This window comes from Saimiri boliviensis, chromosome 19, assembly GCF_048565385.1.
Source record: "Saimiri boliviensis isolate mSaiBol1 chromosome 19, mSaiBol1.pri, whole genome shotgun sequence".
In the NCBI taxonomy this organism is placed as follows: domain Eukaryota; kingdom Metazoa; phylum Chordata; class Mammalia; order Primates; family Cebidae; genus Saimiri; species Saimiri boliviensis.
This window is the reverse complement of record NC_133467.1, coordinates 44,521,573-44,593,661: the sequence shown is the minus strand read 5'-3', so window position 1 is coordinate 44,593,661 and position 72,089 is coordinate 44,521,573. Positions and strand designations below refer to the sequence as shown.

At 41.5% G+C, this 72,089-nt stretch overlaps 1 long non-coding RNA gene across 1 annotated transcript; it reads right to left on the bottom strand.

The window, feature by feature from the left end:
- Positions 1–14,096: 14,096 nt before the first annotated feature.
- LOC141582221 (uncharacterized) lies at positions 14,097–29,442 on the bottom strand. Its single transcript, XR_012515027.1, has 3 exons — positions 29,414–29,442; positions 16,215–16,304; positions 14,097–14,579 (listed from the first exon to the last, which is right to left on the bottom strand). It is a non-coding gene; the product is annotated as an uncharacterized LOC141582221 (long non-coding RNA).
- Between the last annotated feature and the right edge of the window lie 42,647 nt (positions 29,443–72,089).

Below are 72,089 nucleotides of genomic sequence, written 5' to 3'. Positions count from 1 at the left end.
TGACTAGATACTGGAGTAGAAGCCCTACAAACTGCAACAGCCCTACACAAAATAGCCAAAGTGTTAAAAGGAAAACAAACGAATAAACAAAAAATAGTCCAAAGGTCAGCAACCTCAAAGATTAAAGGTAGGTAAGCACACGAATGTGAGAAATAATTAGCTCAAGAATAGTAAAAACTCAAAAATCAGAGTGCCCCCTTTCCCCAAAATGACCACATTTCCAGCAAGGTTTCAGAATAAGGCTGAGATTGAGACAGCTGAAATAACAGAAGTAGATTCCAGTATGTGGATAAAAATGAACTTCACTGAGCTAAAGGAACATGTTCTAACTCAATGCAAGAAAGTTAAAGATTGGTCGGGCGCAGTGGCTCAAGCCTGTAATCCCAGCACTTTGGGAGGCCGAGGCGGGTGGATCACGAGGTCGAGAGATCGAGACTATCCTGGTCAACATGGTGAAACCTCGTCTCTACTACAAATACAAAAAATTAGCTGGGCATGGTGGCACATGCCTGTAATCCCAGCCACTCAGGAGGCTGAGGCAGGAGAATTGGCTGAACCCAGGAGGCGGAGGTTGCGGTGAGCCGAGATTGCGCCATTGCACTCCAGCCTGGGTAACAAGAGTGAAACTCCATCTCAAAAAAAAAAAACTATACCTGTAAGCCTCAGTGACACGTATGCCACAAGGAAAACTTTCTCTTCCTCTCCCCCAACTAATCCACAACAACATAATGTCAACAAGTCACACAGTCTGCCTCCCCTACGTCCAGGAAGCCACAGGGAAAATGGAGTGCAAAGGGACCATTCTCTGTGTCACTGATAAGTGATGTTCAATAGGAAACAAGAGACATGAGGGGACAAGAGGCACCCAAATGTAGGTGACAAGTTTAGTGTCTCCCCTTTGTTTTCCTGCTTCAGGTATTATCTGCATCTGCTGCTCGTTTCATGATAAGGAAGGAAGCAGCAATAGCGTGCCTACTGTGGAAATGTTGGACTACTCATCAGCCATCATGAAACTCAATGTAGGAGTTTACATAACCCTGGGAAGCTTCGGAACCTGGTCTCCTAACACACACATCTAAGATTTCTAAGGATCTTGCCCAAGAAGTGGACTGTGAACCCTCAGGAGTTCACACAGGTTTTCTTTTTCTTTCTTTCTTTCTTTCTTTTTTTTTTTTTTTTTGAGACGGAGTTTCGTTCTTGTTACCCAGGCTGGAGTGCAATGGCGTGATCTTGGCTCACCTCAACCTCCGCCTCCTGGGTTCAGGCAATTCTCCTGCCTCAGCCTCCTGAGTAGCTGGGATTACAGGCACACGCCACCATGCCCAGCTAATTTTTTGTATTTTTAGTAGAGACGGGGTTTCACTATGTTGGCCAGGTTGGTCTCGATCTCTTGACCTCGTGATCCACCCGCCTCGTCCTCCCAAAGTGCTGGGATTACAGGCTTGAGCCAGGGCACCTGGCCTCACACAGGTTTTCTAGGGTCTTCACACTGCTAACCATAGTCATAGAAACGCCTTCATTTCCTTTTAAAACAATTGTTTTCTCAATTATCTCTCTAAAATTGGCAAGTTTAGACTGGGCACAGTGGCTCATACCTGTAATCCCTGTACTTTGGGAGGCCGAGGCAGGTGGATCACGAGCTCAAGAGATCGAGATCATTCTGGCCAACATGGTGAAACCCCGTCTCTACTAAAAACACGAAAATTAGCCAGGCATGATGGCACACACCTGTGGTTCCAGCTACTTGGGAGACTGAGGTGGAAAAATTGCTTGAACCCAGGAGGCAGAGGTTGCAGTGAGCTGAGATTGTGCCACTGCACTCCAGCCTGGCAACAGAGTGAGACTCCGCCACAAAAAAAACAAAAAACAAAAAACAAAAAAAACAAAAACAACAACAACAACAACAACAACAAAAAAACAAAAACAAAAACAAAAACAAAAACAAAAAAAACTAAACTATCTATATATCTATATATATACAACATAAAATTTACCATTTTAGCCATGTTAAGTGTACAGTTCAATGGTATTACTTACATACACATTGTTGTGCAACCCTCACTAACATCCATCTCCAGAACTTTTTCATCTTCTCCAAATAAACCTCCATACCCATTACAGAGTGATTTACTATTCTCCCCTCCCACAGTCCCTAGCAACCACCACTTAGGCCAAGATGGTTTAAGCATTCTGCAATTTTTCACTGCTCTTATTCTTTGTCTTGTATCCTACAATGTTCAACCGCAGTGGACTATGGATTAAAAACAAAAAGTCTAAGAACACTGATAAAGCCCAATTATCAATTAGAAGCATAAAAACAGTATCAAGTCAATCAGTTGGCATATAGTGAATATGCGAAGAATCACCATATCCAAATCGGCTTTGTAACTGTTAGAGGAAAGGCATTTCATATCTACGATGTGTTACTCCGTTGTAGATGTGCAGCTGAAACTGTCTGTGGTAACCCCCACAATGTAGAAACAAAACTTAGAAATTACATGTAAGAGAAATCATTTTAGAGTGTAAAATGCAAAAATTCAAAACATTCGGTCCAGAAAGCATGTTTCTTTTACTTTTAAAAAATGTGGCCAGATGCTGTGGCTCACATCTGTAATCCCAGCACTTTGGGAAGCCAAAGCCACTGGATCACTTGAGGCCAGGATTTGAGACCAGCCTGGCCAACATGGCCAGGATTTGAGACCAGCCTGGCCAACATGGCAAAACCTCATCTCTACTAAAAATACAAGAATTACCCAGGCATAGTGGTGCACACCTGTAATCCCAAATGCTCCAGAGGTTGAGGCAGCAGAATCACTTGAACCTGGGAGGTGGAGGTTGCAGTGAGCTGAGATTACACCACTGCACTCCAGCCTGGGGGACAGAGCAAGACTCCATCTCGAAAAAAAAAAAAAAAAAGGTTTTAGGAAGTAATTAAAGTTTCAATTATACTTTAATGTATATTTGATCTCAAACTAAGCATAATATTTTATTAAATTTTTTAAACAAATCATACTCTTTCTTAATCAATTTAAATTAAGTACTGTACATCACCTATTAAATGAGAACGCATCTTTATATAAAATGGAGGTTATTCAATGTTAAAATTTATATTAGAGCAAGTTGTATAATAGTTGAATAATCTTGATATTAAAAATAGTTTACATAAATTTACTTTATGAGAGTTTATAAAAGTCATATTATTTTTTTAAATTTCTGAGGGGGTTCACAAACTTGTATTACTCTGAAGTAAGTTTATAAATCATTATTATTGAGATAGAGTCTCACTCTGTTGCCCAGGCTGGAATACAATGGCACGATCTTGGCTCACTGCAGCCTTTGCCTCCTGGGTTCAACCGACTCTGCTGCCTCAGCCTCCTGAGTAGCTGGGATTACAAGTGTGTACCACCATGCTCAGCTAACTTCTGTATTTTTAGTAGACATGGGGTTTCACCATGTAGGCCAGACTGGTCTCAAACTCCTGGCCTCAAGTAGTCCACCCACTCGGCCTCCCCAGGTGCTGAAATTACAGGCATGAGCCAACGTGGCCAGCCCGAGTTCATAAATTTTTAGATGTTGAGAAACACCAGTCTAATATAAAAGTTTTTAAAATCAGACTTCAGTAATTTAAATGGCTTCTTGTCCCTGCCTTCCAAAGGAATTCAGTCTACCAGAGCAGACAGACTATGAAAAGTAATTGCAATGTAATAAGCCCATTATCAGGGAAAGAGAGGATTCTGCAGGAATATGCAGTGATTAGTCTAGGACTTAGCAAGGGGCTCCCAAAGAAGCAATAATGAAAGGATTAAAATTAGCTAGAAGAGGAGGACAAAAAGCGATCCGGCCCAGAGGGAACAGCATGTTCAAAGGCCCAAGTGAGTGAAAAGAAGGCAAGTGCAAGGGTCTGAAATAATCAAAGGAAGCCAGGGTACCCAGAGCATAGAATTGAAATGAGAAGATTAAAAAAAAAAAAGCCCTGGTGAGTATTGCAAATAGTATGGAATAATATGCAAATAGTATTTAAAAAGTATGGACACAGAGTGAGAATTAGATAAACAAACAACGTTTTTAAAAGCGTAAGTGTTCCCTTCCAACAGAGAGCCGAAGTAGAAGGAAAATGTGAGATTTCTCATTTTCAGAGGGCTCAAGCATTCTAACAATGTTCTAATCATGACTTCCTCAAGTTGAATCTTTCAAATACAGCAAAATGCAAATACAACCTCTGACAAAAGGCTAGCAGCCTAGTGATTCAAAGGTGAACAAGAAAATGACCACACAACCTGACCTTGCCAGTAGACCAGTCTCATTATTTAGATTTTAGAGGCTGCAGCAGGATCACTGTGAGAGTCAGAAGATTTGGGCCTCTGAGTTTCACTATCCTGCTTCGAGAAACAATGGTAAGAATTTATCCCTTGCCTACCCACCTCACACCATCTCAACCATATGTCTCAATAACATAAGTGGAAAAGATTTTACCAGCTGCATTGACCCAATCCACCAGAAAAAGACAAAATGCAGCAAGAAAATGCTTCATAATGTACAGTATGGCTAAAGCGATAAGGCTGCCTGATCATTTCACACTTCTGAAATACACATCCTACTGTTCAGACTCGTACGTGGGCATGTCCTGAATTTGCTTGAGTCGGGAAGAAAATCCAGAGCCAAATCAACTCGCAGTAAAAACCACTGAATTAAATAAAATAAAAACCAAATGAAAGACCTGCAAACTCAGCCCTTGAGTCAGTCTGGTTCCAGTCATGGGCCAGGCTTAGGCAGGATACAGCTGACAAAAGTGAATCAGCCTGGAGCTGGCAGACTCGGGGTCTGGACCCTGAGCACACTACATGACTTGCTTCGATAGCACTTTCATAGGATTTGTCATGATTTTACATGTCCCAAAAAGTTATTAGTGATTTTAAAGATCAATGAGAAAGTAAAAGCAAAGTGTTGCAAGTTCCATCACAGAAAATCATTTAAGTTTTTGTTTTTGAGACAGTCTCACTCCATCGCCAAGACCGAAGTGCTGAACATTATGGTCTTTAAACACAATAATCTAATCAATCACCATCACAACAAGAGCCCCACAACATAATCTGTTTCACTTACAAAAAGCACTGACATTTATAAAATTGTCATAGTCAATTTATAAAACTGTAATAGTAAATTATTTTTCTCAGAATAGTACTAAATTAACAATATGAAACAATAGACTGGTATGGTGGTTCATGTCTGTAATCCCAGCACTTTGAAAGACCGAGGAGGGCAGATCACCTGAGGTCAGGAGTTCAAAAGCAGCCTGGCTAACATGATGAAGCCCTGTCTCTACTAAAAATACAAAAATTAGTCTGGTGTGGTAATACACACCTGTAATCCCAGCTACTCAGGAGGCTGAGGCAGAAGAATCACCTGAACCTGGAAGTGAAGGTTGCAGTGAGCTGAGAACATACCACTGCACTCCAGCCTGGGTGGCAGATCGAGAGTCTGTCTCCAGGAAAAAAAAAAAAAAAAAAAAAAAAAACAAATGCTTCAGTTATCCTTAAACTTCACCTGTGTATATTGATAAATCAAGGAGTGCCTGTATTGAGCTTCTACAAAAGATTTTTTGAAGAGTTAAAGGAAGGAGCAGTTCCACCATTTTAAAAGATAAATTTTTAAAAGCTTAAAGATTAATCTGTGCCTTTAAAAAGGATTTCACAACTTTTTTTATCTGTTGTATTTGTTCTTGGCTGAGTAACTTCAGTTGTATTGTGAGTAAGAAGTTCTGGTCTGTAAAAACATAGTTGATATTTGTATCATAATAGAGCATTTAGAAGAAATCTTCAGGCCTTCCTTGCACAGCTATGCACTAATTATTATTATATTATTAAGACAGTCTTATTCTATCACCCAGGTTGGAGTGCAGTGGCATGATCTCAACACACTGCAAACTCTGCCTCCCAGGTTTAAGCAATTCTTCTCAGTCTCCTGAGTAGCTGCGACCACAAGTGCGCACCACCACACCCAGCTAATTTTGGTATTTTGGGTAGATATGGGGTTTTGCCATGTTGGCCAGGCTGGTCTCCAACTCCTGACCTCAGGTGATCCACCCACCTCAGCCTCCCAAAATAATGGGATTATAAGCATGAGCCACCCTGCCTTGCCAATAAACATGGCCAATTCCGCTTCATTTTATAGTTTAAAGACATCATTTTGGTGACTTTAATTTTGAAAATAATAATTTTCAGACATTCAGGTGAGACCACCTAGATGTCTCCAAAGTCATCCTTTTTATGAGATAAATATGCAAAAGTCACTTTTCCCCCCAAACCAGCTCAATTTTGTTTCTGAATCTTAGACGAACTGTACCACAGCACGGCACGAAGCAGCTTGCTGTGTCATCTGAACCGTTCCTCTTCCTTATAACTCAGTCCCAACGAATAGACACAGATGCACAACCCCAGTCAGTAAGCAAGACTCTACCCACTTAAACGTTCCTTCCGTGAGTAGAAAGAGGCCTTCTGCTCCTACCCCCACACTCAAACCACCCATGTGTTACCCTTCAAAATCAAGCAGAATTACCTTTCTAAAGGGCAGATCCAAATTATTATTATTATTATTATTATTATTATTTTTTTTTTTTGAGATGGAGTTTCGCTCTTGTTACCCAGGCTGGAGTGCAATGGTGCGATCTCGGCTCACCGCAACCTCCACCTCCTGAGTTCAGGCAATTCTCCTGCCTCAGCCTCCTGAGTAGCTGGAATTACAGACACGTGCCACCATGCCCAGCTAATTTTTTGTATTTTTAGTAGAGACGGGGTTTCACCATGTTGACCAGGATGGTCTCGATCTCTTGACCTCATGATCCACCCGCCTTGGCCTCCCAAAGTGCTGGGATTACAGGCTTGAGCCACCGCGCCCAGCCCAGATCCAAATTATTTTAACAGGGACCTGCTATTGAAATACCCTTGAGGCCAGGCGCGGTGGCTCATGCCTGTAATCCCAGCACTTTGGGAGTCTGAGGTGGGTGGATCACCTGAGGTCAGGAATTCGAGACCAGCCTGACCAATATGGTGAAACCCCATCTTAAAAAAAAAAAAAAGAAAAGAAAGAAATACCCTTGAGCTTGGCTATAATGAATACATTTTAAACAATCCTGACAACTCCATTTTGCCCAACCTGAGCTATGTTTGCCCACCCTGAGTTATGTATGGCATTCCGTTTCAAAGCTTGCGGTCTGAGACACCTGACATCTTTGTAACCAATTTTCAGAGAAACAGGGCCCACCAGTCTTGTACATACTGTATCTGCAACTGTGTAACTGTTACCCCACACTGCTACCCCACATCCTGAGTAAAAAACCAATTTTAAGTAGAACTTTTTGTTAGGCAACCTCCACCCCCCATCCCCGCTTCCCTTAACCCACTCCTCCTCCTGCTTCTGTAATAATCTGCTTACAACCTCCGACCCTAAACTGGCACAAAAATGTGGATTGCCCATTGTTCTTGGTTGAGAGGTTAGAGCTCTAGCTGACTCTCAGATGCCAGCATAAAGGTGGACTCTCAACAAACTCAGTGCATGGTGTTTCTGTTTAAACTCACTTGGGTGTAACACTATGAGACCATTTAATGACTGCCACTGCTTTGGTAGGATCTAAAGCCTTCCTCCACTTGGTCACAAAAGTCTATGTGGGGGCCAGGAGCCACTGTGCCCGGCTCATTATTACTGTTTTGAGACAGAGTCTTGCTCTGTTACCAGGCAGGAATGCAGTGGCACAATCTTGGCTCACTGCAACCTCTCCCTCCCAGGTTTAAGCCATTTTCCTGCCTCAGCCTCCAGAGTGGCTGGAATTACAGGAGCTCGCCACCATGCTCAGCCAAGTTTTTGTATTTTTAGTAGAGACAGGGTTTCAGCATGTTTGTCAGGCTAGTCTTGGACTCCTGACCTCAAGTGATCCACCTGACTCAGCCTCCCAAAGTGCTAGGATTACAGGCGTGAGCTACTGTGCCCTGTCAAGGATTAATTTTTATTTTTTAATTTTTATTTTTTTGAGATAGAGTTTTACTCTTGCTGCCCAGGTTGGAGTGCAGTGGTGTGATCTCGACTCACTGCAACCTTCACCTCCCAGGTTCAAGTGACTCTCCTGCCTCAGCGTCCTGAGTAGCTGGGATTACAAGCATGTGCCATCATGCCCAGCTGATTTTTTCTGTTTTTAGTAGAAATGGATGTTTCACCATGTTGGCCAGGGTGGTCTCCAACACCTGACCTCTGGTGATCTGCCCACCTTGGACTCCCAAAGAGTTAAGATTACGGGCATGAGCCACTGAGCCCGGCCTAATGCTTAGTTATAACTATGTCTGTCCAGAGTTCTTGTTAACACTGTGAGGACAGCTTCACCCCACCCTCAGGCTCCATACGCAGGAAGAGTGCGTTTCCAGAATGAGCTGGAATTGACAAGGTTTGCGTCCTGCCCCAAAAGAAAGAAGCTGATACTTGTTTTCTGTAGTGCTGTAATGGATGACCACAAACCAGGTGGCTTCAGACAACAGAAATGTATTTTTGCACAGTGCTGGAGGCCAGAGTCGGGGTGTGGGCAGGGCCACCGCATTCCCTCTAAAGGCTCCAGGGAGGATCCTGCCTGCCTCCTCCAGCTTCTGGTGGTGGCCGGCAGACTTTGGTGTGGCCTGGCTTCACTACAGCTTCTGCTTCCATCACTGCATTGCTTTCTTCCCTGTCTCTGTATCTGTATCTCTGTCCAAATTTTCCTCTCCTTATGAGAATGTGAATCATTAGCTTTAGGGGCTGTCTCGAGAATTGCTTGAACCTGGGGAGTGGAGATTGCTGTGAGCCAAGATGGCGTCACTGCACTCCAGTCTCGGTGAGGGAGCTAGACCATCTCAAAAAAAAAAAAAAAAAAAAAAAAAAAAAAAAAAAAAGGCAGGGCATTGTGGCTTCTGCATGTAATCCCAGCACTTTGGGAGGCTGAGGTGGACGGATCTCCTGAGGTTAGGAGTTCGAGACCAGCCTGACCAACATGGAGAAACACTATCTCTACTAAAAACACAAAAAAAATTTAGCCAGGTGTGGTGGTGAGTCGCTGTAATCACAGCCATTCAGGAGGCTGGGCCCTAGAATTACTTGACCCTGGGAGGCAGAGGTTGCAGTGAACCAAGATTGTGCGGTTGCACTCCAGCCTAGACAAGAGGGAAACTCCATCTCAAAAAAAAAAAAAAAATTTAAGAGCTGCCTTAATCCAATGTGACCCGCCTTAGTCCAATGGAACCTCATCTTAACTAATCTTTTTTTTTTTTTTTTTTGAGACAGGGTCTAGCTCTGTCACTCAGGCTGTAGTACAGTGGCACCATCTTGGCTCACTGCCACCTCTGCTTCCCAGGCTCAAGTGATCCTCTTACCTCAGCCTCTCAAGCAACTGGGACTACAGGTGTGAACCACCACAGCTGGCTAATTTTTTTGTTTGTTTGTTTGTAGAGAGGAGTTTCTCTATGCTGCCCAGAGGAGTCTCAAACTCCTGGCCTCAAGTGATCCACCTACCTTGGCCTCCCAAAGTGCTGGAATTACAGGTGTGAGTCCCTGTACTGAGCCCTAACTCATTATGTGTGTAGTGACCCTATTTCCAAATCACGTCACATCCCCAGGTACAGCAGATGGAGGGGGCTTTTGGACTTCAACAGATACTTTGAGGGAAGGAAATTCTACCCCATAACAAAGCTCAAATAAGAAATTGTCAACCTAAATAATAAACAGGGAGAAGCTCTCTAAAACAGAAGAATATGTATTTGGACATAGGCTTTGCGGTGGGAAAGGAGTGCTATAGTAAATAAAGTGTGCATATTGAGGGAGGGAATGGAAGACAGAGATTTTGAAAGAAGAATTGAGGAGGATGACATAATTGTTTTGAGATAATTATCCTTGGCTACAAAGATCAATAGCAATGGTAGGCTTGGTATGGTGTGGCTCACTCCTGAAATCTCAGCACTTTGGGAGGCTGAGGTGGTTGGATCACCTGCACCCAGGAGTTCAAGACCAGACTGACCAACATAGTGAAACCCTGTCTTTACTAACGTCACAAAAATTAGCCGAAGCAGGAGAATCAATTAGGAGGTGGAGGTTGCAGTGAGCCTAGATCTCACCACTCCAGCCTAAGCAACAGAGCAAGACTCCATCTCACACACACACACACAAAAGTGGGTTTTGAATCTCCTCCTGGACATGGCTTTTCCTTCAAAAGAAATCTAGGCCAGGTGCGGTGGCTCAAACCTGTAATCTCAGCAGTTTGGGAGGCTGAGGAGGGTGGATCATGAGGTCAAGAGGTCGAGACCATCCTGGCCAACATGGAGAAACCTCTTCTCTACAAAAAATACAAAAATTTACTGGGTGTGGTGGTGTGTGCCTGTAGTCCCAGCTACTCAGGAGGCTGAGGCAGGAGGATCACTTGAACCCAGGGGGTGGAGGTTGCAGTGAGCCAAGATCAATCACGCCACTGCACTCCACCCTGGCAACAGAGCAAGATTCCATCTCAATGAAAAAAAAAAAAAAAAGAAAAATAAATCTAGAGATACTAGTTAGTTATTGCTGTATCACAAATTGCCCCTACACTTGGTGGGCCATTTATGTGAATTGTTGAAACAATTAACATTTATTATCTTACGGTTTTTGGTGGTTCAGGATCTGGGGGCAGCTTTGTTTGTTCAACATAGGGTCACTCATGAATAATTATTCATGTTCAGGCCTCTATTTGTGTGTGTGTGTGTGTGTGTGTGTGTGTGTGTGTGTGTGTGTGTGTGTGTTTTAAAAACAGGCTCTCAGACTCAAAGGTTGAATACAGTGGAGTGATCACAACTCACGGCAGCCTCAACCTCCCGGGCCCTAGCGATTCTCTGGCCTCAGCCTCCTGAGTAACTGGTACCAGAGTCCCCTGCCACCATGCCCAGCTAATTTTGGTTGCTTGGTTGTTTTTGTAGAGACAAGGTCTCCCTATATTGCACAAGCTGATCTTGAACTTCTAGGCATTTGAGTCTCTCTTTAGACCCCCTACAATGAAACACCTGTCATCCAGAACTCAATTAACAAATCTCTTCTCGGCTGGGTGCGGGGGCTCCTATCTGTAACCCCAGCACTTTGGGAGGCTGAGGTGAGCATATCACGACGTCAGGAGTTCAAGACCAGCCTGGTCAAGATGGTGAAACCCCATCTCTACTTAAAATACAAAAACAATAGCAGGATGGGTGGCAGGTGCCTGAATCCCAGCTAGTTGGGAGGCTGAGGCAGAAAATCACTTGATCCCAGAAGGCAGAGGTTGCAGCAGGCTGAGATGGCGTCACTGCACTCCAGCCTGGCCAACAGAGCGAGACTCCATCTCAAAAAAATAAAAAATAAAAAATAAAAACTTCCCAGTGATGCTTCTCTTATGTATTTATTATTTTGAGTTTTATTTTTTTATTTTATTATTTTTTTCCAGGAGCACATGCACTTTATTGAACCACTGTAGTAAAGTGTGTGAGGGTAAAGGGTTGATACAGGATGGGCTGGGGACAGGGCGAGTGATGGAATCTGGATACCAGGGAGACAGACAGGTCACGAGCAGAGCCCCTGGCCCGGGTCATTCCTCTGGGTCTACCGATAGGCTTGCAGAATCAGGATTGGGATGATGATCATCAGAATGGTCATGATGATGCCCAAAATCAGGGCCCAGATGTTCAGGCACTTGGCGGTGGAGGTGTAGGCCTGGTCCCCGGTCAGGTCGCCAACCATCTTCCTGTCCCCTTCATGGAGTAGGCGAATGCTAGGAAGCCCCAGGCAGCAGGAATTCACGAAGAGGGTGTCGAACAGGGACCAGACGACATGGTCAGGCATGGAAGTCTCGCTTCAGATTTGGATCACAGTGGATGTCGGGGGTGCAGGGTTGTGGGGCACCCCCAGCGCAGCCACCTCATGCTCCTCCTTCAGCATCTCATAGTTTGGGGGATGGTGGGTGCCGACAGGAGCGAAGAAGGTTTGGACAGTGTGGTTCGTGGTGTCCGGGAAGACCGGCCGTGGTGGGGTTGCTGGGATGCTTCTCCGAGTTTTATTTCTTGAGACAGGGTCTTGCCCTTTCACCCAAACTGGAGTACAGTGGTGAGATCTCAGTTCACCGCAACCTCTGTCTCCTGGGTTCAAGCAATTCTCCTGCCTCAGACTCCTGTGTAGCTGAGATTACAGGTGCCTGCCACCACACCCGGCCAATTTTTGTAGTTTGGTTTAGTAGAGACAGGGTTTTGCCATGTTGGCCAGACTGATCTCAAACTCCTGACCTCAGGTGATCCACCTGCCTTGGCCTCCCAAAGTACTGAGATGACAGTTGTGAGCCACTTCGCACAACCAACACTTGTGTAATTTCAATCACTCCGTCTCTCCCGAGGTTTCCTAACCCATCCCCCTGTGATAGTTTCTTGTTTGTTTCCTTCTTTCCTGTCTATTCGGGACATGCTCTGTACATTATTGCTAGAAGGAGATGACCGAGTGAGTGGTACTTTAACCTATCCAGCTGCATGCTTTTGGGTGTTTGTTTTCCTTGGATTCTTCAGTTGGCTTTGCCCCTGTGGCATGCCTGGGCCTGATGGGGCCCTGCACTTCCTCTGAGCACTTGCTTTCATCAAGTCCAGGCACGGTAGCTCACACCTGCAGGACCAGCACCCTGGAGACTGTGGCAGAAGGCTCACTTCAGCCCAGGAGTTTGAGACCAGACTGGGCAACATAGCAAGACCCCATCTCCACAGAAAACAGAAAAGAAGGAAGGAAGAAAGGAGAAAAGGAAGGAAGGAAGGGAAGGGGGGGAGGAGAGAAAGAAGGAAGAAAAAATTTTTTTGAGATGGAGTCTTGCTTTGTCACTCAGGCTGGAGTGCAGTGTGACATGATCTCTGCTCACCACAACCTCCACCTCCTGGAATCAAGTGATTCTCCTGCCTCAGCCTCCAGACTAGCTGGGATTACAGGTGCCCGCCACCACACCCAGCTAATTTTTTGTATTTTTAGTAGAGATTGGTTTTCACCATGTTGGTCAGGCTGTTCTTGAACTCCTGACCTTGTGATCTGCCTGCCTCGGCCTCCCAAAGTGCTGGGATTACAGGCACGAGCCACCACACCTGGAAGGATTGGGGTCTTTTGAAGGTCAAGCTATGGATCCTCATTTACATTTTACCTTGCAAGGATTATCCCAGCAGGGTTCACTGGCACATACCTGTAATCCCAGAATGCTCCAAGTCTGACGTGGGCAGGTCACCTGAGGTTGGAAGTTTGAGACCAGCCTGGACAACATGGTGAAACCCCCTCTCCACTAAAAACACAAAAAATTAGCTGGGTGTGGTGGTGGGCACCTGTAATCCCAGGTAGTCTGGAGGCTGAGGCAGGAGAATCACTTGATTCCAGGAGGTGGAGGTTGTGGTGAAACTCCCTCTCCACTAAAAATACAAAACTTACCCCGCTGTTGTGGTGCACATCTGTAATCGAAGCTCCTTGGGAGGCTGAGGCAGAAGAATTACTTGAACCTAGGAAGACTCCATAAGAAAGAGAGGGAGGGAGGCAGAGAGTGAGAAGAGAGAGAGAGAGAGAGAGAGAGAGAGAGAGAGAGAGAGAGAGAGAGGCAGGGAGGGAGGGGGAGAGAGAGTGTGAGAGAGAGAGAGAGAGAGAGAGAGAGAAGGGGAATGAAAGAAGTGAAAAAGAGGGCAGCGCACCATGGCTCACATCGAAAACCCCCACATTTTGGGAGACTTAGGTGGAAGAATAACTAGAGCCCAGGAGTTTGAGACCAGCCCTAGCAACACAGCCAGTTCCCGTGTGTACTAAAATGTAAAAACAATTCAAAAGTTCGCCAGGAATCGTGACATCAGGCGCCTGTAGTCCTAGTTTTTTTGGAGCCCGAGGTGGGAGGATTGCCTGAGGTCGGAAAGTGGAGGCTGCCACGGACCTTGGCCAGACCAATGCACTGCAGCCTGTTGCGTGGGCTGGTCTCGAACTCCTTGGCTCTAGCAAAGTACCCGCCTCACCTCTGAACTTGCACCCACCATATTCATCTCTCCCGGAGGTGTCGTTTAACTTTGTAAGTTGAATGCACACATTGACAACCATTCTGTGGGATAGCTACGTTTTTGTTTTAGAGTCAGATATTTCTCTTTACATCCTGTACTCCCATCCACTCTGGAATGTCCAAAGGCAGATTTTAGAAGAAATGTGTTTCTAACTGGCAGAATCTAAACATAGTTGCAACTTCCTAAAAGGACCAACAAACAGCAGATCAGTTTGTAAGAAGCGGGTCTTCTGTGTTTTAAATGCATTCTTACCGCTAACACTTATATGCCAGTATAGGGCTGGAAATCACTGTTTCTACATTTTACAAAGAAAGGGTTTCTGAACTGGTGAAATACAAATCAGTTTAACTCTGTAAGTTGAATGCACACGTTGACAACTATTCTGCTGGATAGCTCTGTTTTGGTTTTAAAACCAGATATTTCTCTTTACATCCTGTACTCCCATCCACTCTGGAATGTCCAAAGGCAGCTTTTCGAAGAAAGTCTTTGGAACTGGCTGAATCTAAACATAGTTGCAACTTCCTAAAAGGAATCAACACACAGCGGATCAGTTTGTAAAAAGCGGGTCTTCTGTGTTTTAAACGCATTCTTACTGTTAACTGTTATATGCCACCATAGGGCTGGAAATGACTGTTTCTACATTCTCCAAAGAAAGGGTTTCTGAACTGCTGAAATACAAATCAGTTTAACTCTGTAAGTTGAATGAACACATTGACAACCATTCTGCTAGATGTCTCCATTTTTGTTTTAGAGCCAGATATTATTCACAACAGCCTGTACCCCCATCCACTCTGGAATGTCCAAAGCAGCCTTTAGAAAAAACGAGTTTCTAACACGCTGAATCTAAACATAGATGCAACTTCCTAAAAGGAACCAACGCACAGCAGATCAGTTTATAGGAAGCGGGTCTTCTGTGTTTTAAATGCATTCTTACTGCTAACTCTTATAGGCCACTATAGGGCTGGAAATGATTGTTTCTACATTCTACAAAGAAATGGTTTCTGAACGGCTGCAAACACATATCAGTTTAACTCTGTAAGTTGAATGCACACATTAACAACCATTCTGCTAGATGGCTCCGTTTTTGTTTTAGAGCCAGATATTTTTCACAACAGCCTGTACTCCCATCCACTCTGGAATGTCCAAACGCAGCCTTTAGAAGAAACGTGTTTCTTTCTTTCTTTCTTTCTTTCTTTTTTTTTTTTTTTTTTTTTTTTTTTTTGAGATGGAGTTTCGCTCTTGTTACCCAGGCTGGAGTGCAACAGCGCGATCTAGGCTCACCATAACCTCCGTCTCCTGAGTTCAGGCAATTCTCCTGTCTCAGCCTCCTGAGTAGCTGGGATTACAGGCATGCGCCACCATGCCCAGCTATTTTTCTTTTTTTTTGTATTTTTAGTAGAGAAAGGGTTTCACCACGTTGACCAAGATGGTCTGGATCTCTTGACTTCGTGATCCGCCCGCCTCGGCCTCCCAAAATGCTGGGATTACAGGCTTGAGCCACCGTGCCAAGCCAGAAGGAACGTGTTTCTAACATGCTGAATCTAAACATAGATGCCACTTCCTAAAAGGAATCAACACAGAGCCGGTCAGTTTGTAAGAAGCCGGTCTTCTGTGTTTTAAACGCATTCTTACTCCTAACTCTTATAAACCACTATAGGGCTATAATTGACTGTTTCTACATTCTGCAAATAAAGGGTTTCTGAACTGCTACAAACACACATCAGTTCAAATCTGTAAGTTGAATGCACACATCGAAAACCATTCTGCTAGATAACTCCGTTTTTGTTTTAGAGACAGATATTTCTCCTTACAGCCTGTACTCCCATCCACTCTGGAATGTCCGAACGCAGCTTTTAGAAGAAACGTGTTACTAACTCACTGAATCTAAATAGAGATGCAACTTCCTAAAGGGAACCAACGCACAGCAGATCAGTTTATGGGAAGTGGGTCTTCTGTGTTTTAAACGCATTCTTACTGCTAACTCTGATATGCCACTATAGGGCTGGAAATGACTGTTTCTACATTCTAAAAAGAAAGGGTTTCTGAACCGCTGCAAACACACATCAGTTTAACTCCGTAAGTTGAAAGCAGACATTGACAACCATTCTGCTAGATAGCTCTGTTATTGTTTTAGAGCCAGATATTTCTCATTACAACCTGTACTCTCATCCACTCTGTAATGTCCAAACGCAGCTCTTAGAAGAAAAGTGTTTCTAACTCGCTGAATCCAAACATGGTTGCAACTTCCTAAAAGGAACCAAAACACAGCGGATCAGTTTGTAAGAAACGGGTCTTCTGTGTTTTATATGCATTCTTACTGCTAACTGTTATATGCAAGCATAGGGTTCGAAATGACTGTTTCAAAATTCTACAAAGAAAGGGTTTCTGAGCTGGTGAAATACAAATCAGTTTAACTCTGTAAGCTGAATGCACACATTGACAATCATTCTGCTGGATAGCTTTGTTTTTGTTTTATAGCCAGATATTTTTGTTTACATAATGTACACCCATCCACTCTGGAACGTCCAAAGGCACCTTTTAGGAGAAACGTGTTTCTAACTGGCTGAATCTCAACATAGTTGCAATTTCTTACAAGGAACCAACACAAACCAGATCAGTTTGTAAGAATCGGGTCTTCTGTGTTTTAAACACATTCTTACTGTTAACTCTTATATGCCACTATAGGGCTGGAAATGACTGTTTCTGCATTCTCCAAAGAAAGGATTTCTGAACTGCTGAAATACAAATCAGTTTAACTCTGTAAGTTGAATGCACACATCGACAACCATTCTGCTGGAAAGCCCAGTTATTGTTTTAGGGCCAGATATTTCTCTTTACATCCTGTACTCCCACCCACTCGGGAATGTCCAAACGCAGCTTGTAGAGGAAAAGTGTTTCTAACTTGCTGAATCTAAACATAGATGCAACTTCCTAAAAGGAACCAACACACAGCAGATCAGTTTGTCAGAAGCTGGTCTGCTGTGTTTTAAATGCATTCTTAGTGCTAACTCTTATATGCCACTATAGGGCTGGAAATGACTGTTTCTACATTCTCCAAAGAAAGGGTTTCTGAACTGCTGGAAACAAACATCAGTTTAAATCTGTAAGTTTAATGCACACATCGAAAAGCATTCTGCTGGATAACTCCGTTTTTGTTTTAGAGTCTGATATTTCTCTTTACATCCTGTACTCCCATCCACTCTGGAATATCCAAACCTAGATTTAGAAGAAATGTGTTTCTAACTGGCAGAATCTAAACATAGTTGCAACTTCCTAAAAGGAACCAACACACAGTGGATCAGTTTGTAAGTAGGGGATCTTCTGTGTTTTTAACGCATTCTTACTGCTAACTCTTATATGCCAGTATAGGGCTGGAAATTACTGTTTCTACATTCTCCAAAAAAAGGGTTTTTTTTTTTTTTTAAAAAAAAGGGTTTTGAACTGCTTAAAAACAAATCAGTTTAACTCTGTAAGTTAAATGCACAGGTTGACAACCATTCTGTTGGATAGCTGCGTTTTTGTTTTAGAGCCAGATATTTCTCTTTACATCCTGGACCCCCATCCTCTCTGGAATGTCCAAAGGCAGGTTTTAGAAGAAATGTGTTTCTAACTCGCTGAATCTAAACATAGTTGCAACTTCGTAAAGGCACCAACACACAGCAGATCAGTTTGTAAGAAGCGGGTCTTCTGTATTTTAAATGCATCCTTACTGCAAACTCTGATACGTCACTATAGGGCTGGAAATGACTGTTTCTGCATTCTCCAAAGAAATGGTTTCTGAACTGTTGAAATACAAATCAGTTTAACACTGTAAGTTGAATGCAGACATTGACAACCATTCTGCTGGATAGCCCATTATTGTTTTAGGGCCAGATATTTCTCTTTACATCCTGTACTCCCATCCACTCGGGAATGTCCAAACGCAGCTTGTAGAAGAAACGTGTTTCTAAATCGCAGAATCTAAACATAGATGCAACTTTCTAAAATGAACCAACACACAGCAGATCAGTCTGTCAGAAGCTGGTCTGCTGTGTTTTAAACGCATTCTTAGTGCTAACTCTTATATGCCACTATAGGGCTGGAAATGTCTGTTTCTAAATTCTCCAAAGAAAGGGTTTCTGAACTGCTGGAAACAAACATCAGTTTAAATCTGTAAGTTTAATGCACACAATGAAAAGCATTCTGCTGGATACCTCCGTTTTTGTTTTAGAGTCTGATATTTCTCTTTACATCCTGTACTCCCATCCACTCTGGAATGTCCAAACCTAGCTTTTAGAAGAAATGTGTTTCTAACTGGCAGAATCTAAACATAGTTGCAACTTCCTAAAAGGAACCAAAACAGCGGATCAGTTTGTAAGTAGGGGGTCTTCTGTGTTTTAAACGCATTCTTACTGCTAACTCTTATATGCCAGTATAGGGCTGGAAATGACTGTTTCTACATTCTTAAAAGAAAGGGTTTCTGAACTGGTGAAATACCAATCAGTTTTACTCTGTAAGTTGTATGCACACATTGACAACCATTCTGTTGGATAGCTGCATTTTTGTTTTAGAGCCAGATATTTCTCTTTACATCCTGTACTCCCATCCACTCTGGAATGTCCAAAGGCAACTTTTAGAAGAAATGTGTTTCTAACTCGCTGAATCTAAACAAAGTTGCAACTTCTTAAAGGAACCAACACACAGCAGATCAGTTTGTAAGAACCGGGTCTTCTCTATTTTAAACGCATTCTTACTGCTAACTCTGATATTCCACTATAGGGCTGGAAATGACTGTTTCTACATTCTCCAAAGAAATGGTTTCTGAACTGCTGCAAACAAACATCAGTTTAACTCTGGAAGTTGAATGCACACATTGACAACCATTCTGCTAGATAGCTCCGTTTTGGTTTTAGAGCCAGATATTTCTCATTACAGCCTGTATTCCCATCCACTCTGGAATGTCCAAACGCAACCTTTAGAAGAAACGTGTTTCCAACTCGCTGAATCTAAACATAGATGCAACTTCCTAAAAGGAACCAACACAAAGCAGATCAGTTTTTAAGTAGCGGGTCTTCTGTGTTATAAAAGCATTCTTACTGCTAACTCTCATGTACCACTCTAGGGCTATAATTGACTGTTTCTACATTCTCCAAATAACGGGTTTCTGAACTACTGCAAACACACATCAGTTCAAATTTGTAAGTTTAATGCACACATCAACAACCATTCTGCTAGATAGCTCCGTGTTAGTCTTAGAGCCAGATATTTCTCATTACAGCTGATATTCCCATCCACTCAGGAATGTCCAAACGCAGCTTGTAGAAGAAATGTGTTTCTAACTCGCTGAATCTAAACATAGATGCAACTTTCTAAAAGGAACCAACACACAGCAGATCAGTTTGTCAGAAGCTGGTCTGCTGTGTTTTAAACGCATTCTTAGTGCTAACTTTTATATGCCACTATAGGGCTGGAAATGACTGTTTCTACATTCTCCAAAGAAAGGGTTTCTGAACTGCTGCAAACACACATCAGTTCAAATTTGTAAGTTTAATGCACACATGGACAATCATTCTGTTAGATAGCTCCTTTGTTTATTTTAGGGCCAGATATTTATCAATACAGCCTATACTCCCATCCACTCTGGAATGTCCAAATGCAGCTTTTAGAAGAAATGCGTTTATAGCTCGTTGAATCTAAACATAGTTGCAACTTCCTAAAAGGAACCAACACACAGCAGATCGGTTTGTAAGAAGCGGGTCTTCTGTGTTTTAAAGGCATTCTTACTGTTAACTCTAATATGCCACTATAGGGCTGGAAATGACAGTTTCTACATCCTCCAAAGAAAGAGTTTCTGAACTGCTGAAATACAAATCAGTTTAACTCTGTAAGCTGAATGCACACGTAGACAAACATTCTGTTGGATAGCTCTGTTTTTGTTTTAGAGCCAGATATTTCTCTTTACATCCTGTACTCCCATCCACTCTGGAATGTCCAAAGGCAGCTTTTAGAAGAAATGTGTTTCTAACTCGCTGAATCTAAACATAGTTGCAACTTCGTAAAGGAACCAACACACAGCAGATCAGTTTGTAAGAAGCGGGTCTTGTGTGTTTTAAACGCGTTCTTTTTTATTTATTTATTTATTTATTTTTGCATAATATACATCATTGTATTTAATTTTAGAAAATACCATTATCCAGATTTGACAAATGAAGATTCTAAGGCTTTCCAGGATTGGATTATTTTTCCAAAGGGATAGTCTCAGGACTTACCCAGGTGATTTTAGTTTTTTTTTTTTTTTAATTGCATTTTAGGTTTTGGGGTACATGTGATGAACATGCAAGATTGTTGCATTGGTACACACATGGCAGTGTGGTTTGCTGCCTTCCGTTCCCTCACCTGTATCTGTCATTTCTCCCCATGCTATCTCTTCCAACTTCCCCTCCCCTCTGCCCCTCCCCCATTTTCCCCCAACGGACCCCAGTGTGTAGTGCTCCCCTGCCTGTGTCCATGTTTTCTCATTGGTCAACACCCGCCAATGAGTGAGAATATACGGTGTTTGATTTTCTGCTCTTGTGTCAGTTTGCTGAGAATGATGGTTTCCAGGTTCATCCATGTCCCTACAAAGGACACGAACGCATCGTTTTTGATGGCTGTGTAATATTCCATGGTGTATATGTAGCACATTTTCCCTATCCAGTCTATCATCATTGGGCATTTGGGTTGGTTCCAGGTCTTTGCTATTGTAAACAGTGCTGCAGTGAACATTCGTGTGCACATGTCCTTGTAGTAGAATGATTTATAATCCTTTGGATATATACCCAGTAATGGGATTGCTGGGTCAAATGGGATTTCTATTTTTAGGTCATTGAGGAATCGCCACACTGTCTTCCACAATGGTTGAATTAATTTACATTCCCACCAATGTAAAAGTGTAAAAGTGTTCCTATTTCTCCACATCCTCTCCAGCATCTGTTGTTTCCCTATTTTTTAATGATCGCCATTCTAACTGGTGTGAGATGGTATCTCAATGTGGTTTTGATTTGCATTTCTCTGATGACCAGTGATGATGAGCATTTTTTCCTATGTTTGTTGGCCTCCTGTATGTCTTCTTTTGTAAAGTATCTGTTCATATCCTTCGCCCATTTTTGAATGGGCTTGTTTGTTTTTTTCTTGTAGATCTGCTTTAGTTCTTTGTAAATTCTGGTTATCAGCCCCTTGTCAGATGGGTAGGCTGCAAAAATTTTTTCCCATTCTGTTGGTTGCTGATTCACTCTACTGACTGTTATTTTTGCCGTGCAGAAGCTGTGGAGGTTGATTAGGCCCCATTTGTCTATTTTGGCTTTTGTTGTCATTGCTTTTGGCGTTTTGGTCATGAAGTCCTTGCCTACACCTATGTCCTGAATGGTTTTGCCTAGATTTTCTCCTAAGGTTTTTATGGTATTAGGTCTGATGTTTAAGTCTTTAATCCATCTGGAGTTAATTTTGGTGTAAGGTGTCAGGAAGGGGTCCTGTTTCTGCTTTCTGCACGTGGCTAGCCAGTTTTCCCAGCACCATTTATTAAACAGGGAGTCCTTTCCCCATTGCTTCTTTTTGTCAGGTATTTCCAAGATGAGATGGTTGTGGGTATGTTGTATTTCCTCTGAGGCCTCTGTTCTGTTCCATTGGTCTATATCTCTGTTTTGGCACCAGTACCATGCTGTTTTGATTACTGTAGCCTTGTAGTATAGTTTGAAATCCGGTAGTTTGATGTCTCCTGCTTTGTTCTTTTTGCTTAGAATTGACTTGGCTATCTGGGCTCTCTTTTGGTTCCATATGAAGTTTAAGGTGTTTTTTTCCAGTTCTGTGAAGAAGGTCATTGGTAGCTTGATGGGAATAGCGTTGAATCTGTAAATTACTTTAGGCAGTATGGCCATTTTCACGATGTTGATTCTTCCTAACCATGAACCTGGAATGTTTCTCCATCTGTTTGTATCCTCTCTTATTTCGTTGAGCAATGGCTTGTAGTTCTCCTTGAAGAGGTCCTTTACGTTCCTTGTTAGTTGTATTCCTAGGTAATTTATTCTCTTTGTAGCAATTGTGAATGGCAGTTCGTTCTTGATTTGACTCTCTTGAAGTCTATTACTGGTGTATAGGAATGCTTGTGATTTTTGCACGTTGATTTTGTATCCTGAGACTTTGCTGAAGTTGTTTATCAGTTTCAGGAGATGTTAGGCTGAGATGATGGGGTCTTCCAGATATACAATCATGTCATCTGCAAAAAGAGACAATTTGATTTCCTCCTTTCCAATTTGGATACCCTTTATTTATTTATCTTGCCTGATTGCTCTGGATAGAACTTCCAGTACTACATTGAATAGGAGTGGTGAGAGAGGGCATCCTTGTCTAGTGCCAGATTTCAAAGGGAATGCTTCCAGTTTTTGCCCATTCAGTATGATATTGGCTGTTGGTTTGTCGTAAATAGCTTTTATTGTTTTGAGATACGTTCCGTCAATACCCAGTTTATTGAGGGTTTTTAGCATAAAGGGTTGTTGAATTTTGTCAAAAGCCTTCTCTGCATCAATCGAGATAATCATGTGGTTTTTGTCTTTGGTTCTTTTTATGTGGTGAATTGCGTTTATGGACTTGCCTATGTTGAACCAGCCTTGCATCCCCGGGATGAATCCTACTTGATCATGGTGGATGAGCTTTTTGATATGCTGTTGCAATCGGTTTGCCAGTATTTTATTGAAGATTTTTGCATCTATGTTCATCATGGATATTGGCCTGAAATTTTCTTTTCTTGTTGAGTCTCTGCCGGGTTTTGGTATCAGGATGATGTTTGTCTCGTAAAATGATTTGGGAAGGATTCCCTCTTTTTGGATTGTCTGGAATAGTTTCAGAAGGAATGGTATCAGCTCCTCTTTGTATGTCTGGTAGGATTCAGCTGTGAACCCATCTGGACCTGGGCTTTTTTTGGGTGGTAGGCTCTTTACTGCTGCCTCGACTTCAGATCATGTTATTGGTCTATTCAGGGTTTCAGCTTCTTCCGGGTTTGGGCTTGGGAGGTTGCAGGTGTCCAGGAATTTATCCATTTCTTCCAGGTTTACTAGTTTATGTGCATAGAGTTGTTTGTAATAATCTCTGATGATGGTTTGGATTTCTGTGGAATCTGTGGTGATATCACCTTTATCGTTTTTTATTGCATCAATTAGGTTATTCTCTCTTTTCTTTTTTATTAATCTGGCTAGTGGTCTGTCTATTTTGTTGATCTTTTCAAAAAACCAGCTCCTGGATATATTGATTTTTTGAAGAGTTTTTTGTGTCTCTATTTCCTTCAGTTCTGCTCTGATCTTAGTTATTTCCTGTCTTCTTCTAGGTTTTGAGTTTTTTTGATCTTGCTCCTCTAGCTCTTTCAATTTTGATGATATGGTGTCAATTTTCGATCTCTCCTTTCTACTCATGTGTGCACTCATTGCTATATATTTTCCTCTAGAGACTGCTTTAAATGTGTCCCATATATTCTGGTATGTTGTGTCTTCGTTCTCATTGGTTTCGAAGAACATCTTTATTTCTGCCTTCATTTCATTGTTTATCCAGTCAACATTCAAGAGCAAGTTGTTCAGTTTCCATGAAGCTTTGCGGTTCTGAGTTAGTTTCTGCATTCTGAGTTCTAACTTGATTGCACTGTGGTCTGAGAGACTGTTTGTTATGATTTATGTTCTTTTGCATTTGCTAAGGAACGATTTATTGCCAATTATGTGGTCATTTTTAGAGTAGGTGTGATGTGGTGCTGAGAAGAATTTATATTCTGTGGATTTGGGGTGGAGAGTTCTGTAAATGTCTATTAGGTTTGCTTGTTCCAGGTCTATATTCAGGTCCTGGATATCCTTGTTGATTTTCTGTGTGGTTGATCTTTCTAATATTGACAGTGGGGTGTTAAAGTCTCCCACTATTATTGTGTGGGAGTCTAAGTCTCTTTGTAAGTCATTAAGAACTTGCCTTATGTATCCGGGTGCTCCTGTATTGGGTGCGTATATATTTAGGATCGTTAGCTCTTCTTGTTGCAGTGATCCTTTTACCATTATGTAATGTCCTTCTTTGTCTCTTTTGATATTTGTTGCTTTAAAGTCTATTTTATCAGAAATGAATATTGCAACTCCTGCCTTTTTTTGCTCTCCATTTGCTTGGTAGATCTTCCTCCATCCCTTTATTTTGAGCCTTTGTGTATCCTTGCATGTAAGATGGGTTTCCTGGATACAGCACACTGATGGGTTTTGGCTTTTTATCCGATTTACCAGTCTGTGTCTTTTGATTGGGGCATTTAGTCCATTGACATTTTAGGGATATTATTGTTACGTGTGAATTTGATACTGTCATTTTGATGCTACCTGGCTGTTTTGTTGGTTAGTTGATGCAGATTCTTGATTGTGTTGATGCTCTTTTACCATTTGGTGTGTTTTTGGAGTGGCTGGTACTGGTTGTTCCTTTATATGTGTAGAGCCTCTTTCAGGAGTTCTTGTAGGGCAGGTTTGGTGGTGATGAAATCTCTGAGTACTTGCTTGTTCACAAAGGATTTTATTTTTCTTTCACTTATGAAGCTTAATTTGGCTGGATTGGAGATTCTGGGTTGAAAGTTCTTTTCTTTAAGGATGTTGAATATTGGCCCCCAATCTCTTCTGGCTTGTAGGGTTTCTGCTGAGAGATCTGCTGTGAGTCTAATGGGCTTCCCTTTGTGGGTAACCCGACCTTTCTCTCTGGCTGCCCTTAGCATTTTCTCTTTCATTTCAACCCTAGTGAATCTGACGATTCTGTGCCTTGGGGTTGCTCTTCTTGAGGAATATCTTTGTGGTGTTCTCTGTATTTCCTGGATTGGAATATTGGTCTGCCTTGCTAGGTTGGGGAAGTTTTCCTGGATAATATCCTGAAGAGTATTTTCCAGCTTAGATTCATTCTCTTCATCACATTCAGGTACACCTATCAGACGTAGATTAGGTCTTTTCACATAGTCCCACATTTCTTGAAGATTTTGCTCATTCCTTTTTGTGCTTTTTTCTCTGCTCTTGTCTTCTCTTTTTATTTCATTGAGTTGATCTTCGACCTCTGATATCCTTTCTTCTGCTTGGTCAATTCGGCTGTTGAAGCTTGTGCATGCTACACGAAGTTCCCGTGTTGTGTTTTTCAGCTCCATCAATTCACTTATACTCCTCTCTATGCTGTCCATTCTCGTCAGCATTTCATCCAATCATTTTTCCAGTTTCCTATTTTCTTTGCGTTCAGTTAGAACATGTTCTTTTAGCTCACTGTAGTTTCTTACTACCCACCTTCTGAAGTCTGATTCTGTCATCTCACCACCCTCCTTCTCCATCCGGTCTGGTTCCCTTGCTGGTGAGGAGTTGTGATCCCTTTTAGGAGGAGAGGTGTTCTGGTTTCGTGAGTTTTCATCCTTTTTGCGCTTGTTTCTTCCCATGTATATGGGTTTATCCACCTGTTGTCTGTCTCTGTCCCAGGGAGTTGGAGCTTTATGTGTTTCCGTTGCACTACTGCCTTTTCTGATTTTTCTTTCAGGTCTGACCCAGCCAGCTAGCAGCACACCTTGCCACTGCCTGCCCACTGGGACTTTGCCAAGTTGCTGTGAGCTCCCCCCAGCCGCCCTGAGCTCTTCCCTGTAGTCCTTTTTATATGGGCATAGTTAGAACTGTCTGGGCAATGGTGGCCCCACCTCTGTTATGGCAGACTCTCTCTGTTGTGGCAAGTTGCCTCGGCAACAGCGGGTTGCCTCGGCAACGGCAGCCTGCCTCCGTATAGGTGGAGAGTCTCAGTAATGGCGGAAGCCCCTCCCCCACCGAGCCGGACTGTCCTGGTTCAGCTGTGCTTGGTTTGAAGGGCTCAACCCAGAGGGTTTAAAATTACTGTTTTTGTTGTTATTGGGGGTGGAGGGGTGAGACCAACTGAGCCAGATCACCTGGATCCCTGACTCAGAGTCTTTTCTTTTAAGTTGAACGACCCTGCGTTCTGGTCGCTTGTTGAAAAGGCGCCGGGATCTCCCATGCTGCGACTCACTTTGCCGGCTCAAACTGCGGTGCTGGCTCCTGGCGAATTTTTTGCCTAGGAATCTCCTGACCTGGCTGGCTGTTTGAGATGAATGGGCAACTCTGCCATCTCAGGGCTCTGCTCACCAGCTAAGAGGGCTCCCAGACCAGTGGGTTTTCTACGGAGAACCGCAGCAACAGGGAGTGGTCACAGCAGCCACACGGGCGAAATCAGCCTAGCGGAGGCCAAAACAGCAGCACCGGCTGGAACTGTGACGCTGAGGACCCCTCTGCCTGGGTATCTCCTGGTCTGTGGGCAATAAAAGTTCACCTGGAAATGCGGCGTCCACTCACCCTCTGCACTTTCACTGGGAGCTGACGTCCTGAGCTGTTCTTAGGCGGCCATCTTCTCAGCATTCCCGTTTTAAATGCATTCTTAACGTTAACTCTGATGTGCGAGTACACGGCAGGAAATGACTGTTCCTACATTCTCCAAAGAAAGGGTTTCTGAACTGCTGAAATACAAATCAGTTTCACTCTGGAAGTTGAATGCACACATTGACAACAATTCTGCTAGGTAGTTCTGTTTTTGTTTTAGAGCCAGATACTTCTCACTACAGCCTGTACTCCCATCCAGTCTGGAATGTCCAAATGCAGCTTTTAGAAGAAACGTGTTTCTAACTCGCCAAATCTAAATACAGATGCAACTACCAAAAGGAACCAACGCATAGTAGATCAGTTTGTAAGAACCGGGTCTGGTGTGTTTTAAACGCATTATTACTGCTAACTCTGATATGCCACTATAGGGCTGGAAATGACTGTTTCTACATTCTCCAAAGAAATGGTTTCTGAACTACTGCAAACACCCATCCGTTTAACTCTGTAAGTTGAATGCACATATTGATAACCATTCTGCTAGATAGCTCCGTTTTTGTTTTAGAGCAAGGTACTTCTCTTTACAGCCTGTACTCCCATCCACTCTGGAATGTCCAAACAAACCCTTTAGAAGAAACGTGTTTCTAACTCGCAGAATCTAAACATAGATGCAACTTCCTAAAAGGAACCAGCACAAAGCAGATAAGTTTTTAAGAAGCGGGTCTTCGGTGGTTTAAGCGCATTCTTACTGCTAACTCTTACATACCACTCTAGGGCTATAAATGACTGTGTCTACATTCTCCAAATAACGGGTTTCTGAACTGCTGCAAACACACATAAGTTCAAATTTGTAAGCTTAATGCACACATAGGACAACTATTCTGCTAGATAGCTCCGTTTTGGTTTTAGAGCCATATATTTCTCATTACAGTTGGTATTCCCATCCACTCAGGAATGTACAAACGCAGCTTGTAGAAGACACGTGTTTCTAACTCGCTGAATGTAAACATAGATGCAACTTTCTAAAAGGAACCAACGCACAGCAGATCAGTTTGTCCTAAGCAGGTCTGCTGTGTTTTAAACGCAATCTTAGTGCTAAATCTTAAATGCCACTAAAAGGCTGGAAATGATAGTTTCTACATTCTCCAAAGAAAGGGTTTCTGAACTCCTGAAATACAAATCAGTTTAACTCTGTAAGTTGAATGCATACAATGACAACCATTCTGCTAGATATCTCCTTTTTTGTTTTAAAGCCATATTTTTCACATTACAGCTAGAACTTTCTTTCACTCTGGAATGTCCAAATGCAGCTTTTGGAAGAAATGTGTTTCTAACTAGGTGAATCTAAACATAGATGCAACTTCCTAAAAGGAAACAACAAACAGCAGATCAGTTTGTAAGAAGCGGGTCTTCTTTGTTTTAAAGGCTTTCTTACTACTAACTCTTATATGCTATTATAGGGCTGGAAATGACTGTTTCTACATTCTCCAAAGAAAGGGTTTCTGAACAGCTTGAAACACGCATCAGATTAACTCTGTAGGTTGAATGCACACATTGACAACCATTCTGCTATATAGCTCCGTTTTAGTTTTAGAGCCAGATATTTCACATTGCAACCTGAACTCCCTTTCACTCTGGAATGTCCAAACGCAGGTTTTGGAAGAAACGTGTTTCTACCTCGCTGAATCTAAACACAGTTGGAACTTCCTAAAAGGAACCAGCACACATCACATCAGTTTTTAAGAAGCGGGTCTTCTGTGTTTTGAAGGCATTCTTACTGCTTACTCTTATATGCCACTATAGGGCTGGGAATGACTGTTTCTACATTCTCCAAAGAAAGGGTTCTGAACTGCTGCAAACACACATCAGTTTAACTCTGTACGTTGAATGCAAAAATTGACCAGCATTCTGCTAGATATTTCCATTTTTCTTTTAGAGCCAGATATTTCACATTAGAGCCAGAACTCCCTTTCATTCTGGAATAACCAAATGCAGCTTTTGGAAGAAAAGTGTTTCTAACTCGCTGAATCTAAACATAGTTGCAACTTCCTAAAAGGAAGCAACACACAGCAGATCAGTTTGAAAGAAGAGGGTCTTCTGTGTTTTAAAGGCATTCTTACTGCTCTCTCTTATATGCCACTATAGGGCTGGAAACGACTGTTTCTACTTTTTCCAAAGAAAGGGTTTCCGAACTGCTGCAAACACACATCAGTTTAACTCTTTACGTTGAATATACACATTGTCCAACACTGTGATAGATATCTCCTTTTTTGTTTTAAAGCCATATTTTTCACATTACAGCCTGAACTTTCTTTCACTCTGGTCCAAACGCAACTTTTGGAAGAAACGTGTTTCTACCTCACTGAATCTAAACATAGTTGCAACTTCCTAACAGGAAACAACACACAGCAGATCAGTTTGTAAGAAGCGGGTCTTCTGTGTTTTAAAGGCTTTCTTATTTCTAAGTCTTATATGCAATTATAGGGCTGGAAATGACTGTTCCTACATTCTCCAAAGAAAGTGTTTCTGAACTGCTGCAAACACACATTAGTTTAGCTCTGTAGGTTGTATGCACACATTGACAACCATTCTGCTATATAACTCCGTTTTTGTTTTAGAGCCAGATATTTCACATTGCAACCTGAACTCCCTTTCACTCTGGAATGTCCAAGCGTAGCTTTTGGAAGAAATGTGTTTCTAATTCGCTGAATCTAAACACAGATGCAATTTCCTAAAAGGAACCAACACACATCACATCAGTTTGTAGGAAGCGGGTCTTCTGTGTTTTAAAGGCATTCTTACTGCTAACTCTTATATGCCACTATAGCGTTGGAAATAACTGTTTCTACATTCTCCAATTAAAGGGTTTCCGAACTGCTGCAAACACACATCAGTTTAACTCTGTAAACTGAATACACTCATTGACAAACATTCTGCTAGATAGCTCCATTTTTGCTTTAGAGCTAGATATTTCACATTGCAGCCTGATCTCACTTTCACTCTGGAATGTCCAAACGCAGCTTTTGGAAGAAACGTGTATCTAACTCGCTGAATCTAAACATAGTTGCAACTTCTTAAAAGGAAACAACACATGGTAGTTCAGTTTGTAAGAAGCGGGTCTTCTGTGTTTTCAATGCATTCTTACTGCTAACTCTTACATGCCACTATAGGGCTGGAAATGACAGTTTCTACATTCTGCAAAGAAAGGGTTTCTGAACTGCTGCAAACACACATCATTTTAACACTTTAAGTTGAATATACACATTGACAACCATTCTGCTAGATATATCCTTTTTTGTTTTAGAGCCAGATATTTCACAGTACACCCTGAACTACATTTCACTCTGGAATGTCCAAACGCAGCTTTTGGAGGAAACCTGTTTATAACTCGCTGAAACTAAATATAGATGCAACTTCCAAAAAGGAACCAACACACAGGAGATCAGTTTGTAAGAAGCGGGTCTTCTGTGTTTTCAAAGCATTCTTACTGCAAACTCTTATATGCCACTATAGAACTGGAAATGACTCTACACTCTCCAAAGAAAGGGTTTCTGAACTGCTGCAAACTCATTTCAGTTTAACTCTGTAAGTTGAATGAACAGATTGACAACAATTCTGCTAGATAGCTCCGCTTTTGTTTTAGAGCCAGATGTTTCTCATTACAGCCTGAACTACCTTTCACTCTGGAATGTCCAAACGCAGCTTTTGGAAGAAACTTGTTTCTAACTTGCTGAATCTAAACATAGTTGTAACTTCCTAAAAGGAATCAACACACAGCAGATCAATTTGTAAGAAGCGGGTCTGCTGTGTTTTAAAGACATTGTTATTGCTTACTTTTATATGCCACTCTAGGGCTGGAAATGACAGTTTCTACATTGTCCAAAGAAAGGGTTTCTGAACTGCTTCAAACACACATCAGTTTAACTCTTTAAGTTGGATATACACATTGAAAAACATTCTGCTAGATAGATCCTTTTTTGTTTTACAGCCAGATATTTTACATTTCAGCCTGAACTACCTTTCACTCTGGAATGTGCAAATGCAGCTTTTGGAAGAAAAGTGTTTCTATCTCGCTGAAACTAAACATAGATGCAACTTCCTAGAAGGAACCAACGCACAGCAGATCAATTTGTAAGAAGCGGGTCTACTGTGTTTTAAAGGCATTCTTACTGCTAACTCTTTTATGTCACTATAGGGCTGGAAATGACTGTCTCTACATTCTCTAAAGAAAGGATTTCTGAACTGAGGCAAACACACACCATTTTAATTCTGTAAATAGAATGCACAAACAGACAACCATTCTGCTAGATAGCTCCGCCTTTTTTTTAGAGCCAGATATTTCACATTACAGCCTGAACTCACTTTCACTCTGGAATGTCCAATCACGGCTTTTCGAAGAAACGTGTTTCCAACTCGCTGAAACTAAACATAGATGGAACTTCCTAAAAGGAACCAATACACAGCAGATCAGATTGTAGGAAGCGGGTCTTCTGTGTTTTCATGGCATTCTTACAGCTAACACTTATATGCCACCGTAGGTTGGGAATGACTGTTTCTACATTCTCCAAAGAACAGGTTTCTGAACTGCTGCAAACACATATCAGTTTAACTCTGTAAGTTGAATGCATACAATGACAACCATTCTGCTAGATAGCTCCATTTTTGTTTTAGAGCAAGGTATTTCACATTACAGCCTAAAGTCCCTTTCACTCTGGAATATCTAAACACAGCTTGGGAAGAAACGTGTTTCTAACTTGCTGAATCTAAAGACAGTTGCAACTTCCTAAAAGGAAACAACACACAGCAGATCAGTTTGTAAGTAGTGGGTCTTCTGTGTTTTAAATGCATTCTTACTGCTAACACTTACATGCCACTATAGGGCTGGAAATAACTGTTTCTTCATTCTCCAAAGAAAGGGTTTCCGAACTGCTGCAAACACACATCAGTTTCACTCTTTAAGTTGAATATACACATTGACAAATATTCTGCTAGATATCTCCTTTTATCTTTTAGAATGCAAACATTGACAATCATTCTGCTATATAGCTCCGTTTCTGTTTTATAGCCAGATATTTCACATTGCAACCTGAACTCCCTTTCACCCTGGAATGTCCAAATGGAGATTTTAGAAGAAACGTGTTTCTACCTTGCTGAATCTAAACACAGATGCAACTTCCGAAAAGAAACCAACACACATCATATCAGTTTCTAAGAAGTGGGTCTTCTGTTTTTTCAAGGCATTCTTACTGGTAACTCTTATATGCCACTATGGGGCTGGAAATGACGGTTTCTACATTCTCTAAAGAAAGCTTTACTGAACTGCTGCAAACACACATCAGTTTAACTCTGTAAATTGAATGCACACACAGACAACCATTCTGTTAGATAGCTCCGCTTTTGTTTTAGAGCCAGATATTTCACATTAAAGCCTGAACTCCCCTTCACTCTGGAATGTCCAAACGCAGCTTTTGGAAGAAACGTGTTTCTAACTCGCTGGATCTAAACATAGTTGCAACTTCCAAAAAGGAAACAACACACAGCAGATCAGTTTGTAAGAAGCGGTTCTTCTGTATTTTAAAGGCTTTCTTACTTCTAACACTTATATGCCACTATAGGCCTGGAAATGACTGTTTCTACATTCTCCAAAGAAAGTTTGTCCGAACTGCTGCAAACACACATCAGTTTAATTCTGTAGTTTGAATGCAAACATTGACAACCATTCTGCTATATAGCTCCGTTTTTGTTTTAGATCCAGATATTTCAAATTGCAACCTGAACTCCCTTTCACTCTGGAATATCCAAACGCAGCTTTTGGAAGAAACGTGATTCTACCTCGCTGAATCTAAATACATATGCAACTTCCTAAAAGGAATCAACACACATCACATTAGTTTGTAAGAAGCGGGTCTTCTGTGTTTTCAAGGCATTCTTACTGTTAACTCTTACATGCCACTATAGCGTTGGAAATGACTGTTTCTACACTCTCCAATTAAAGGGTTTAGGAACTGCTGCAAACACACATCAGTTTAACTCTGTAAACTGAATACACTTATTGACAAACATTCTGCTTGATAGCTCCATTTTTGTTTTAGAGCAGATATTTCACATTGCAGCTGTACTCACTTTCACTCTGGAATGTCCAAACGCAGCTTTTGGAAGAAACGTGTTTGTAACTCGCTGAATCTAAACATAGTTGCAACTCCCTAAAACGAAACAACACACAGCGTATCAGTTTCTAAGAAGCGGGTCTTCTGTGTGTTCAAGGCATTCGTACTGCAAACTCTTATATGCCACTCTAGGGCTGGAAATGATTGTTTCTACATTCTCCAAGAAAGGGTTTCTGAACTGCGGCAAACACACATCAGTTTAACTCTGTAACTTGTATGCACACATTGACAACCATTCTGCTATTTAGCTCCGTTTTTGTTTTAGAGCCAGGTATTTCTCATTACAGCCTGAATTCCCTTTCACTCTGGAATGTCCAATCACAACTTTTGGAAGAAACGTGTTTCTAACCCGCTGAATCTAAACATAGATACAACTTCCTAAAAGGAATAAACACACATCACATCAGTTTGTAAGAAGCGGGTCTTCTGTGTTTTAAAGGCATTCTTACTGCTAACTCTTATATGCCACTATAGCATTGGAAATGACTGTTTCTACATTCTCCAATTAAAGGGTTTCTGAACTGCTGCAAACACACATCTGTTTTACTCTGTAAACTGAATATACTCATTGACACACATTCTGCTAGATAGCTCTATCCCAACCTGCAGGACAACAACAGGAGCTGGAAGGGAGGGAATGGGGATGGATGGGCAGGAGACACGAAGAATGGAGACAAGACAGGTGTCTGATCAAGTCTCGTTTATTGTTGCTGAGCTCACAGCTTAAATAGGCCAGGCAAGGAGGCGAGGCAAAGGAAGTTTGCATTTGGGAAATTCCGGCCTTCCTAACTTTCAAAAGCTGAAACTTACCAGCAGGAAACAGAAACTGAAACATTCAGCGGAGAAATGGGAACTGAAACTGAAACATTCATCAGAGAAACAGAAACTGAAACACTCATCGGAGAAACAGAAACTGAAACATTACTGAAACTTAACAGCGAGGAAACAAAGACTGAAACTTGTCAACAGGAGACATTAAACTGAGTCTTGTCGGCAGGAAGCAGGAACTGAAACTTTACTTGTGCAAACCTCAACAGATCACAAAATGGCAGCTATTGCTGCCCACAGGTCCCCCCTTTTTATTTTATTTAGAAATTAGGCTGAGGGGTAGTTATGCCCGTGGGAACTGTGCCTGTCTTAGGTCAGAGGACCCCACATGAGAGAACATTGACTCCCTATCCGTCATGGGGAGGGGAAAAACGTCTTCCTCCCTATCTTAGGCGGAGTGTCCTTACTCATGCTCCTCAGTTGCCCGTCATTTGCTAACCGGTTCAGCTCACCGGGTGACCTGAGAGGAAAGGTATCAAGCTCCATCTCTAGGTCTGCCATCTCCAGCCTGTGGTAATGGGCCTGAATGGGCTGCTTCTTTATGGCCTCAATTTGTGATCTTGAGAAGCTCCTGAGTTTGCTGAGTATAACAGGACCGATAGACAGTAAGACAAGGAGGGAAAGCAATCAGGATAAATAATACCATGTCGTTGACTCCTAAAAAGGGAAAAGATAGAAGACCCTCAGGGCTCGGTGTCATCCCTGGGTGGAGTTGGTTTTTCAGATTTTTTGGTATCTACTTGCTTTACAAGTCTCTCGGGAAGCCACCTGGCCGAATCGACTTCCTTGGCATAAATGCACACCGATCCTCGACCCCAAATCAGGACCGGGTCTGGGCCATGCCATGCACCCATCATGGGATATTTCCACATTACCGATGCATAATGGCTTTTGGATTCAAAATGCCAGTGTCGATTGGCAGCAGAGTGTCCTTCTTGATCCAGTGTTAAAAATTTTAAAATAAATAAGGAGTGTGATAAAAGGTTTTTTGGTGATCCCTTATGGGGATATCATTCCCCCTTTTTTATTTTATTTAGAGTGGTTTTTATGGCGAGATGAGCTCTTTCTACTATGCCTTGTCCCTGGGGGTTGTATGGGATGCCTGTAACATGTTGAATGTTTAGGTGAGTACAGAATTGAATGAAGGCTGTACTGACATAACCAGGCCCGTTGTCAGTTTTGATTTTACGTGGACACCCCAGGGATGCAAAGGCAGTTAAAAGATGAGCAATAACATGTTTTGTGGCTTCTCCAGTTTGTAAAGTGGCAAAGATATATCCACTACAAGTATCAATGCAGACATGAACGTATTTAGGATTTCCAAATTCTGGCATGTGGGTGACATCCATTTGCCAAAGGGCGTTAGGTAGGATGCCTCGAGGGTTAACTCCAAGATGTGGGACCAGTAAGTGAGGTGCACATTGTGTGCAGGACTTTACTATTTGTCGGGCTTGTTCTCTAGTTATGTGATGAAGTAGTCTCAAGGATTGAGCATTAAGATGATGCAAGTTGTGCGAATGTTGTGCTTGAGCTAGAGGGGTGTTAGGGAGTTGAACTAACAGAACACGGGTGGCTAGGTCTGCCTTGGCATTTCCAGAGGCTAATGGACTGGGTAAGCCTGAATGAGCACGTAAATGCCCAATGTAAAAAGGTTGTGTTCTGGAAATTAATAGCTTTTGTAGTTGAGAAAATAGTTTTGCAGCAGTTGAGGTGTGTTTTATGAATGGGGCTGTTTCTAACTTTGGGACAGAGGTAGCAATGTACGCACTGTCTGTATAAACATTGAGAGGATCATTGGGAAACATGGAAAATGCAGCTATAACTGCATGTAGCTCTGCTAATTGGGCAAACGAAGATTGGGATTGAAAGCTGATAGTTTGGTTTGGGGTAACAAAGGCTGCAAGCCCTGTGGATGCCCCGTCAGTGAAAATGGTAATTCCATTTGGAAGGGGATGAAGTCTGGTATTTTTAGGAAAAACGAAATCATGTCTGTTGGCAAAATCTAGAAGCTTATTGGGAGGATAATGATTATCGAGGTTGCCAGTATATGAGGCGAGTGCAATGGGCCATGCTTCAGTAGTTTGCATGAGTCAATGGATCTGCTGTTTGGTATAAGGTTGGACAATGTTGTTAGGTTCCTGTCCGAAATATTCCTTGCCTAGGGTTCTTCCTTTGGTAATTAGACTGGCTACCATAAGGTAGTAAGGTTCCATGACTTTAGTGGGCATATTAGGAAGATGGATCCACATAAGAGGAGCAGTTTGCCAGAACACAGCTGTGGGAGATAATGAGGTATGACATATAATAAATTGGAGTGGTTTGTCAATATCGAAAAAGGTGATGGTTTGGTTATTGATAGCTTGGTTAACTAAATCAATAGCTGATTTTGCTTCAGGGGTGAGTTGTCTTAAAGAAGTAGGACTGGGATCCCCTACCAATGTATCGTATAGGGGCTTGAGATCAGCTTTCATAATTTTAGATAAGGTAACAGCCAGTTTATGTCTCCTAATAATTTTTGAAAATCATTGAGGGTTTTTAAACAGTCTAGCCTGAGTTGCACCTTTTGAGTTGATTGGCAAGTTCCACTTAACTGAAATCCTAGCTAAGTGTAGGGATCAGTAAGTTGCACCTTCTCTGGGGCTATGACTAATCCACTAGCAGTAAGGGCAGTTTGTAGACTTTTGAAACAAGACAAGACCACTTCCTCTTTTGCTGCTGCTAAAAGTATGTCATCCATATAATGGATTATGTATACATCCTTCCAATCTTTTCTAACTTTGGCAATGGCGATGGCCACATATGACTGACATAAGGTAGGACTGTTGGCCATGCCCTGAGGCAAAACCTTCCATTGATATCTCTTCATAGGCTCTTTAAAGTTAATTGCGGGAAGGCTGAAAGCAAAACGCTTACAATCCTCTGGATGGAGAGGAATAGTAAAGAAACAGTCTTTTAAGTCTAAAATAACTTTGTAGAATCCCAGAGGTATGGCTACAGGGGAAGGGAGGCCGGGTTGTACACAAATATACACCACCCTGTTTCAGGGTGCCCAGGGATATTAATTCCAGCCAAACTTGGTTATACTTATTTTTTTATACCACAAACATATTTATAAACGAAAATGTAGCATCACCATAAACAGCTGAAGCTAGACTATCTACAGACAAAATTAGCAACAAATCTGATGCACTGTAAATTCAAGTCCTCAGGACAACAAAAGTGATTAAGCAAGACCTCAAGTAACAATGTTAATGGCATTTACAAAGGAAAAAACTGATACAAAAACATTCAAAACCTGAACATCACTTGGCATGTAAGGGGGAAAAAAAAAAGCAAATTAGCTGAAAAGTTCATAAACACAAGGTCTTATTTACACTACACAAAGCACAGGTGTTAGCCTTGAACGTAACTTACAAAATACCTTCAAATATATCCAACTCAGATCACAGAATTTTGGTATCGAGCCGCTTCATCCTCAAGATCATCCCAATCAATGCTTTTGTCCTCTGAATTATTGGCTCGACTGGCTAGCCATACAATCCTCTTTCAATATTTTGGATTAGCTAATTTTTTTTTAAGGCCTGCGGCTACACATTCAGCAAATTTCTCTAAGGAACACAAAGGCCCACCGCTCTCTGCGGGTTTCTGTTCCTCTTTACCAGAGTTGCTATTAAATGACATTAAGTCAGCTTCCCCTGACTTTTTCTCCTTGCCCTCTTTGGGTTCTGGTTTTTCCAAAACTAACAAATTTTCTTTAAAGGGGGGGCTTTTATCGGACAAATTTTTACATGAGTCTCTCAGGCAAGTTTCCCCCTGGGTTATGAGATTAGCAATGACTGGATCGTCATGTTTTCGGTTAATGATCTCATTTATTAGATTCCAGTATGAGAAAGCAATTACAGGGAACTTTTGAAGCCCGAAAGCATCATAATAATCTTTTAGGGCATCCCCTACTCTTTTCCAACATCTTTGATCTATGGTTCCTTCTTGAGGGAATCAGGAACAAACGTCCTTAATATAATCAAAATATTTAATTAACCGGTTTACTTCCACCTTTACTCCTCGCGCCTTTAATGCTATGCTGAGTTCTTCTACAAACAACTCATGCTTACTAATTTCCTGACCCATAATATCGTCGTCCACTTACCAGAGAGCAAGGCCACAGCAGGTTCCCGCGGTGACCCCTACTCTGGATTTCGTCCTTCAATCCACCGGTTTCGACGACGTCCCTCACTGTGTCCCTCTTACTTCGAGCCCCACATTGGGCGCCAGACTGTCCCGACCTGCAGGACAACAACAGGAACTCGAAAGGAGGGAGTGGGGATGGATGGGCAGGAGACACGAAGAATGGAGAAAAGACAGGAGTCTGATCAAGTCTCGTTTATTGTTGCTGAACTCACAGCTTAAATAGGCCAGGCAGGGAGGCGGGGCAAAGGAAGCTTGCAGTAGGGAAATTCCGGCCTTCCTAAGTTTCAAAAACTGAAACTTACCAGCAGGAAACAGAAACTGAAACATTCAGTGGAGAAACAGGAACTGAAACATTCAACGGAGAAACAGAAACTGAAACATTACTGAAATTTATCAGCGAGGAAAAAAAGACTGTAACTTGTCAACAGGAAACATTAAACTGAAACATGTCGGCAGGAAGCAGGAACTGAAACTTAACTTGTGCAAACCTCAACAGATCACAAAATGGAGGCTATTGCTGCCCACATAGCTCCATTTTTGTTTTAGAGCTAGATATTTCACATTACAGCCTGAACTCACTTTCACTCTGGAATGTCCAAGCGCAGCTTTTGGAAGAAACGTGTTTCTAACTCGCTGGATGTAAACATAGTTGCAACTTCCTAAAAGGAATCAAGACACAACAGATCAGTTTTTAAGAAGCGGGTCTTCTGAGTTTTAAAATCATTCTTACTGCTAATTCTTATAAGCCACTATAGGGCTGGGAGTCACTGTTTCTGCATTATCCAAGGAAAGAGTTTCTGAACTGCTGCAAACACACATCAGTTTAACTCTAAGTTGAATGCACACATTGACAACCATTCTGCTAGATACCTCCATTTTTGTTTTAGAGCCAGATATTTCACATTACAGCCTGAACTCCCTTTCACTCTGGAATGACAAAACGCAGCTTTTGGAAGACAGCTGGTTATAATTCGCTGAAACTAAACATAGATGCAACTTCCTAAAAGGAACAAACACACAACAGATCAGTTTGTAAGAAGCGGGTCTTCTGTGTTTTCAAGGCATTCTTACTGCAAACTCTTAAATGCCCACATAGGGCTGGAAATGACTGTTTCTACATTGTCTAAAGAAAGGGTTTCTGAACTGCTGAAAACACACATCAGTTTAACTCTGTAAATTGAATGCACACACTGATAACCATTCTGCTAGATAGCTCCGCTTTTGTTTTAGAGCCAGATATTTCAAATTAGAGCCTGAACTCCCTTTCACTCTGGAATGTCCAAGCGCAGCTTTTGGAAGAAACGTGTTTCTAACTCGCTGAATGTAAACATAGATGCAACTTCCTAAAAGGAACCAACACACATCACATCAGTGTGTAAGAAGCTGGTCTTCTGTTTTTTAAAGGCATTCTTACTGCTAAATGTTATATTAAACTATAGGGCTGGAAATGACTCTTTCTATATTCTCCAAAGAAAGGGTTTCTGAACTTCTGAAAACACATATCAGTTTAATACTGTAAGTTAAATGCGCACATTGATAACCATTATGCCAGATAGCTCCATTATTGTTTGAGAGCCAGATATTTAACATTGCAGCCTGAATTCACTTTCACTCTGGAATGCCCAAACGCAGCTTTTGGAAGAAACGTGTTAGTAACTCGCTGAATGTAAACATAGATGCAACTTCCTATAATGAAACAACACACAGCAGATCAGTTTGTAAGAAGCAGGTCTTCTGTGTTTTCAAGGCATTCTTACTGCTAAATCTTATATTGCACTATAGGGCTGGAAATGACTGTTTCTACATTCTCCAAAGAAAGGGTTTCTGAACTGCTGCAAACACACATCAGTTTAACTCTGTCGGATGGATGCAAACATTGAAAACCATTCTGCTATATTGCTCCAATTTTGTTTTAGATCCAGATATTTCACATTGCAACCTGAACTCCATTTCAGTCTGGAATGTCCAAATGCAGCTTTTGGATGAAAAGTGTTTCTACTTCGCGAATATAAACACAGATGCAACTTCCTAAAAGGAACGAACACACATCACAACACTTTGTAAGAAGCGGGACTTCTGTGTTTTAAAGACACTCTTACTGATAAAGCTTATAAGACACTATAGGGCTAGAAATGACTGTTTCTGCATTCTCTAAAGAAAGGATTTCTGAACTGCTGCAAAAAAAAATCTGTTTAACTCTGTAAATTGAATGCACACATAGACAACCATTCTACTAGATAGTTCCGCTTTTGTTTTAGAGTCAGATAATTCACATAACAGCCTGAACTACCTTTCACTCTGGAAGGTCCAAATGCAGCTTTTGGAAAAAATGTGTTTCTAACTCGCTGAATCTAAACAAAGTTGCAACTTCCAAAAAGGAAACAACACACAGCAGATCAGTTTGTAGAAAGCGGGTCTTCTATGTTTTAATGGCTTTCTTACTTCTCACTCTTATATGCGACTATAGGCCTGGAAATGACTGTTTCTACATTCTGCAAAGAAAGGGTTTCTGAACTGCTGCAAACACACATCAGTTTAACTCTGAAGGTTGAAAGCACACATTGACAATCATTCTGCTAGATAGCTCCGTTTTTGTTTTAAAGGCAGATATTTCACATTGCAACCTGAACTCCATTTCACTCTGGAATGTCCAAACTGGGCTTTTGGAAGAAACGTGTTTCTAACTCGCTGAATCTAAACATAGATGCAACTTCCTAAAAGGAACCAACACACATCACAACAGCTTGTAAGAAGCGGGTCTTCTGTGTTTTAAAGGCATTCTTACTGCTAACTCTTACATTCCACTATATCATTGGAAATGACAGTTTCTATAATCTCCAATTAAAGGGTTCCTGAACTGCTGCAAACACACATCAGTTTAATTCTGTAAACTGAATATACTCATTGAAAAACATTCCGGTAGATAGCTCTATTTTTGTTTTAGACCTAGATAATTCACATTGCAGCCTGAAATCACTTTCACTCTGGAATGTCCAAGCACAGCTTTTGGAAGAAACGTGTTTCTACCTCGCGGAATCTAAACATAGATGCAACTTCCTAAAAGGAACCAACACACAGCAGATAAGTTCGTAAGAAGCGCGTCTTCTGTGCTTTAAACGGATCCTTACTGCTAACTCTTACATGCGTATCTAGGGCTGCAAACGACTGTTTCTACATTCTCCAAAGAAAGGGTTTCTGAACTGCTGCAAACGTGCATCAGTTTAACTCTGGAAGTTGAATACACACATTGACAACCATTCTGCTAGATAGCTCCGTTTTGGTTTTAGAGAAAGGTATTCCTCTTCACAGCCTGTTCTCCCATCCACTCTGGAATGTCCAAACGCAGCTTTAAGAAGAAACGTGTTTCTACCTCGCAGAATCTAAACATAGATGAAAATTCCTAAAAGGAACCAACACACAGCAGATCAGTTCGTAAGAAGCGGGTCTTCTGTGTTTTAAACGCATCCTTACTGCTAACTCTTATATGCGTCTCGAGGGCTGGAAATGACTGTTTCTAATTTCTCCAAAGAAAGGGTTTCTGAACGGCTGCAAACGCAGATCAGTTTAACTCTGTAAGATGAATACACACATTGACAAACATTCTGTTAGATAGCTCCGTTTTGGTTTTAGAGCCAGGTATTTCTCTTCACAGCCTGTACTCCCATCCACACTGGAATGTCCAAACGCAGCTTTTAGAAGAAACGTGTTTCTACCTCGCAGAATCTAAACATAGATTCAACTTCCTAAAAGGAACCAACACACAGCAGATCAGTTCGTAAGAAGCAGGTCTTCTGTGTTTTAAACGCATCCTTACTGCGAACTCTTATATGCGTCTCTAGGGCTGGAAATGACTGTTTCTACATTCTCCAAAGAAAGGGTTTGTGAACTACTGCAAACACACATTAGTTTAACGCTGGAGTTTGAATACACACATTGACAACCACTCTGCTAGATAGTTCCGTTTTGGTTTTAGAGCAAAGTAATTCTCTTTACAGCCTGTTCTCCCATCCACTCTGGAATGTCAAAACGCAGCTTTTAGAAGAAACGTGCTTCTACCTCACGGAATCTAAAAATAGATGTAACTTCCTAAAAGGAACCAACACACAGCAGATGAGTTTGTAAGAAACGGGTCTTCTGTGTTTTAAACTCATTCTTACTGCGAACTCTTATATGTGTCTCTAGGGCTGGAAATGACTGTTTCTAAAATCTACAAAGAAAGTGTTTTTGAACTGCTGCAAACACACATCAGTTTAACTCTGGAAGCTGAATACACACATTGACAACCATTCTGCAAGATAGCTCCGTTTTGGTTTTAGAGCAAGCTATTTGTCTTTACAATCTGTTCTCCCATCCACTCTGGAATGTCCGAACGCAGCTTTTAGAAGAAACGTGTTTCTACCTCGCTGAATCTAAACATAGATGCAACTACCTAAAAGGAACCAACACACAGCAGATGAGTTCGTAATAAGCGGGTCTTCTGTGTTTTAAACGCATTCTTACTGCTAACTCCTATAAGCGTCTCTAGGGCGGGAAAAGACTGTTTCTGCATTCTCCAAAGAAAGGGTTTCCGAACGGCTGAAAACACACATCAGTTTAACTCTGGAAGTTGAATACACACACTGACAACCATTCTGCTAGATAGCTCCGTTTTGGTTTTAGAGGAAGGTATTTCTCTTTACAGCGTGTTCTCTCATCCACTCCGGAATGTCCAAACTCAGCTTTTAGAAGAAACGTTTTTCTACCTTCCTGAATCTAAACATAGATGCAACGTCCTAAAAGAAAGCAACACACAGCAGATGATTTCGTAAGAAGCGGGTCTTCTGTGTTTTAAACGCATTCTTACTGCTAACTCTTATAAGCATCTCTAGGGCGGGAAAAGACTGTTTCTGCATTCTCCAAAGAAAGGGTTTCCAAACTGCTGCAAACACACATAAGTATAACTCTGGAAGTTGAATACACACATTGACAACCATTCTGCTAGATAGTTCCGTTTTGGTTTTAGAGCAAGGTATTTCTCTTTACAGCCTGTTGTCCCATCCACTCTGGAATGTCCAAACGCAACTTTTAGATGAAACGTGTTTGTACCTCGCTGAATCTAAACATAGATGCAACTTCCTAAAAGGAACCAACACACAGCAGAAGAGTTCGTAAGAAGTGGGTCTTCTGTGTTTTAAACGCATTCTTACTGCTAACTCTTATATGCGTGTCTAGGGCTGGAAATGACTGTTTCTGCACTCTCCAAAGAAAGGGTTTCTGAACTGCTGCAAACACACATCAGTTTAACTCTGGAAGTAGAATAAACACATTGACAACCATTCTGCTAGAGAGCTCCGTTTTGGTTTTCTAGCACGGTATTTCTCTTTACAGCCTGTTCTCCCATCCATTCTGGAATGTCCAAACGCAGCTTTTAGAAGAAACGTGTTTCTACCTCGCTGAATCTAAACATAGATGCAACTTCCGAAAAGGAACCAACACACAGCAGATGAGTTCGTAAGAAGTGGGTCTTCTGTGTTTTAAGCGCTTTCTTACAGCTAACTCTTATATGCGTCTCTAGGGCTGGAAATGACTGTTTCTGCATTCTCCAAAGAAAGGGTATCCGATCTGCTACAAACACACATTAGTTTACCACTGGAAGTTGAATACACAGATTGATAACCATTCTACTAGGTAGCTCCGTTTTGGTTTTAGAGCAAGGTATTTCTCTTTACAGCCTGTTCTCCCATACACTCTTGAATGTCCGAACGCAGCTTTTAGAAGAAACGTGTTTCTACCTCGCTGAATCTAAACATAGATGCAACTTCCTAAAAGGAACCAACACACAGCAGATGAGTTCCAAAGAAGCGGGTCTTCTGTGTTTTAAACGCGTTCTTACTGCTAACTCTTATAAGCGTCTCTAGGGCGGGAAAAGACTGTTTCTGCATTCTCCAAAGAAAGGGTTTCCGAACTGCTGAAAACACACATCAGTTTAACTCTGGAAGTTGAATACACACATTGACAACCATTCTGCTAGATAGCTCCGTTTTGGTTTTAGAGCAAGGTATTTCTCTTTACAGCCTGTTCTCTCATCCACTTCGGAATGTCCAAACTCAGCTTTTAGAAGAAAAGTTTTTCTACCTTCCTGAATCTAAACATAGATGCAACTTCCTAAAAGAAAGCAACACACAGCAGATGATTTCGTAAGAAGCGGGTCTTCTGTGTTTTAAACGCATTCTTACTGCTAACTCTTATAAGCGTCTCTAGGGCGGGAAAAGACTGTTTCTGCATTCTCCAAAGAAAGGGTTTCCGAACCGCTGAACAAACACATCAGTTTAACTCTGGAAGTTGAATACACACATTGACAACCATTCTGCAAGATAGCTACGTTTTGGTTTTAGAGCAAGGAATTTCTCTTTACAGCCTGTTCTCCCATCCACTCTGGAATGTCGAAACGCAGCTTTTAGAATAAACGTGTTTCTACCTCGCTGAATCTAAACATAGATGCAACTTCCTAAAAGGAACCAACACACAGCAGATGAGTTCCAAAGAAGCGGGTCTTCTGTGTTTTAAACGCATTCTTACTGCTAACCCTTATATGCGTCTCTAGGGCTAGAAATGACTGTTTCTGCATTCTCCAAAGAAAGGGTTTCCGAACTGCTGCAAACACACATAAGTATAACTCTGGAAGTTGAATACACACATTGACAACCATTCTGCTAGATAGTTCCGTTTTGGTTTTAGAGCAAGGTATTTCTCTTTACAGCCTGTTGTCCCATCCACTCTGGAATGTCCAAACGCAACTTTTAGATGAAACGTGTTTGTACCTCGCTGAATCTAAACATAGATGCAACTTCCTAAAAGGAACCAACACACAGCAGATGAGTTCCAAAGAAGCGGGTCTTCTGTGTTTTAAACGCATTCTTACTGCTAACTCTTATATGCGTCTCTAGGGTTGGAAATGACTGTTTCTGCACTCTCCAAAGAAAGGGTTTCTGAACTGCTGCAAACACACATCAGTTTAACTCTGGAAGTAGAATAAACACATTGACAACCATTCTGCTAGACAGCTCCGTTTTGGTTTTATAGCACGGTATTTCTCTTTACAGCCTGTTCTCCCATCCATTCTGGAATGTCCAAACGCAGCTTTTAGAAGAAACGTGTTTCTACCTCGCTGAATCTAAACATAGATGCAACTTCCTAAAAGGAACCAACACACAGCAGATGAGTTCGTAAGAAGCGGGTCTTCTGTGTTTTAAACGCTTTCTTACAGCTAACTCTTATATGCGTCTCTAGGGCTGGAAATGACTGTTTCTGCATTCTCCAAAGAAAGGGTTTCCGATCTGCTACAAACACACATTAGATTACCACTGGAAGTTGAATACACAGATTGATAACCATTCTACTAGGTAGCTCCGTTTTGGTTTTAGAGCAAGGTATTTCTCTTTACAGCCTGTTCTCCCATACACTCTGGAATGTCCAAACGCAGCTTGTAGAAGAAACGTGTTTCTACCTCGCTGAATCTAAACATAGATGTAACTTCCTAAAAGGAACCAACACACAGCAGATGAGTTCGTAAGAAGCGGGTCTTCTGTGTTTTAAACGCATTCTTACTGCTAGCTCTTATATGTGTCTCTAGGACTGCAAATGTCTGTTTCTGCATTCTCCAAAGAAAGGGTTTCTGAACTGCTGCAAACACATATCAGTTTAACTCTGGAAGTTGAATACACACATTGACACCCATTCTGCTAGATAGCTCCGTTTTGTTTTTAGAGCAAGGTATTTCTCTTTACAGCCTGTTCTCCCATCCATTCTGGAATGACCAAACGCAGCTTTTAGAAGAAACGTGTTTCTACCTCGCTGAATCTAAACATAGATTCAACTTCCTAAAAGGAACCAACACACAGCAGATGAGTTCGTAAGAAGCGGGTCTTCTGTGTTGTAAACGCATTCTTACTGCTAACTCTTACATGCGTTTCTAGGGTGGGAAAAGACTGTTTCTGTATTCTCCAAAGAAAGGGTTTCTGAACTGCTGCAAACACACGTCAGTTTAACTCTCGAAGTTGAATACACACATTGACAACCATTCTGCTTGATAGCTCCGTTTTGGTTTTAGAGCAAGGTATTTCTCTTTGCAGCCTGTTCTCCCATCCACTCTGGAATATCCAAACGCAGCTTTTAGAAGAAACGCGTTTCTACCTCGCTGAATCTAACATAGATGCAACTTCCTAAACGGAACCAACACACAGCAGATGAGTTCGTAAGAAGCGGGTCTTCTGTGTTTTAAACGCATTCCTTTTTTTTTTTTTTTATTCTATTTTATTTTATTTTATTTTAGGTTACGGGGTACATGTGATGAACATGCTAGATTGTTGCATAGGTACACACATGGCAGTGTGGTTTGCTGCCTTCTGTCCCCTCAACTGTATCTGTCATTTCTCCCCATGCTATCTCTTCCCACTTCCCCATCTCCCTCCCCTCCCCCGTTTCCCCCCAACGGACCCCAGTGTGTAGTGCTACCCTCCCACATTCTTACTGCTAACTCTTATAAGCGTCTCTAGGGTGGGAAAAGACTGTTTCTGCATTCTGCAAAGAAAGGGTTTCTGAACTGCTGCAAACACAGATCAGTTTAACTCTGGAAGTTGAATACACACATTGACAAACATTCTGCTAGATAGCTCCGTTTTGGTTTTAGAGCCAGGTATTCCTCTTTACAACCTGTTCGCCCATCCACTCTGGAATGTCCAAACGCAGCTTTTAAAAGAAACGTGTTTCTACCTTGCTGAATCTAAACATAGATGAAACTTCCTAAAAGGAACCAACACACAGCAGATGAGTTCGTAAGAAGCGGATATTCTGTGTTTTAAACGCTTTCTTACCGCTAACGCTTATATGTGTCTCTAGGGCTGGAAATGACTGTTTCTGCATTCTCCAAAGAAAGGGTTTCCGAACTGCTACAAACACACATCAGTTTGTCACTGGAAGTTGAATACACACATTGATAACCATTCTGCTAGATAGCTCAGTTTTGGTTTTAGAGCAAGGTAGTTCTCTTTACAGCCTTTTCGCCCATCCACTCTGGAACGTCCAAACGCAGCTTTTAAAAGAAACGTGTTTCTACCTTCCTGAATCTAAACATAGATGCAGCTTCCTAAAAGGAACGAACACACAGCAGATGAGTTCGTAAGAACCGGGTCTTCTGTGTTTTAAACGCATTCTTGCTGCTAACACTTAAATGCGTCTCTAGAGCTAGAAATGAGTGTTTCTGCATTCTCCAAAGAAAGGGTTTCTGAACTGCTGCAAACACACATATGTTTAACTCTGGAAGTTGAATACACACATTGACAACCGTTTTGCTGGATAGCTCCGTTTTGGTTTTAGAGCAAGGTATTTCTCTTTACAGCCTGTTATCCCATCCACTCTGGAATGTCGAAACGCAGCTTTTAGAAGAAAGGTGTTTCTACCATCCTGAATCTAAACATAAATGCAACTTCCTAAAAGGAACCAACACACAGCAGATGAGTTCGTAAGAAGTGGGTCTTCTGTGTTTTAAACGCATTCTTACTGCTAACTCTTCAAAGCGTCTCTAGGGCTGGAAAAGACTGTTTCTGCATTCTCCAAAGAAAGGGTTTCTGAACTGCTGCAAACACACATCAGTTTAACTCTGGAAGTTGAATACACACATTGACATCCATTCTGCTAGATAGCTCCTTTTTGGTTTTAGAGCAAGGTATTTCTCTTTACAGCCTGTTCTCCCATCCACTCTGGAATGTCCAAACGCTACTTTTAGAAGAAACGTGTTTCTACCTCGCTGAATCTAAACATAGATGCAACTTCCTAAAAGGAACCAACACACAGCAGATGAGTTCGTAAGAAGCGGGTCTTCCGTGATTTAAACGCATTCTTACTGCTAACTCTTATAAGCGTCTCTAGGGCGGGAAACGACTGTTTCTGCATTCTGCAAAGAAAGGGTGTCTGAACTGCTGCAAACACACATCAGTTTAACTCTGGAAGTTGAATACACACATTGACAAAAATTCGGCTAGATAGCTCCGTTTTGGTTTTAGAGCAAGGTATTTCTCTTTACAGCCAGTTGTCTCATCCACTCTGGAATGTCCAAACACAGCTTTTAGAAGAAACGTGTTTCTACCTTCCTGAATCTAAACATAGATGCAACTTCCTAAAAGGAACCAACACACAGCAGATGAGTTCGTAAGAAGTGGGTCTTCTGTGTTTTAAACGCATTCTTACTGCTAACTCGTGTAAGCGTCTCTAGGGAGGCAAAAGACTGTTTCTGCATTCTGCAAAGAAAGGGTTTCTGAACTGCTGCAAACACACATCAGCTTAACTCTGGAAGTTGAATGAACTCATTGACAACCATTCTGCTAGATAGCTCCGTTTTGGTTTTAGAGCAAGGTATTTCTCTTTACAGCCTGTTCTCCCATCCACTCTGGAATGTCCAAATGCAGCTTTTAGAAGAAACGTGTTTCTAACTTCCGGAATCTAAACATAGATGCAACTTCCAAAAAGGAACCAACACACAGCAGATGATTTAGTAAGAAAACGGGTCTTCTGTGTTTCAAACGCATTCTTACTGCTAACTCTTATAAGCGTCTCTAGGGCGGGAAAAGACTGTTTCTGCATTCTCCAAAGAAAGGGTTTCTGAACTGCTGAAAACACACATCAGTTTAACTCTGGAAGTTGAATACACACATTGACAACCATTCTGCTAGAAAGCTCCGTTTTGGTTTTAGAGCAAGGTATTTCTCTTTACAGCCTGTTCTCCCATCCACTCTGGAATGTCGAAACGCAACTTTTAGATGAAACGTGTTTGCACCTCACTGAATATAAACATAGATGCAACTTCCTAAAAGGAACCAACACACAGCAGATGAGTTCGTAAGAAGTGGGTCTTCTGTGTTTTAAACGCATTCTTACTGCTAACTCTTATAAGCGTCTCTAGGGTGGGAAAAGACTGTTTCTGCATTCTGCAATGAAAGGGTTTCTGAAGTGCTGCAAACACACATAGCTTAACTCTGGAAGTTGAATGCACACATTGACAACCATTCTGCTAGATAGCTCGGTTTTGGTTTTAGAGCAAGGTATTTCTCTTTACAGCCTGTTCTCCCATCCACTCAGGAATGTCCAAACGCAGCTTTTAGAAGAAACGTGTTTCTACCTCGCTGAATCTAAACATAGATGCAACTTCCTAAAAGGAATCAACACACAGCAGGTGAGTTCGTAAGAAGCGGGTATTCTGTGTTTTAAACGCATTCTTACTGCTAAATCTTATATGCGTCTCTAGGGCTGGATATGACTGTTTCTGCATTGTCCAAATTAAGGGTTTCTGAACTGCTGCAGACACACATCAGTTTAACTCTGGAAGTTGAATACACACATTGACAACCATTCTTCTAGATAGCTCCGTTTTGGTTTTAGAGCAAGGTATTTGTCTTTACAGCCTGTTCTCCCATCCACTCTGGAATGTCCAAACGCTGCTTTTAGAAGAAACGTGTTTCTACCTCGCCGAATCTAAACATAGATGCAACTTTCTAAAATAAGCCAACACACAGCAGAAGAGTTCGTAAGAAGTGGGTCTTCTGTGTTTTAAACGAATTCTTACTGCTAACTCTCATATGCATCTTTAGGGCTGGAAATGACTGTTTCTGCACTCTCGAAAGAAAGGCTTTCTGAACTGCTGCAAACACACATCAGTTTAACTCTGGAAGTTGAATAAACACATTGACAACCATTCTGCGAGATAGCTACGTTTTGGTTTTAGAGCAAGGTATTTCCCTTTACAGCCTGTTCTCCCATCCATTCTGGAATGTCCAAACGCAGCTTTCAGAAGAAACTTGTTTCTACCTACCTGAATCTAAACATAGATGCAACTTCCTAAAACGAATCAACACACAGCAGATGAGTTCGTAAGAAGCGGGTCTTCTGTGTTTTAAACGCTTTCTTACAGCTAACCCTTATATGCGTCTCTAGGGCTGGAAATGACTGTTTCTGCATTCTCCAAAGAAAGGGTTTCCGAACTGCTACAAACAAACATCAGTTAAACACTGGAAGTTGAATACACACATTGATAACCATTCTACTAGGTAGCTTTGTTTTGGTTTTAGAGCAAGGTATTTCTCTTTACAGCCTGTTCTCCCATCCACTCTGGAATGTCCAAACGCAGCTTTTAGAAGAAACTTGTTTCTACTTCGCTGAATCTAAACATAGATGTAACTTCCTAAAAGGAACCAACACACAGTAGATGAGTTCGTAACAAGCTGGTCTTCTTTGTTTTAAACGCATTCTTACTGCTAGCTCTTATATGAGTCTCTAGGGCTGCAAATGACTGTTTCTGCTTTCTCCAAAGAAAGGGTTTCTGAAACTGCTGCAAACACACATCAGTTAAACTCTGGAAGTTGAATACACACATTCACAACCTTTCTGCTAGATAGCTCCGTTTTGGTTTTAGAGCAAGGTATTTCTTTTTACAGCCTGTTCTCCCATCCATTCTGGAATGCCAAACGCAGCTTTTAGAAGAAACGTGTTTCTACCTCGCTGAATCTAAACATAGATTCAACTTCCTAAAAGGAACCAACACACAGCAGATGAGTTCGTTAGAAGCGGGTCTTCTGTGTTGTAAACGCATTCTTACTGCTAACTCTTATATGCGTCTCTAGGGCGGGAAAATACTGTTTCTGTATTCTCCAAAGAAAGGGTTTCTGAACTGCTGCAAACACACATCAGTTTAACTCTGGAAGTTGAATACACACATTGACAACAATTCTGCTTGGTAGCTCCGTTTTGGTTTTAGAGCAAGTTATTTCTCTTTGCAGACTATTCTCCCATCCACTCTGGAATGTCAAAACGCAGCTTTTAGAAGAAACGTGTTTCTACCTCGCTGAATCTAAACATAGATGCAACATCCTAAACAGAACCAACACACAGCAGATGAGTTCGTAAGAAGCGGGTCTTCTGTGTTTTAAACGCATTCTTACTGCTAACTCTTATAAGCGTCTCTAGGGCGGGAAAAGACTGTTTCTTCATTCTGCAAAGAAAGGGTTTCTGAACTGCTGCAAACACACCTAAGTTTAACTCTGGAAGTTGAATACACACATTGACAACCATTCTGCTAGATAGCTCCGTTTTGGTTTTAGAGCAAGGTATTTCTCTTTACAGCCTGTTCTCCCATCCACTCTGGAATGTCCAAACGCAGCTTTTAGAAGAAACGTGTTTCTACCTCGCTGAATCTAAACATAGATGTAACTTCCTAAAAGGAACCAACACACAGCAGATGAATTTGTAAGAAGCGGGTCTTCTGTGTCTTAAACGCTTTCTTCCAGCTAAATCTTATATGCGTCTGTAAGGCTGGAAATGACTGTTTCTGCATTCTCCAAAGAAAGGGTTTCCGAACTGCTGCAAACACCCATCAGTTTAACTCTGGAAGTTGAATACACACATTGACAACCGTTCTTCTGGATAGGTCCGTTTTGGTTTTAGAGCAAGGTATTCCTCTTTACAGCCTGTTCTCTCATCCACTCTGGAATGTCCAAACACAGCTTTTAGAAGAAGCGTGTTTCTACATTCCTGAATCAAAACATTGATGCAACTTCCTAAAAGGAACCAACACAGAGCAGATGATTTCGTAAGAAGCGGGTCTTCTGTGATTTAAACGCATTCTTACTGCTAACTCTTATAAGCATCTCTAGGGCGGGAAAAGACTTTTTCTGCATTCTGCAATGAAAGGGTTTCTGAACTGCTGCAAACACACATCAGTTTAACTCTGGAAGTTGAATACACACACTGACAACCATTCTGCTAGATAGCTCCGTTTTGGTTTTAGAGCAAGGTATTTCTCTTTACAGCCTGTTCTCCCATCCACTCTGGAATGTCCAAACACAGCTTTTAGAAGAAACGTGTTTCTACCTCGCTGAATCTAAAGATAGATGCAACTTCCTAAAAGGAATCAACACACAGCACATGAGTTCGTAAGAAGCGGGTATTCTGTGTTTTAAACGCATTATTACTGCTAAATCTTATATGCGTCTCTAGGGCTGGAAATGACTGTTTCAGCATTCTCCAAATTAAGGGTTTCTGAACTGCTGCAAACACACATCATTTTAACTCTGGAAGGTGAATACACACATTGACAACCATTCTGCTAGATAGCTCCGTTTTGGTTTTAGAGCAAGGTATTTGTCTTTACAGCCTGTTCTCCCATCCACTCTAGAATGTCCAAACGCAGCTGTTAGTAGAAACGTGTTTCTACCTCGCTGAATCTAAACATAGATGCAACTTCCTAAAAGGAGCCAACACACAGCAGATGAGTTTGTAAGAAGTGGGTCTTCTGTGTTTTAAACGCTTTCTTACAGCTAACTCTTATATGCGTCTCTATGGCTGGAAATGACTGTTTCTGCATTATCCAAAGAAAGGGTTTCCCAACTGCTACAAACACACATCAGTTTAACAGTGGAAGTTGAATACACACATTGACAACCATTCTACTAGATAGCTCCCTTTTGGTTTTAGAGCAAGGTATTTCTCTTTACAGCCTGTTCTCCCATCCACTCTGGAATGTCCAAACGCAGCTTTTAGAAGAAACGTGTTTCTACCTCGCTGAATCTAAACATAGATGTAACTTCCTAAAAGGAACCAACACACAGTAGATGAGTTCGTAACAAGCTGGTCTTCTTTGTTTTAAACGCATTCTTACTGCTAGCTCTTATATGAGTCTCTAGGGCTGCAAATGACTGTTTCTGCTTTCTCCAAAGAAAGGGTTTCTGAACTGCTGCAAACACACATCAGTTTAACTCTGGAAGTTGAATACACACATTGACAACCATTCTGCTAGATAGCTCCGTTTTGGTTTTAGAGCAAGGTATTTCTCTTTACAGCCTTTGCGCCCATCCACTATGGAATGTCCAAACGCAGCTTTTAAAAGAAACGTGTTTCTACCTTCCTGAATCTAAACATAGATGCAGCTTCCTAAAAGGAACCAACACACAGCAGATGAGTTCGTAAGACGCGGGTCTTCTGTGTTTTAAACGCATTCTTACTGCTAACACTTAAATGCGTCTCTAGGGCTAGAAATGAGTGTTTCTGCATTCTCCAAAGAAAGGGTATCTGAACTGCTGCAAACACACATATGTTTAACTCTGGAAGTTGAATACACACATTGACAACCGTTCTGCTGGATAGCTCCGTTTTGGTTTTAGAGCAAGGTATTTCTCTTTACAGCCTGTTCTCCCATCCACTCTGGAATGTCCAAACGCAGCTTTTAGAAGAAACGTGTTTCTACTTCGCTGAATCTAAACATAGATGTAACTTCCTAAAAGGAACCAACACACAGTAGATGAGTTCGTAACAAGCTGGTCTTCTTTGTTTTAAACGGATTCTTACTGCTAGCTCTTATATGAGTCTCTAGGGCGGCAAATGACTGTTTCTGCTTTCTCCAAAGAAAGGGTTTCTGAAACTGCTGCAAACACACATCAGTTAAACTCTGGAAGTTGAATACACACATTCACAACCTTTCTGCTAGATAGCTCCGTTTTGGTTTTAGAGCAAGGTATTCATTTTTACAGCCTGTTCTCCCATCCATTCTGGAATGTCCAAACGCAGCTTTTAGAAGAAACGTGTTTCTACCTCGCTGAATCTAAACATAGATTCAACTTCCTAAAAGGAACCAACACACAGCAGATGAGTTCGTTAGAAGCGGGTCTTCTGTGTTGTAAACGCATTCTTACTGCTAACTCTTATATGCGTCTCTAGGGCGGGAAAATACTGTTTCTGTATTCTCCAAAGAAAGGGTTTCTGAACTGCTGCAAACACACATCAGTTTAACTCTGGAAGTTGAATACACACATTGACAACAATTCTGCTTGGTAGCTCCGTTTTGGTTTTAGAGCAAGTTATTTCTCTTTGCAGACTATTCTCCCATCCACTCTGGAATGTCAAAACGCAGCTTTTAGAAGAAACGTGTTTCTACCTCGCTGAATCTAAACATAGATGCAACTTCCTAAAAGGAACCAACACACAGCAGATGAGTTCGTAAGAAGCGGGTCTTCTGTGTTTTAAACGCATTCTTACTGCTAACTCTTATAAGTGTCTCTAGGGCGGGAAAAGACTGTTTCTGCATTCTGCAAAGAAAGGGTTTCTGAACTGCTGCAAACACACATCAGTTTAACTCTGGAAGTTGAATACACACATTGACAACCATTCTGCTAGATAGCTCCGTTTTGGTTTTAGAGCAAGGTATTTCTCTTTACAGCCTGTTCTCCCATCCACTCTGGAATGTCCAAACGCAGCTTTTAGAAGTAACGTGTTTCTACCTCGCTGAATCTAAACATAGATGCAACTTCCTAAAAGGAATCAACACACAGCAGATGAGTTCGTAAGAAGCGGGTATTCTGTGTTTTAAACGCATTATTACTGCTAAATCTTATATGCGTCTCTAGGGCTGGAAATGACTGTTTCTGCATTGTCCAAATTAAGGGTTTTTGAACTGCTGCAAACACACATCATTTTAACTCTGGTAGGTGAATACACACATTGACAACCATTCTGCTAGATAGCTCCGTTTTGGTTTTAGAGCAAGGTATTTTTCTTTACAGCCTGTTCTCCCATCCACTCTGGAATGTCCAAACGCAGCTTTTAGAAGAAACGTGTTTCTACCTCCTGAATCTAAACATAGATGCAACTTTCTAAAATAAGCCAACACACAGCAGATGATTTTGTAAGAACTGGGTCTTCTGTGTTTTAAACGCATTCTTACAGCTAACTATTATATGCATCTCTAGGGCTGGAAATGACTGTTTCTGCATTCTGCAAAGAAAGGGTTTCCGAACTGCTGCAAACACATATAAGTATAACTCTGGAAGTTGAATACACACATTGACAACCATTCTGCTAGATAGTTCCGTTTTGGTTTTAGAGTAAGGTATTTCTCTTTACAGCCTGTTGTCCCATCCACTCTGGAATGTCCAAACGCAAATATTAGATGAAACGTGTTTGTACCTCGCTGAATCTAAACATAGATGCAACTACCTAAAAGGAACCAACACACAGCAGATGAGTTCGTAAGAAGCGGGTCTTCTGTGTTTTAAAGGCATTCTTACTGCTAACTCTTATAAGCGTCTCTAGGGCGGGAAAAGACTGTTTCTGCATTCTCCAAAGAAAGGGTTTCCGAACTGCTGAAAACACACATCAGTTTAACACTGGAAGTTGAATACACACATTGATAACCATTCTGCTAGATAGCTCAGTTTTGGTTTTAGAGCAAGGTGTTTCTCTTTACAGCCTTTTCGCCCATCCACTATGGAATGTCCAAACGCAGCTTTTAAAAGAAACGTGTTTCTACCTTCCTGAATCTAAACATAGATGCAGCTTCCTAAAAGGAACCAACACACAGCAGATGAGTTCGTAAGAAGCGGGTCTTCTGTGTTTTAAACGCATTCTTACTGCTAACACTTATATGCGCCTCTAGGGCTAGAAATGAGTGTTTCTGCATTCTCCAAAGAAAGGGTTTCTGAACTGCTGCAAACACACATATGTTTAACTCTGGAAGTTGAATACACACATTGACAACCGTTCTGCTGGATAGCTCCGTTTTGGTTTTAGAGCAAGGTATTTCTCTTTACAGCCTGTTCTCCCATCCACTCTGGAATGTCCAAACGCAGCTTTTAGAAGAAACGTGTTTCTACCATCCTGAATCTAAACATAAATGCAACTTCCTAAAAGGAACCAACACACAGCAGATGAGTTCGTAAGAAGTGGGTCTTCCGTGTTTTAAACGCATTCTTGCTGCTAACACTTCTAAGCGTCTCTAGGGCTGGAAAAGACTGTTTCTGCATTCTCCAAAGAAAGGGTTTCTGAACTGCTGCAAACACACATTAGTTTAACTCTGGAAGTTGAATACACACATTGACATCCATTCTCCTAGATAGCTCCCTTTTGGTTTTAGAGCAAGGTATTTCTCTTTACAGCCTGTTCTCCCATCCACTCTGGAATGTCCAAACGCAGCTTTTAGAAGAAACGTGTTTCTACCTCGCTAAATCTAAACATAGATGCAACTTCCTAAAAGGAACCAACACACAGCAGATGAGTTCGTAAGAAGCGGTTCTTCTGTGTTTTAAACGCATTCTTACTGCTAACACTTATAAGCGTCTCTAGGGCTGGAAAAGACTCTTTCTGCATTCTCCAAAGAAAGGGTTTCGGAACTGCTGCAAACACACATCAGTTTACCTCTGGAAGTTGAATGCAGACATTGACAACCATTCTGCTAGATATCTCCGGTTTGCTTTTAGAGCAAGTGGTTTCTCTTTACAGCCTGTTCTCCCATCCACTCTGGAATGTCCAAACGCAGCTTTTAGAAGAAACGTGTTTCTACCTCGCTGAATCTAAACATAGATGCAATTTCCTAAAAGGAACCAACACACAGCAGATGAGTTCGTAAGAAGCGGTCATTCTGTGTTTTAAACGCATTCTTACTGCTAACTCTTATATGCATCCGTAGGGCTGGAAAAGACTGTTTCTGCATTCTCCAAAGAAAGGGTTTCTGAACTGCTGCAAACACACATCAGTTTAACTCTGGAAGTTGAATACACACATTGACAACCATTCTGTTAGATAGCTCCGTTTTGGTTTTAGAGCAAGGTATTTCTATTTACAGCCTGTTCTCCCATCAACTCTGGAATGTCCGAACGCAACTTTTAGAAGAAACGTGTTTGTACCTCGCTAAATCTCAACATAGATGCAACTTCCTAAAAGGAACCAACACACAGCAGATGAGTTTGTAAGAAGCGGGTCTTCTGTGTTTTACACGCATCCTTTCTGCTAACTCTTATAGGCGTCTCAAGGGCTGGAAATGACTGTTTCTGCATTCTCCAAAGAAACGGTTTCCGAACTGCTGCAAACACACATCAGTTTAACACTGGAAGCTGAATACACACTTTGACAACCATTCTTCCAGATAGCTCCGTTTTAGTTTTAGAGCAAGGTATTTCTCTTTACAGCCTGTTATCCCATCACCTCTGGAATGTCCAAACGCAGCTTTTAGAAGAAACGTGTTTCTACCTCGCTGAATCTAAACATAGATGCAACTTCCTAATAGGAACCAACACACAGCAGATGAGTTGGTAAGAAGCGGGTCTTCTGTGTTTTAAACGCATTCTTACTGCTAACTCTTATAAGCGTCTCTACGGCTGGTAATGACTGTTTCTGCATTCTCCAAAGAAAGGGTTTCTGAACTGCTGCAAACACACATCAGTTTAAATCTGGAAGTTGAATACACACATTGACAACCATTCTGCTAGATAGCTCCGTTTTGGTTTTAGAGCAAGGTATTTCTCTTTACAGCCTGTTCTCCCATCCACTCTGGAATGTCCAAACGCAGCTTTTAGAAAAAACGTGTTTCTACCTCGCTGAATCTAAACATAGATGCAACTTCCTAAAAGGAACCAACACACAGCAGATGACTTCCTAAGAAGCGGGTCTTCTGTGTTTTAAACGCATTCTTACTGCTAACTCTTATATGCGTCTCTAGGGCGGGAAAAGACTGTTTCTGCATTCTCCAAAGAAAGGGTTTCTGAACTGCTGCAAACACACATCAGTTTAATTCTGGAAGTTGAATACACACATTGACAACCATTCTGCTAGATAGCTCCGTTTTGGTTTTAGAGCAAGGTATTTCTCTTTGCAGCCTGTTCTCCCATCCACTCTGGAATGTCCAAACGCAGCTTTTAGAAGAAACGTGTTTCTACCTCGCTGAATTAAACATAGATGCAACTTCCTAAAAGGAACCAAGACAGTGTGGATGAGTTCGTAAGAAGCGGGTCTTCTGTGTTTTAAACGCATTCTTACTGCTAACTCTTATATGCCTCTCTAGGGTTACAAATGAATGTTTCTGCATTCTCCAAAGAAAGGGTTTCCGAAGTGCTGCAAACACACATCAGTTTAACGCTGGAAGTTGAATACACACATTGACAACCATTCTGCTAGATAGCTCAGTTTTGGTTTTAGAGCATGGTATTTCTCTTTACAGCCTCTTCTCCCATCCACTCTGGAATGTCCGAACGCAGCTGTTAAAAGAAACGTGTTTCTACCTCGCAGAATCTAAACATAGATGCAACTTCCTAAAAGGAACCAACACACAGCAGATGAGGTCGTAAGAAGTGGGTCTTCTGTGTTTTAAACGCTTTCTTACAGCTTATTCTTATATGCAACTCTAGGGCTGTAAATGACTCTTTCTGCATTCTCCAAAGAAAGGGTTTCTGAACTGCTGCAAACACACATCAGTTTAACACTGGAAGTTGAATACACACATTGACAACCATTCTGCTACATAGCTCCGCTTTGGTTTTAGAGCTAGGTATTTCTCTTTACAGCCTCTTCTCCCATCCACTCTGGAATGTCCAAACGCAGCTTTTAGAAGAAACGTGTTTCTGCCTCGCTGAATCTAAACATATATGCGACTTCCTAAAAGGAACCAACACACAGCAGATGAGTTCGCAAGAAGCGGGTCTTCTGTGTTTTAAACGCATTCTTACTGCTAACCCTTATAAGAGTCTCTAGGGCGGGAAAAGACTGTTTCTGCATTCTCCAAAGAAAGGGTTTCTGAACTGCTGCAAACACACATCAGTTTAACACTGGAAGTTGAATAAACACATTGACACCCATTCTGCTAGATAGCTCCGTTTTGGTTTTAGATAAGGTATTTCTCTTTACAGCCTGTTCTCCCATCCACTCTGGAATGTCCAAATGCAGCTTTCAGAAGAAACGTGTTTCTACCTCGCTGAATCTAAACATAGTTGCAACTTCCTAAAAGGTACCAACACACAGCAGATGTGTTCGTAATAAGCGGATCTCCTGTGTTTTAAACGGATTCTTACTGCTAACTCTTATATGTGTGTCTTGGGCTGGAAATGACTGTTTCTGCATTCTCCAAAGAAAGGGTTTTTGAACTGCTGCAAACACACATCAGTTTAACTCTGGAAGTTGAATACACACATTGACAACCATTCTGCTAGATAGCTCCATTTTGGTTTTAGAGCAAGGTATTTCTCTTTACAGCCTGTTCTCCCATCCACTCTGGAATGTCCAAACGCAGCTTTTAGAAGAAACGTGTTTCTACCTCGCTGAATCTAAACATAGATGCAACTTCCTAAAAGGAACCAAGACACAGCTGATGAGTTCGTAAGAAGCGGGTCTTCTGTGTTTTAAACGCATTCTTACTGCTAACTTTTATAAGCCACTCTAGGGCGGGAAAAGACTGTTTCTGCATTCTCCAAAGAAAGGGTTTCTGAACTGCTGCAAACACACATCAGTTTAACTCTGGAAGTTGAATAAACACATTGACAACCATTCTGCTAGATAGCTCAGTTTTGGTTTTAGAGGAAGGTATTTCTCTTTACAGCCTGTTCTCCCATCCACTCTGGAATGTCCGAACGCAGCTTTTAGAAGAAACGTGTTTCTACCTCGGTGAATCTATACATAGATGCAACTTCCAAAAAGGAACCAAGACACAGCAGATGAGTTCGTAAGAAGCAGGTCTACTGTGTTTTAAACGCATTCTTACTGCTAACTCTTATATGCGTCTCTAGGGCTGGAAATGACTGTTTCTGCATTCTCCAAAGAAAGGGTTTCTGAACTAGTGCAAACACACTTCAGTTTAACTCTGGTAGTTGAATAAACACATTGACAACCATTGTGCTAGATAGCTCCGTTTTGGTTTTAGAGCAATGAATTTCTCTTTACAGCCCCTTCTCCCAAATACGCTGCAATGTCCAAACGCAGCTTTTAGAAGAAACGTGTTTCTTCCTCGCTGAATCTAAACATAGATGCAACTTCCTAAAAGGAACCAACACACAGCAGATGAGTTCGTAATAAGCGGGTCTTCTGTGTTTTAAACGCATTCTTACTGCAAACTCTTATATGCGTATCTAGGGCTAAAAATTACAGTTTCTGCATTCTCCAAAGAAAGAGTTTCTGAACTGCTGCAAACACACATATGTTTAACTCTGGAAGTTGAATACACACATTCACAACCTTTCTGCTAGATAGCTCCGTTTTGGTTGTAGAGCAAGGTATTTCTCTTGACAGCCTGTTCTCCCATCAACTCTGGAATGTCCAAACGCAGCTTTTAGAAGAAACGTGTTTCTACCTCGCTGAATCTAAACACAGATGCAACTTCCTAAGAGGAACCAACACACAGCAGATGAGTTCGTAAGAAGGGGGTCTTCTGTGTTTTAAACGCATTCTTACTGCTAACCCTTATAAGAGTCTCTAGGGCGGGAAAAGACTGTTTCTGCATTCTCCAAAGAAAGGGTTTCTGAACTGCTGCAAACACACATCAGTTAAACTCTGGAAGCTGAATAAACACATTGACAACCATTCTGCTAGATAACTCCGTTTTGGTTTTAGAGCAAGGTATTTCTCTTTACAGCCTGTTCTCCCTTCCACTCTGGAATGTCCAAACGCAGCTTTTAGAAGAAACGTGTTTGTACCTCTCTGAATCTAAACATAGATGCAACTTCCTAAAAGGAACCAACACACAGCAGATGAGTTCGTAAGAAGCGGGTCTTCTGTGTTTTAAACGCATTCTTACTGCTAACTTTTATAAGCCTCTCTAGGGCGGGAAAAGACTGTTATTGCATTCCCCAAAGAAAGCGTTTCTGAACTGCTGCAAACACACATCATTTTAACTCTGGATGATGAATACACACATTGACAACCATTCTGCTAGATAGCTCCGTTTTGGTTTTAGAGCAAGGTATTTCTCTTTACAGCCTGTTCTGCCATCCACTCTGGAATGTCCAAACGCAGCTTTTAGAAGAAACGTGTTTCCACCTCGCTGAATCTAAACATAGATGCAACTTCCTAAAAGGAACTAACACACAGCAGATGAGTTCGTAATAAGCGGGTCTTCTGTGTTTTAAACACATTCTTACTGCTAACTCCTATATGTGCCTCTAGGGCTGGAAATGACTGTTTCTGCATTCTCCAAAGAAAGGGTTTCTGAACTGCTGCAAACACACATCAGTTTAACTCTGGATGATGAATACACACATTGACAACCATTCTGCTAGATAGCTCCGTTTTGGTTTTAGAGTAAGGTATTTCTCTTTACAGCCTGTTCTCCCATCCACTCTGGAATGTGCAAACGCAGCTTTTAGAAGAAACGTGTTTCTACCTCGCTGAATCTAAACATAGATGCAACTTCCTAAAAGGAACAAACACAGAGCAGATGAGTTTGTAAGAAGCTGGTCTTCTGTGTTTTAAACGCATTCTTACTGCTAACTCTTATAAGCGTCTCTAGGGCGGGAAAAGACTGTTTCTGCATTCTCTAAAGAAATGTTTCTGAACTGTTGCAAACAGACATCGGTTTAACTCTGGAAGTTGAATACACACATTGACAACCATTCTGCTAAATAGCTCCTTTTGATTTTAGAGCAAGGTATTTCTCTTTACAGCCTGTTCTCCCATCCACTCTGGAATGTCCAAACGCAGCTTTTAGAAGAAACGTGTTTCCACCTCGCTGAATCTAAACATAGATGCAACTTCCTAAAAGGAACCAACACACAGCAGATGAGTTCGTAAGAAGCGGGTCTTCTGTGTTTTAAAGGCATTCTTACTGCTACCTTTTATAAGATTCTCTAGGGCGGGAAAAGACTGTTTCTGCATTCTCCAAAGAAAGGGTTTCTGAACTGATGCAAACACACATCACTTTAACTCTGGAAGTTGAATACAAGCATTGACAACCATTCTGCTAGATAGCTCCGTTTTGGTTTTAGAGCAAGGTATTTCTCTTTACAGCCTGTTCTCCCATCCACTCTGGAATGTCCAAACGCAGCTTTTAGAAGAAACGTGTTTCTACCTCGCTGAATCTAAACATAGATGCAACTTCCTAAAAGGAACCAACACACAGCAGATGAGTTCGTAAGAAGCGGGTCTTCTGTGTTTTAAACACTTTCTTACTGCTATCTTTTATAAGCCTATCTAGGACTGGAAAAGACTGTTTCTGCATTCTCCAAAGAAAGGGTTTCTGAACTGCTACAAACACACATCAGTTTAACTCTGGAAGTTGAAAAACATATTGACAACCATTCTGCTAGATAGCTCCGTTTTGGATTTTGAGGAAGGTATTTCTCTTCACAGCCTGTTCTACCATCCACTCTGGAATGTCCAAACGCAGCTTTTAGAAGAAACGTGTTTCTACCTCGCTGAATCTAAACATAGATGCAACTTCCTAAAAGGAACCAACACACAGCAGATGAGTTCGTAAGAAGCGGGTCTTCTGTGTTTTAAACGCATTCTTACTGCTAACTTTTATAAGCCTCTCTAGGGCGGGAAAAGACTGTTTCTGCATTCTGCAAAGAAAGGATTTCTGAACTGCTGCAAACACACATCAGTTTATCTCTGGAAGTTGAATAAACACATTGACAACCATTCTGCTAGTTAGCTCCGTTTTGGTTTTAGATGAAGGTATTTCTCTTTACAGCCTGTTCTCCCATCCACTCTGGAATGTCCAAACGAAGCTTTTAGAAGAAATGTGTTTCTACCTCGCTGAATCTAAACATAGATGCAACTTCCTAAAAGGAACCAAGACACAGCAGATGAGTTCGTAAGAAGCGAGTCTTCTGTGTTTTAAACACATTCTTACTGCTAACTCTTATATGCGTCTCTAGGGCTGGAAATGACTGTTTCTGTATTCTCCAAAGAAAGGGTTTCTGAACTGCTGCAAACACACATATGTTTAACTCTGGAAGTTGAATACACACATTGACCACCATTCTGCTAGATAGTTCCGTTTTGGTTTTAGAGCAAGGTATTACTCTTTACAGACTTCTCCCATCCAATCTGGAATGTCCAAACGCAGCTTTTAGAAGAAACGTGTTTCTACCTCGCTGAATCTAAACATAGATGCAACTTCCTAAAAGGAACCAACAAACAGCAGATTAGTTCGTAAGAAGCGGGTCTTCTGTGTCTTAAACGCATTTTTACTGCTAACTTCTATAAGCCTCCCTAGGGCGGGAAAAGACTGTTTCTGCATTCTCTAAAGAAAGGTTTTCTGAACTGCTGCAAACACACATCGGTTTAACTCTGGAAGTTGAATACACACATTGACAACCATTCTGCAAGATAGCTCCGTTTTGATTTTACAGCAAGGTATTTCTCTTTGCATCGAGTTCTCCCATCCACTCTGGAATGTCCAAACGCAGCTTTTAGAAGAAACGCGTTTCTTCCTCGCTGAATCTAAACATAGATGCAACTTCCTAAAAGGAACCAACACACAGCAGAGGAGTTCGTAAGAAGCGGGTCTTCTGTGTTTTAAACGCATTCTTACTGCTAAATCTTATATGCGTCTCTAGGGCTAGAAATGACGTTTTGTGCATTCTCCAAAGAAAGGGTTTCTGAACTGCTGCAAAAACACATATGTTTAACTCTGGAAGTTGAATACACACATTGACAACCATTCTGCTAGATAGCTCCGTTTTGGTTTTAGAAGAAGGTATTTCTCTTTACAGCCTGTTCTCTGGATGATGAATACACACATTGACAACCATTCTGCTTGATAGCTCCGTTTTGTTTTTAGAGCAAGGTATTTCTCTTTACAGCCTGTTCTCCCATCCACTCTGGAATGTCCAAACGCAGCTTTTAGAAGAAACGTGTTTCTACCTCTCTGAATCAAAACATAGATGCAACTTCCTAAAAGGAACCAACACACAGCAGATGAGTTCGTAAGAAGCGGGTCTTCTGTGTTTTAAACGCATTCTTACTGCTAACTGTAATAAGCGTCTCTAGGGCCGGAAAAGAGTGTTTCTGCATTCTCCAAAGAAAGGGTTTCTAAACTGCTGCAAACACACATCAATTTAACTCTGGAAGTTGAATACACACATTGACAACCATTCTGCTAGATAGCTCCGTTTTGGTTGTAGAGCAAGGTGTTTCTCTTTACAGCCTGTTTTCCCATCCACTCTGGAATGTCCAAACCAGCTTTTAGAAGAAACGTGTTTCTACCTCGCTGAATCTAAACATAGATGCAACTTCCTAAAAGGATCCAACACACAGCAGATGAGTTTGTAAAAATCAGGTCTTCAGTGTTTTAAACGCATTCTTACTGCTAACTGTTATAAGCGTCTCTAGGGCCGGAAAAGAGTGTTTCTGCATTATCCAAAGAAAGGGTTTCTGAACTGCTGAAAATACACATCAGTTTAACTCTGGAAATTGAATACACACATTGACAAACATTCTGCTAGATAGCTCCGTTTTGGTTGTAGAGCAAGTTATTTCTTTTTACAGCCTGTTCTCCCATCCACTCTGGAATGTCCAAACGCAGCTTTTAGAAGAAACGTGTTTCTACCTCGCTGAATCTAAACATAGATGCAACTTCCTAAAAGGAACCAACACACAGCAGATGAGTTCGTAAGAAGCGGGTCTTCTGTGTTTTAAACGCATTCTTACTGCTAACTCTTATAAGCGTCTCTAGGGCGGGAAAAGACTGTTTCTGCATTCTCCAAAGAAAGGGTTTCTGAACTGCTGCAAACACACATCGGTTTAACTCTGGAAGTTGAATACACACATTGACAACCATTCTGCTAGATAGCTCCGTTTTGATTTTAGAGCAAGGTAATTCTCTTTGCATCGAGTTCTCCCATCCACTCTGGAATGTCCAAACGCAGCTTTTAGAAGAAACGTGTTTCTTCCTCGCTGAATCTAAACATAGATGCAACCTCCTAAAAGAACCAACACACAGCAGAGGAGTTCGTAAGAACCGGGTCTTCTGTGTTTTAAACGCATTCTTACTGCTAACTCTTATATGCGTCTCTAGGGATGGAAATGACGGTTTCTGCATTCTCCAAAGAAAGGGTTTCTGAACTGCTGCAAACACACATCAGATTAACTCTGGAAGTTGAATACACACATTGACCACCATTCTGCTAGATAGCTCCGTTTTGGTTTTAGAGCAAGGTATTTCTCTTTACAGCCTGTTCTCCCATCCACTCTGGAATGCCCAAACGCAGCTTTTAGAAGAAACGTGTTTCTACCTCGCTGAATCTAAACATAACTGCAACTTCCTAAAAGGAACCAACACACAGCAGATGAGTTCGTAAGAAGCGGGTCTTCTGTGTTTTAAACGCATTCTTACTGCTAAATCTTATATGCATCTCTAGGGCTAGAAATGACGGTTTCTGCATTCTCCAAAGAAAGTGTTTCTGAACTGCTGCAAACACACATATGTTTAACTCTGGAAGTTGAGTACACACATTGACAACCATTCATCTAGATAGCTCCGTTTTGGTTTTAGAGCAAGGTATTTCTCTTTACAGCCTGTTCTCCCATCCACTCTAGAATGTCCAAACGCAGCTTTTAGCATAAACGTGTTTCTACCTCGCTGAATCTAAACATAGATGCAACTTCCCAAAAGGAACCAACACACAGCAGATGACTTCGTAAGAAACGGGTCTTCTGTGTTTTATACGCATTCTTACTGCTAACTCTTATATGCGTCTGTAGGGCTGGAAATGACTCTTTCTGCATTCTCCAAAGAAAGGGTTTCTGAACTGCTGCAAACACACGTCAGTTTAACTGTAGAAGTTGAATACACACATTGACAACCATTCTGCTAGATAGCTGCGTTTTGGTTTTAGAGCAAGGTATTTCTCTTTACAGCCTGTTCTCCCATCCACTCTGGAATGTCCATACGCAGCTTTTAGAAGAAACGTGTTACTACATCGCTGAATCTAAACATAGATGCAACTTCCTAAAAGGAACCAACACACAGCAGATGAGTTTTTAAGAAGCGGGTCTTCTGTGTTTTAAGCGCATTCTTTCTGCTAACCTTTATATGGGTCTCTAGGGCTGGAAATGACTGTTTCTACATTCTCGAAAGAAAGGGTTTCTGAACTGCTGCAAGCACACATCAGTTTATATCTGGAAGTTGAATACACACGTTGACAAGCATTCTGCTATATAGCTCCGTTTTGGTTTTAGAGCAAGGTATTTCTCTTCACAGCCTGTTCTCCCATCCACTCTGGAAAGTCCAAACGCTGCTTTTAGTAGAAACGTGGTTCTACCTCGCTGAATCTAAACATAGATGCAACTTCCTAAAAGGAACCAACACACAGCAGATGAGTTTGTAAGAAGCGGGTCTTCTGTGTTTTAATCGCATTCTTACTGCTAACTCTTATAAGCGTCTCTAGGGCTGGAATTTACTGTTTCTACATTCTCCAAAGAAAGGGTTTCTGAACTGCTGCAAACACAGATCAGTTTAACTCTGGAAGTTGAATACACACATTGACAACCATTCTGCTAGATAGCTCTGTTTTGGTTTTAGAGCAAGGTATTTCTCTTTACAGCCTGTTCTCCCATCCACTCTTGAAAGTCCAAACGCTGCTTTTAGATGAAAAGGGTTTCTACCTCGCTGAATCAAAACATAGATGCAACTTCCTAAAAGGAACCAACACACAGCAGATGAGTTTGTAAGAAGCGTGTCTTCTGTGTTTTAAACGCATTCTTACTGCTAACCTTTATATGCGTCTCTAGGGCTTTAAATGACTGTTTCTACATTCTCGAAAGAAAGGGTTTATGAACTGCTGCAAACACACATCAGTTTAACTCTGGAAGTTGAATAAAAACATTGACAACCGTTCTGCTAGATAGCTCCGTTTTGGTTTTAGAGCAAGGTATTTCACTTTAGAGCCTCTTCTCCCATCCACTCTGGAAAGTGCAAACCCTGCTTTTAGAAGAAACGTTGTTCTACCTCGCTGAATCTAAACAAAGATGCAACTTCCTAAAAGGAACCAACACACAACAGATGAGTGTTTAAGAAGCGGGTCCTCTGTGTTTTAACCGCTTTCTTACTGCTAACTCTTATATGCGTCTCCAGGGCTGGAAATGACTGTTTCTATATTCTCCAAAGAAACGGTTTCTGAACTGCTGCAAACACACATCAGTTTAACTCTGGAAGTTGAATAGACACTTTGACAACCATTCCGCTAGATAGCTCCGTTTTGGTTTTAGAGCAAGGTATTTCTCTTTACAGCCTGTTCTCCCATCCACTCTCGAAAGTCCAAACGCAGCTTTCAGAAGAAACGTGTTTCTACATCGCTGAATCTAAACATAGATGCAACTTCCTAAAAGGAACCAACACACAGCAGATGTGTTTGTAAGAAGCGGGTCTTCCGTGTTTTAAACGTATTCTTACTGCTAATTCTTATATGCGTCTCTAGGGCTGGAAATGACTGTTTCTACATTCTCCAAAGAAAGGGTTTCTGAACTGCTGCAAACACACATCAGTTTAACTCTGGAAGTTGAATACACACATTGACAACAATTCCGCTAGGTAGCTCCGTTTTCGTTTTAATGCAAGGTATTTCTCTTTACAGCCTGTTCTCCCATCCACTCTGGAATGTCCAAACACAACTTTTCGAAGGAACGTCTTTCCTCCTCGCTGAATCTAAACATAGATGCGACTTCCTAAAAGGAACCAACACACAGCAGATGAATTCGTAAGAAGCGGGTCTTCTGTGTTTTAAAGGCATTCTTACTGCTACCTTTTATAAGCCTCTCTAGGGCGGGAAAAGACTGTTTCTGCCTTCTCCAAAGAAAAAGTTTCTGAACTGCTGCAAACACACATCAGTTTAACTCTGGAAGTTGAATACACACATTGACAACCATTCTGCTAGATAGCTCCGTTTTGGTTTTAGAGCAAGGTATTTCTCTTTACAGCCTGTTCTCCCATCCACTCTGGAATGTCGAAACGCAGCTTTTAGAAGAAACGTGTTTCTTCCTCGCTGAATCTAAACGTAGATGCAACTTCCTAAAAGGAACCAATACACAGCAGATGAGTTCGTAAGAAGCGGGTCTTCTGTGTTTTAAACGCATTCTTACTGCTACCTTTTATAAGGCTCTCTAGGGCGGGAAAAGACAGTTTCTGCATTCTCCAAAGAAATGGTTTCTGAACTGCTGAAAATACACATCAGTTGAACTCTGGAAATTGAATACACACATTGACAACCATTCTGCTAGATAGCTCCGTTTTGGTTGTAGAGCAAGGTATTTCTTTTTACAGCCTGTTCTCCCATCCACTCTGGAATGTCCAAATGCAGCTTTTAGAAGAAACGTGTTTCTACCTCGCTGAATCTAAACATAGATGCAACTTCCTAAAAGGAACCAACACACAGCAGATGAGTTCGTAAGAAGCGGGTCTTCTGTGTTTTAAACGCATTCTTACTGCTAACTTTTATAAGCCTCTCTAGGGCGGGAAAAGACTGTTTCTGCATTCTCCAAAGAAAGGGTTTCTGAACTGCTGCAAACACACATCGGTTTAACTCTGGAAGTTTAATACACACATTGACAACCATTCTGCAAGATAGCTCCGTTTTGATTTTAGAGCAAGGTATTTCTCTTTGCATCGAGTTCTCCCATCCACTCTGGAATGTCCAAACGCAGCTTTTAGAAGAAACGTGTTTCTTCCTGGCTGAATCTAAACATAGATGCAGCTTAATAAAAGGAACCAACACACAGCAGATGAGTTCGTAAGAAGCCGGTCTTCTGTGTTTTAAACGCATTCTTACTGCTAACTCTTATAAGCGTCTCTAGGGCGGGAAAAGACTGTTTCTGCATTCTCCAAAGAAAGGGTTTCTGAACTGCTGCAAACACACATCAGTTTATCTCTGGAAGTTGAATACACACATTGACAACCATTCTGCTAGTTAACTCCGTTTTGGTTTTAGAGCAAGGTATTTCTCTTTACAGCCTGTTCTCCCATCCACTCTGGAATGTCCAAACGCAGCTTTTAGAAGAAACGTGTTTCTACCTCGCTGAATCTAAACATAGATGCAACGTCCTAAAAGGAACCAACACGCAGCAGATGAGCTCGTATGAACCGGGTCATCTGTGTTTTAAATGCATTCTTACTGCTAACTTTTATAAGACTCTCTAGGGCGGGAAAAGACTGTTTCTGCATTCTCCAAAGAAAGGGTTACTGAACTGCTGCAAACACACATCCCTTTAACTCTGGAAGTTGAATATACACATTGACAACCATTCTGCCAGATAGCTCCGTTTTGATTTTAGAGCAAGGTATTTCTCTTTACAGCCTGTTCTCTTATCCACTCTGGAATGTCGAAACGCAGCTTTTAGAAGAAACGTGCTTCTTCCTCGCTGAATCGAAACATAGATGCAACTTCCTAAAAGGAACCAATACACAGCAGATGGGTTCGTAAGAAGCGGGTCTTCTGTGTTTTAAACGCATTCTTACTGCTACCTTTTATAAGGCCCTCTAGGGCGGGAAAAGACAGTTTCTGTATTCTCCAAAGAAATGGTTTCTGAACTGCTGAAAATACACATCAGTTTACCTCTGGAAATTGAATACACACATTGACAACCATTCTGCTAGATAGCTCCGTTTTGGTTTTAGAGCAAGGTATTTCTTTTTAAAGCCTGTTCTCCCATCCACTCTGGAATGTCCAAACGCAGGTTTTAGAAGAAACGTGTTTCTACCTCTCTGAATCTAAACATAGATGCAACTTCCTAAAAGGAACCAAAACACAGCAGATGAGTTCGTAAGAAGTGGGTCTTCTGTGTTTTAAACGCATTCTTACTGCTACCTTTTATAAGGCCCTCTAGGGCGGGAAAAGACAGTTTCTGCATTCTCCAAAGAAAGGGTTTCTGAACTGCTGCAAACGCACATCAGTTTAACTCCGGAAGTTGAATATACACATTGACAACTATTCTGCTAGATAGCCCCGATTTGGTTGTAGAGCAAGGTATTTCTCTTTAGAGCCTCTTCTCCCATCCACTCTGGAATGTCCAAACGCAGCTTTTAGAAGAAACGTGTTTCTTCCTCGCTGAATCTAAACATAGATGCAACTTCCTAAAAGGAACCAACACACAGCAGAGGAGTTCGTAAGAAGCGGGTCTTCTGTGTTTTAAACGCATTCTTACTGCTAACTCTTATAAGCGTCTCTAGGGCGGAAAAAGACTGTTTCTGCATTCTCCAAAGAAAGGGTTTCTGGACTGCTGCAAACACACATCAGTTTAACTCTGGAAGTTGAATACACACATTGACAACCATTCTGCTAGATAGCCCCGTTTTGGTTTTAGAGCAAGGTATTTCTCTTTACAGCCTCTTCTCCCATCCACTCTGGAATGTCCAAACGCAGCTTTTAGAAGAAACGTGTTTCTTCCTCGCTGAATCTAAACATAGATGCAACTTCCTAAAAGGAACCAACACACAGCAGAGGAGTTCGTAAGAAGCGGGTCTGCTGTGTTTTAAACGCATTCTTACTGCTAATTCTTATATGCGTCTCTAGGGCTGGAAATGACGTTTTGTGCATTCTCCAAAGAAAGGGTTTCTGAACTGCTGCAAACACACATCGCTTTAACTCTGGATGTTGAATACACACATTGACAACCATTCTGCAAGATAGCTCCATTTTGATTTTAGCGCAAGGTATTTCTCTTTGCATCGAGTTCTCCCATCCACTCTGGAATGTCCAACGCAGCTTTTAGAAGAAACGTGTTTCTACCTCGCTGAATCTAAACATAGATGCAACTTCCTAAAAGGAACCAACACACAGCAGAGGAGTTCGTAAGAAGCGGGTCTTCTGTGTTTTATACGCATTCTTACTGCTAAATCTTATATGCGTCTCTAGGGCTAGAAATGACGGTTTGTGCATTCTCCAAAGAAAGGGTTTCTGAACTGCTGCAAACACACATATGTTTAACACTGGAAGTTGAATACACACATTGACAACCATTCTGCAAGATAGCTCCTTTTTGGTTTTAGAGCAAGGTATTTCTCTTTACAGCCTGTTCTCCCATCCACTCTGGAATGTCCAAACACAGCTTTTAGAAGAAACGTGTTTCTACCTCGCTGGATCTAAACATAGATGCAACTTCCTAAAAGGAACGAACACACAGCAGATGAGTTCGTAAGAAGCGGGTCTTCTGTGTTTTAAACGCATTCTTACTGCTAACTCTTATATGCGTCTCTTGGGCTGGAAATGACTGTTTCTGCATTCTCCAAAGAAAGGGTATCTGAACTGCTGCAAACACACATCGCTTTAACTCTGGAATTTCAATATACACATTGACAACCATTCTGCTAGATAGCTCCGTTTTGGTTTTATAGCAAGGTATTTCTCTTTACAGCCTGTTCTCCCATCCACTCTGGAATGTCCAAACGCAGCTTTTAGAAGAAACGTGTTTCTACCTCGCTGAATCTAAACATAGATGCAACTTCCTAAAAGGAACCAACACACAGCAGATGAGCTCGTATGAAGCGGGTCATCTGTGTTTTAAACGCATTCTTACCGCTAACTTTTATAAGACTCTCTAGGGCGGGAAAAGACTGTTTCTGGATTCTCCAAAGAAAGGGTTACTGAACTGCTGAAAACACACATCCCTTTAACTCTGGAAGTTGAATATACACATTGACAACCATTCTGCCAGATAGCTCCGTTTTGATTTTAGAGCAAGGTATTTCTCTTAACAGCCTGTTCTCCCATCCACTCTGGAATGTCCAAACGCAGCTTTTAGAAGAAACGTGTTTCTACCAAGCTGAATCTAAACATAGATGCAACTTCCTAAAAGGAACAAACACACAGCAGATGAGTTCGTAAGAAGCGGGTCTTCTGTGTTTTAAACGCATTCTTACTGCTAACTCTTATAAGCGTCTCTAGGGCGGGAAAAGACTGTTTCTGCATTCTCCAAAGAAAGGGTTTCTGAACTGCTGCAAACACACATCAGTTTAACTCTGGAAGTTGAATACACACATTGACAACCATTCTGCTAGGTAACTCCGTTTTGGTTTTAGAGCAAGGTATTTCTCTTTACAGCCTGTTCTCCCATCCACTCTGGAATGTCCAAACGCAGCTTTTAGAAGAAACGTGTTTCTACCTCGCTGGATCTAAACATAGATGCAACTTCCTAAAAGGAACCAACACACAGCAGATGAGTTCGTAAGAAGCGGGTCTTCTGTGTTTTAAACGCATTCTTACTGCTAAATCTTATATGCGTCTCTAGGGATAGAAATGACGGTTTCTACATTCTCCAAAGAAAGGGTTTCTGAAGTGCTACAAACACACATATGTTTAACTCTGGAAGTCGAATACACACTTTGAAAACCATTCTGCTAGATAGATCCGTTTTGGTTTTAGAGCAAGGTATTTCTCTTTACAGCCTGTTCTCCAATCCACTCTGGAATGTCCAAACGCAGCTTTTAGAAGAAACGTGTTTCTACCTCGCTGAATCTAAACATAGATGCAACTTCCTAAAAGGAACCGAAACACAGCAGATGAGGTCGTAAGAAGCGGGTCTTCTGTGTTTTAAACGCATTCTTACTGCTAACTCTTATATGCGTCTCTAGGGCGGGAAAAGACTGTTTCTGCATTCTCCAAAGAAAGGGTTTCTGAACTGCTGCAAACACACATATGTTTAACTCCGGAAGTTGAATACACACATTGACAACCATTCTGCTAGATAGCTCCGTTTTGGTTTTAGAGCAATGTATTTCT